The sequence below is a fragment of the Takifugu flavidus genome, chromosome 19 (genome assembly GCF_003711565.1).
Source record: "Takifugu flavidus isolate HTHZ2018 chromosome 19, ASM371156v2, whole genome shotgun sequence".
Lineage (NCBI taxonomy): Eukaryota > Metazoa > Chordata > Actinopteri > Tetraodontiformes > Tetraodontidae > Takifugu > Takifugu flavidus.
The window spans coordinates 6,404,875-6,476,728 of NC_079538.1; the positions used below are offsets into that span (position 1 = coordinate 6,404,875).

General features: G+C 47.7%; 1 protein-coding gene across 4 annotated transcripts; it reads left to right on the forward strand.

Annotated features, from left to right (window-relative positions):
- The first annotated feature begins 1,292 nt into the window (after positions 1 to 1,292).
- fut8b (fucosyltransferase 8b (alpha (1,6) fucosyltransferase)) lies at positions 1,293 to 58,031 on the forward strand. Of its 4 annotated transcripts, none has more exons than XM_057016405.1 (11): positions 1,338 to 1,507; positions 2,757 to 2,789; positions 32,914 to 33,565; positions 39,561 to 39,679; positions 40,607 to 40,769; positions 43,069 to 43,183; positions 45,845 to 46,082; positions 49,898 to 50,144; positions 55,523 to 55,699; positions 55,780 to 55,930; positions 56,421 to 58,031. In XM_057016405.1, exons 3-11 carry the CDS (start codon positions 33,363 to 33,365, stop codon positions 56,754 to 56,756), a joined length of 1,749 nt encoding a protein of 582 aa, XP_056872385.1. In that variant the 5' UTR covers positions 1,338 to 1,507; positions 2,757 to 2,789; positions 32,914 to 33,362; the 3' UTR covers positions 56,757 to 58,031. The 4 variants fall into 4 exon arrangements, with proteins under 4 accessions (XP_056872384.1, XP_056872388.1, XP_056872385.1 ...); XM_057016406.1 differs by lacking the exon at positions 2,757 to 2,789 and adding an exon at positions 14,170 to 14,290; XM_057016404.1 differs by lacking the exon at positions 2,757 to 2,789 and having other exon boundaries at positions 1,293 to 1,507.
- Positions 58,032 to 71,854: the final 13,823 nt, after the last annotated feature.

The following is a 71,854-nucleotide window of genomic DNA, read 5'->3' on the forward strand; positions in this document are numbered from 1 at the left end:
TGCAACATTTCCATTAATATTATTGACTAAGACAGCAAGCCGATTGTAGCGTGTGGTAAACAGTGCTGAAAATAGATCGTAAATAATGTCAGGGGCTTATGTAAGTGACAGAGGCGGCAGCATTTCTGCAATTTAATAATTCCTAAGAGCCAGTAAACGATCCTCACAAATGCCACGCAGGTATTAAAAACGCGATAGCTTCCGCTATTTCCAGTGCTGCAGCAATTAAACAGTTGGATCCTGCTTAATATCCAATTTCCTGCCACGTCTCTAACACTAATGCCGCTACTCCAGACTGGTTAGAAGCTGTTGAAGTTGCTCAGCCTTCCAAAAGTTTAGAATGCTGCATTTATTGCAATATTGCATTATTAACACGTCTTCTGGGTCATGCCCCCCCCCCTCCATGACCAACAGATTTCCCTCCCGGTCGCGACACTCTTCTACCACACGATGGCGATATTGCATCAGCTTTAGCGGCCAAATCAGACGGGAAACAGGGTGGGGGTGTTCGGGCGGGGGCACCCAGAGGTCACTTCTAACCGTACAGTAAATCACGTTGGACAATAAATTGAATTCCTGTTCCTTTCAGGCACAGTCACACCCTATGGAACAGTTTCACTTTGTCGAGGATGAATCATCCACTTAAAGAGATCTGATGTTGGAAGAAACCACAGGAAACACTGACGTGAAGAGTCCTGTTCCCACTTGACCTGCGGCTAAATAGTTGGAAAACTGACCATATAAACACACAAATATTTGCAGATAAAAATGATGGTTTTATAGGCCTGATGTAAAACCGTGTAAACCAATTATTTAATTCATGGAGTTATGTCGGGGTCCATTTCGGTGTTGACTGGTACAGATTGGTCATTTGGAACTACTGTCGGTGTCAAGAGGTGTCTATTTACAGCGGGGGGGGGGGGGGGGGGGGGGGGGGGGTTGTCCCGTGACTGTCGCCACCCTCGGTGGCACCTCCACTTGCCTGTGGCCTCGTTGGCACCAGATCCCTGCAGTACAGCAACCTGGCGCTGGTCTGCGCACTGCAGCTTTCAGGCCTGCGACCGCCTGTGCCGAGGTGAGCGCACTCCGGAAATCCAAATACCGTCTTTTCAAAATAAATGCCACACGAGCCGCTCTCACCGAAAAACACGCCGTTTTGTGGGGGATAGGACAACCGTCCAGCACCCGACAACGGTACCAACTCGATAACTAACAGAATCGCCACCTGACGAACAATTTCAACAGGAAAAATTGCCTTTGCCAGTTCACAAAGGGCGAACATTCCTTTAATTTGAAAAGCATCGCCCGGATGTGACTCGTCTTCTTTCGGGTTCGCTTTGACACCGGCCATCCAGCAAAGAGCAGCTCTGACTGCCGTGCACAGGCGTCCCAGCTCTCAGTTCCTGTTTCCGTCGCAGCTTTTCGACTCACTTCTGTGGAGCAACACATCTCGGCTGCGACAGCCCCGTCCTCTGCAGATGCCGCCGGGAGTCGGGGAGTCACTAAGGTACGTGCTCCCAACGCCGCTGCGTGACGGTAATGTGCGGTGCTCATCCCGCAGATCACCCCGCTTCATCCCGGCCTGTTGACTGCGTCGCTGCTCAGATCACGGCGACAAAATAGCGGTCACGGTGGGCAGGAATTCCTGGTCCTGTTACCCCTCCGTTTAGCCCGGTGATCCGCTGGTGTGCGGCTGTGCGCTTCACCCCAACGCGCAACCCAAGGAGCGCTCTCCTTTGTTGGCGTCTGAAGAAGAAGCAAGTGGGCATGTAGGGAAACAGTTTCCAGCCCATCCGTTAGCCTGAGCCTGCTTCCAGTACCGCAGCATTACCTGGGCTGGCCTCTGTCAGTGGTTAAACCGGAACCCCCAGACGACCGTGCTCATGGGTGTAGCTCACCAGCTGGCGTTTGATTTCTGGTTTTCTGCTGATAATGGATGTGAAACGCCTTGAACCTGCGCGTATCGTGTGGGAATACCAAGCATGGGGGGGGGGGGGGGGGGGGGGGGGGGGGGGGGGGGGGGACACTTGTTTTCATCAGTCGGGGATCTTCTGGTTGTGGCGCTTTACGCAGGACGAGCAGACAAAAACAGCTGCCGGTGCTTCCGCTCCGGTGCACCGAATCAGGAACCAGGAATAGCTCCGGAACGATGTGCACAGACGGGCGTGCGTGCGTTTGCAGCATGTGGAAGTGTGGTTAATGTGTAATAAGGCCTTGTGATTGTGACCAGCTCAGACACCCTGACCCACCGTGGGCGGAGGGAGATTTGCAACACACACACGCGCGCACACGCACACACGGCTGATGAAAACGTAGACGTCAGTGCCCGCATATGCAGGGTATTCAGCGGCCGGTGCGTCTTGTCTGATGGTGTCAGGCATCATTGCTGGCCAGGCTGGAGCTCCAGTCCCCGGGAGGGCCACGCACTGAAAAATGTATGGCTCCAATGTGCATTCCACTTGAAGGATGGCTGTAATATTCTCTCAGCAGAAGTCCGAGCACATTATGGGACAGTGTGTGGCGAGGCTCTTTCAAACTAATTTCAGATGACAGCTTCTGGTGGGGGGGGTGGAATAAGTGCAGCGTCTCATCGCTTTTGCATGAAATCAATTTGTGATATGGATGATGTAAGTGTCGCTTAAACACACACACACAGGCGGGCACACACACACACTCACTTCACTTGGCTCCCTGTCTGCAGCTGATATTACAAGACATTTTTCATCCCTGCTTATATGATTCTTTTGTTTCTTTAGTGTCTGACAGCCATCGATCGGAGGCTTGTCTTGGTAAGTGATGCTATTGGGCAGAAAAACTCCACATTTTTCCAATCACTTTGCATCCCAGACCCATTGTTTTGGACGTATTGGTTGACTGAGGAGTTATGGATTTGGTTTGGTGGCTTTAACTCTTACAAGTGATCAGCAGATGCAATGTTGCTGTGGCGGCCTAATCCGATGGAATGGTGAGGGGGGGGCGCCTCACCTTGCGCTGACCACAGTTGTACACTTCTAAAAAATAAAATAAAATCCTTTGAATTCTTGAATCAGGGAGCCTAGGCCATGATGGATTAAACATCCCAGTGGAAAATCTTTATTGATTACATAATGTAATTAACTGAGAACACAATAATGTAACAATGGTGAGTGGAAATCCATGTCATTAACCCATTCCGGACTGGATTCAGAATCCTACGGAGAACAGGGGAGAAACAAGATGGCTATGCTGAAATTCTAGGAATTCTTCAGCTAATTCAGAACCTCTGAGGATCTCTGCGCTGCCACAGTGGTAGAGGTAACAATTCATGGCGTCTCCGAAGCGCTTGTTAGGATTCAGGTTGGGCCAGGCAATCCAGAGCGAGGAAGCCTTCAACAGCCAGGAACGGCAGCGCGTCACCCTCGGGGTCACTGCGCCAGCAGGCAGTCTCACCAGGTCTCAGGATCTTCTCCTGGCTCCTAATAGCCGTCAGGGTATGTTTGGCCTGCGTGCTGAGCTCTCTGAAACCCTCCGAGGTCCCAGACCATCACCAAGGAGTCTCAGTTTGGGCAGAAACATGCTGGAGGTCATTTGACAGGGCTCTGGTGGTCCTCCTCCTCCTTCTGAACACTCACATCCCTTTATAGATGCTGTGTCTTTCTTTTTTCTTTCCTTCGTACGTGCCGTAAAACCAGGGTTTTCTCTTCCTCTGAACCTCTCCCTGTTTTTCTTCCTCTTGGCACCCATCAGCCATGTTTACCATCACTCCGTCTTTTGCTCCTGACTAATGATTCCATTAGTCTTGCTGTGCCACAGAGATGCAGCGTGCTGAACATAATGGGCGGTGACTCAATTCATACTTTTATCTGTAATTGTGCACATTGTGCATGTTAGTCACATGGTGAGCATCTCTGGTCTCTGTTTACCACAGCCACCAATCATTTGTGTTTTGGGAATTTCAGTTTCATATAAACAGCTGCTCGGTTTGTTTTAGTTCTGTGTGCAGAACCAGTTTGTCAACATATAACATCTAATTTCAGGTTTCAGAGTGTTTTTCGGTGCTCTTTAGTGTAGACTCTTTGCATAAAGTTGAGCTTCGTTGTTTTCGAATGTGCAAAGATGTCCCAGCTGCATCTTCACCAGATGGAAGACACTAGATGGCTGCACCAATGGAGAAGGCTTTTAGATGAGATGTTCGCCGGTTTGTGGGGATCGTACTACAAACACTAACAATATTGATGTGAAGAGGCTGAGATTGGACAGCGCTTGCAGCAGGCTGCATTAGTAACGCTATAAAAGGGGAGAGGCACATCCAGAAGCATTGTTTTGTTTGTATTGTTAATCTATGCGCAGGGTATTTCTGTTCCCTGGTTCGGGGCTGTATCGCTGTGAATAGACCAGAATCTGTTCAAGAGAAGCTGTTGCCTTTGTTGTTCCTGCTTTGGGGAACAGAAGCACTGAACACAAATATACACGACCGCACCTCTCTATATAAGTCTGCACCCTCTGAATATACAGTATATTTTGTCTCTCTCTGCCTCTAGAGTCTTAAACAATAAAAGGGAAGCAGAAATATTTAGGACATTCATTTGTGTTGAAATATGTGTCGGACTGAATTTTGAGTTAAATACGTTGTCTGAAATTGCTGGATGCAGCTTTTTAAAGGGCACAACTGTCTGGGGAAAAAAAAAATCCACTACCTACTGGAATTTTCTGCTCCAATCCTACTGGAGAGCTGTTATTATCCATATAGTAAGACAGAGCGTCTGTCCAGTGATGGTAAGAGCCAATCAGAGGGTGTGTGTGGGACGGGGTTTCCATGGAGAATAGCAGGCCGGGGCCATGAGGCTGCCGAAGCTCGGCTTGAGCAGCATGCAGCTTGATCCAGCCTGATAGTGTCCTCCAGCAGCGCAGAAAGAAAAGGGCCCCAGCAGGCCTGCCCCTCTGCCCGACTGTCTAAACGTCTCAGCCTGTCTCCCTGTTTGTTTTCCAGTGAAACGTTGTCACAGAATGAAAGAAGGGGGCTAAGTAGCAACACAGAGGGGCACAACAGAAGCCTGGAAACGTGGAATCAGGTGGGGCTTGTGTTTGGACTGGCCCCTCCCACTGCCTTTGGTGGATTTGGAGGCATGTTTGGGTCGGGGCTAGACCGGTTGGGAGTTCTTGACCTGTAACCACCCTTGAACGCTGCGCTGCTTCGACTGTGTTTGGCCCTGCGGGGAAGCCAGGAGGCCGCTTTGGACTCGCATCAGACAGGATACTCGTCTTATTTTGTGCATGTGTGCGCCTGTGCGTGGGCGCGAGCGTCACATTTATGCATGTGTTTATGCATTTTGGCTTATCTTGAGGAGCTATCGCTGCTTCAGCCTGAGGTAGGAAGTGAGTCTTTTGGTATTTGTCCACAGCTCATTGGAGCCATCAAGACGTGGCTGTGTGCTCATCCACATTCAGTTCTCTACTTCATCTTTTTTGTGGGGGTTGAAGCTCCGAAGGGGCCTTGTTGCCCAAGCGCTATACTGCATTTGCATTCGTTTGGGCATAAAATGTGTAGCTGAATTTATTCAACTATGCTTTTTTCTGAGCAAGAGGTCATAAGGTTCTCCAGTGCCAGTTTGTCCAGCATGTGAAATATAGAGTGTTGCAGAATATTTAAAATCATGAAAACCTTGAGTGTACCGGTCCTGGAGGCAACAGTTCACACAGGGGCCACATCAGCACAAAGTACCGCCTGGCAACACAGTGTGGAGTGTGGAGCTTTAAAGTGCTGGTTAGTTATTGTAAACACGAGCAATGTAAAGGTCGTCGGCAACAGGGTGTGGAAGCTCATTTCCAGGAGTCCAGGAGTTGCTTGTCTCCGGGTGTGTGTATTGATTAGTGAAGCCAGGGTGGCTGTGGCCCACATGGGTGTTTAAACTCATCCACCAGCTCCCAAAAGCAGGCGCCTCCTGCAAAGTCCACTGACGAACAGTAAACGTGACCCATCAACCCGCTCTTATCAGCACCTCTGAGTCCACAGCTCAGGCCGGGATCAGAGCCGGGCTGGAAAGAATTCCGGAATGGTGCTGAGAGTTTCCTGGAGCTTTTGTTCCCTGCAGTGTCTGACCTGAAACATGAGCTCAGGCGCACTTTGGCCTCAAAAGGTTTAAGTGTAGAGTGGGAAGGCACACTTCTACAGACATATACCTGGATGGGACGTGGGATTTAGAGCAAAGAGGGGCCAGATGGGCGTGGAAAGGAAATTAAAAAAGCAAGGCCGTAAATTGGGACAGCTGCACGGCTCCAGGCATCAGCAGCAGGACCACTGACCTCGTATCCACTCCACCTCTCCTCTATCTCAACTAAAAAAAAAAGCAAAACAAAAATAGTGTGCCAGAGAGGCCGAAGCTGCCTATTAGGATCACGGTGACAATAGCCAAAATTCCCTCTGTAGCCAGAAAGCAAAGGCCTGAAATGATGCTCTCGCGGTAATAGAAAATAGAAAACCGAGCTCCTCTGACAGAATGGGTGCAGTTCCCACAAAAGGTGTGTGACAGGCCTGCCCCTCCGCCAGGGGTGGCAGATATTATTCTGTTTTCAACAGGCAACTCAGATTCCCAGCTCTGCTCACACATGGGGAGCTGAAAGGCTTCCATTTAGCCACTGGTATCCGAGCCTGCGCTGGCAAGTGCTGGACGGTCTGTACTTGACCTCTACATGGGTCCGGGGACAGCTCAGCCCCGGGCCCTTGTTAAGTGGGATCTGGATCATGATGAAAAGCCCGCTTTCTTGTTTTTATTCTTATTTGCGCCACTGGTCCCACTGCAGGTTTGTTTGAAGTGTTGACACCCAAGGGTTGTTGTTCAGGTCTTCATTTCTTTCTGGGATCTCCTTTGGGAGGTGAAAGTCCACATTCACTTGTCTCTCTTCATCCCCGTATCTGAAAGAATTTGGCATTTCTGTAATAAATGAACAGGCGGTCTGGTGGACAAGCTTTTGATTGGTATCAAAGGGCTCGTTGTCGGTGTGCGTGTGGTGTGTGCGGTCTGTGTTACAGATGGTTGGTGGGGTAGCGTAGGGACTCGGGATCGCAGAGGATTGGCCTGATTGGATTTCCACCGTGGGAGTCATGTCACCTGACCAGCGTGGTGCACCGGGAGACGGCGGGGTGGCAATCAGACGGCAGCTACAAGTGAGGCAGCATCTGCATCCGAACGTCAGTGCATTATTACACACCGCACACACCGGGATGTGCATGTGACACCTGAGTGATGATATAGAGCCTTTATCAGAAATATAAGTGAAAGCTAATGAGAGAGAGAGAGAGCAAGGGGGGTGACAGATTTCAGATGGTTGGCGCTTGTTGAAAATATGAGCTGTCGGCGTTTCGAGACCTGTTTTTGTGACGAATGAGAGCGACCTGCTGGACAAATGACGTCTGGACGACCTGAAGAGTTCACCAGAATTCATTTAGCCCAACTAAGATGAGTTTGTGGCTGTAATGTCAGATTGTTATAGCAATGGTATTCGATATCAAAGTTCCAGTCATCATCAGAGACAGTTTTAATCTGACGACCAGTCGGCAGGCTGTGATGATACGTGTTCCTTGAGTATTTTCTTTTTAAAAAAGCCACGTAGGAGAAGAGTGCTATTAAGATATCTTTAGTTTAATTGAATACTGAAGCACTGTCAAATAAAAATGATATCATTTGAATATGCAGACAGTAATTGGCTACAACAGAAGCTGGTTGTCAGGCCTTTTGTCTGGCGGATTGTTGAGAAGATCATTGCGAAATATAGGAAATCACTGAGAGCTGGCAAAAAACCAGCGGCTGCAACAACACCATCACGATAATATCGCCACCTCCGGCATGCATTGTTGCCCGTATCGATTGTTTCATTTCGTTCCGGTCTTTCTCTCTGCATGGCGCCGTGTTTTCAGGTTGTACGTTTCTCTGCCGTCTTTCTCCAATGTTGGATCGGACCCGGGCGCTTACAAGCGTGCGGAGGGCTAGATTACACCGGTCGATGTCTGAAGCCGTGTCCTCCCCGTGCTCGTCACGACCTCAGGAGCTCTTTCTGGAAGGTTTTGCAGAAAATGACGTGTCGTGGGGCAAATGTGAGCGGACCAGAATTTGATGGTCAGGGGTTAAAGGTCATGGTGGTTGTGATGCTGCTGCCCCGTTGGGTTTGATTTTGTTTTGCCAAGGGATGACGGAATTCATATATCTGCCTGATTGCATATCCACTGAAGGGATCCCACAAATGTAGAAAAATGTCCTGTCAGACCCAGATTTCAGACAGGATGCTGTTTTCAGCGTTTTCGGGATTTAACCGAAATTCAAAATCTGCACTTCAGGCTAAAAAAATGACCATTAAATCAAACAATGTTTCAGTTACAACCTAGATTGGACGACCCATGTTCCCTATCCGATACTTTGCTAATACAGTAAAAAAAAAAGAACACACCCAAGTGGTTCCATAAGGTTTTCTTTATTCATAATAATAATAATAATAATAATAATAATAATAATAATAATAATAATAATAATATTGAAATGAAACGTTGAACAGATCTATGTGTTACCATTTATTTATACTTGTAGCACCACCTGCTGGTGACAGGAGGTTTTCTGCTTTGATGAACACTAAAAAGAGGAAACGTTCATAGGTCAGAACTGGTAAAAAACCAAATCGGCATTATTAGATCGGTCCCCGGAATAGCAGACCATCATTTTGGAAAATGAACAGAAACACGGCCAGTTTGCTGACACTGAATGTGCTTCAGAGACCCTTGATGATGTTTTGGACTTTTACACTTTTGTGGTGTTTACAGCTTGGAGGTCTAGACAATATAACTTCAAATCACTACACAATGGTAGTTGTCCAGGCTCCGTCTTCATGGTTACAAAGACGGCTCATCTCTGTGTTTCAGTGGACTAAATTGGGCTTCTGTGCAATTATGATTTAATTACACGTAGAACATTTTGTTAACATTTAATTATCTTACTCCATTAATATTTAATGCTCTCTTTGGCTGAGAGGCTACAATCGTTCAAAACAAGCTCCATTTGCTGAAATGGCTGCAACAGAAGACGTGACGCAACCATTGCTTTGACATAGCCGTGCGCCCGCAGTGCATTAGAAGAATAGATTTTATGTTAAAATAACATAATAGATGTAATGTGAAATGTTTCCAGGAGCATCTTGTTGGCCTTTTCGCTGGAATTTCTCCCAACGGACCTTTCAGTAATGTCGAATTTCTTGTTACTTTATGATATTTCTGGATATTAAGGGCTTCTTCCTTGCCAGGAACGTCATATCCAATCTTCCATTTATCCATCTGGTGTATTTATGATGCTATTTTGCAGGAATTGCAATGCAGCTACTGCATTCTTCTTATACAGTAATGCCAATATTAATGTCTCTACCATATTCAGACGTTCTTGGCAGGTACCTTAGATGTAGTTTCAGTCCTTCCAACATTTGTGTTCATTCCCATTTTATGAACATTCCGTTATTACTAACTTCTCATTGTAAACACGTTTTAACATTTTGTTCATTTTTAATTGTTAAACATCGAGAGACTACTGCTTGGTGCCAGCTAGTGTTTCACAAGAATATTCCCAATATGGTGGGTTCTGTAACCCTTTGGCTGCTCGTTTGGTTCCCATTATTGTTATTCCTATTGATTTACCCCGGAGGTGACACACTTGAGCGGATAGCATGGTTTATATAGGCTCCTACTTTAGCTGACCTTGTGATTCTTTTACTGCCTGATTAAAGAAGATGCAAAAGGCCTTACAGAACATCCTTAAATCTGGACTGGTTCCCTATTTGTGGTCTGCTGGGAAAACAAGTAGGGGGGAAATGACATGTGTAATAAAGACAAGTGAGTAGCAACAGCTTAGCATGAGCAAGGTTATTTAAATATAGCACAGGAACAGTATTCCAGCTACTGGCTGCTTCTAATTTTTCATGTGGGTGAATAAAGTGGTAAAAGTGTCCAGAGGAGTTTGGAAAAGAGTTATCCGGGACTGGAAATGTCTGGTCCGTGAGATCTGTTGTCATGGAAACACATCAAATTTTCCTCTGTGATGTCACTGTGCACAGTCTGTCGAGTCCTCCTCCAGCATCCATGAGAGTGGCAGCGCTGGCATTCACCTTTGGCGAAGCTCGTAGCACAGCAGCGTGTGACCGTTTGCATTTGACACGCCTGCGTCAACAAATCCCCCCCCCCCCCCCCCCCCCTCCACAGTGACAGCTCCCTCCCCGCTCAGTTTCAACTTACCGCCATTCCATCTGCCGCCGCCCCACTGCTCCTCGTTGCCAGGCTCATCGGTGCTGAGAGACCCATCAGTCAGATATAAGGACCACTAGACCCGATGAGATCACACTGCAGTTCTGGTCCGCAGCGGGGACGTGGGAGCTGTAGACAGACGGGATGAGTGAGGGATCAGTGCCGTCTCTCCTGTCCATTAGTGACCAAAGCTAGCTACTTTTGAAGGCCATCAAGGAGGCACTCGTGGAAGAGCCCGCCAAACATTGATTTCACTTTCATCTCACAACAACTCGCAGAGGCCCTTCAACCTCACCGCTCCCTCATTTCCTGTTCACCTGCATTTGTGCAGGAAGTGAAGAATTACAGTAGTTTAGATGGAACCAGGTCGGTTCTTTAATGCACACGTCCCAGGTTGAGGAAGCGTTTAGAGGGTTAAACCAATCCCAGGTCAAGCCTTTTTCCTTTTCCCTGATGTTAGGAGGCTGATCTGGACCCTTGCTGGCAGCTGTTAAGAGCCTTCTAGATTTTACGATCACAGCAGCATCATGGCTCCCGCTCAGCGTCCGCTCTCTTCATGCAATCAGCACCCCAATTTAGGTGCTTTCAAGTCACCGTGGCAACGTCACCCTGCAGATAATCATTGTCTTGATTTGCATAACAACAGAGAAGAAGCTTTGCTTTAATCCCACTAACACTGGACCAAGCTCCTTTGTGGCGGCTCGACTGCCGGGCTTGTCTTAACTGGGATTAGTAGCACGGGCTGCTGGTGCCCACCAGGCCACACTGGTGCGCTCACCACTCGGCGCAGTCTTTTATCCGCACTCTTAACCTTGAGTGTTTCTTACAGGTAGAAAGAGGATAACTAGTGATTTGACCCATTTACATTTGAATACTGTGTAAAAAGCTTAACTTAGCATGAGTGGCTCATTACAATCATTAACTGAAACACACTGTGATATTAAATACAGCGAGATAGCTCCCGGCACTCTCAAGATGGGATCCAACAAATGTGTTCCACGTCTCCGCTCAGCTTACAGGAATCTTCACTTGTATTTGCTGCACACTTGCAATCCACACGTGCAGAGTAATTGTTCAGATCATGTGCAAACAACAAATTGATATGAATCACATCATTTCAACCAGATTGCCTCAGGCAGGCAAAGTCCCTACTGAGGGAAGTGGGACTTGGCGCCCGCATTAGAGCTCTCGTATCGCAGTTATTATCAAATGTCATATGTGACGTACCCACAGGTGTCGTATCATAGTATCATAACTGTCAGTGTCCTTATAGGGATAATATTACGGCTATCCATCTGGCGATGTCATTCTCTCAGTCACAGTGGCCAAAACAAAGCGAACAGGAAGTCACAGTGGTCGCCGTGTTTCGGCACATCGAGTCTTGTTCTGAACGCCCATGATGGCAATAACACCGCGCAGCAGCTGAGGAGGAAAGGGACCCAGAAGTTCCTGTTCCTTCGTTAATTACAGGAATACAAAGGATAGATGAGGCTCTGCTCTTCAGGGAGATGACTGTCAGGTGGAGGGGGAGCTGCTTCTCACACACAGTTTAACCCCTCCGCATAGATTAGGGCTCATTTTTATTTATTCTCAAGGACTTCTTCAAGATTCTGTGCAGGTAATCATCCAAACAGCTCCAAATGGGTCGCTAAATATAATTTGGCATAGGTTAGTATGCAGGCAGTGGCCATAATGTCTGTGGATAATGGTAGTAACAATTGTGGGAATATATCCTGATTAAAAAGGTGCAGTCGGTATGCAGGAAACGGTGTTTTGTCAGATTTCTGCTAATTATAGCAACGTTGCTGGTAGAGGTTTAATCCTCTGGACTGTTTTTGAATAAACTGTGGAAGTATTTTAAAAGTATCACGAATTTAGAATCCTAAAAAAAATATCCATTTCACGGGGAACGCTATGGTGAGTTATGAATTCAGCTTTCCCAGGAGGATGAGGATAACGTTGGGAATAAATAAAGAGATGGAGAGAAAAAGCTTTTGCCTCCTTTCTCTGCTCCTCTCAGACTGATCGCTGGCCACGTTGAGACATTAAACGTTAAACAGGTTCTGGGAAAAATATGGATTGAGGTGCGCGAGGATGTCAGGAACTTTGGTCTGAGGTGCTTTTTTCTGCAGGGCTCGATGGTGAAAGGTGCTTCGTAACAGGAATACTACATTTAAAATGTTTGAATGTCTGTGTCCCACAGGGCTGTGACACTACAGTATAGCCCCTCTGATAGGAAAATCCCCTGTTTATCCCAGATCCACGCGGGTCTCTTCGGCAGTATAAAAGGTTTGTTGCGGTCTGATAATGTCAACGGAGACCCAGCTCAGAAGGGCAGAGATTTTTTTGTGGGAGGAATAAAACATCCACGCCTCTCTGAAAACACCTAAATAAAGGCGGGTCGTTCCACATCAGAAATCCCACATCAGTGTGATAAGTTCGGTGTGAAAGCACATTTAGCCCCAAAGCTAACAGCAGTTAAGCAGTCAGTTAAAGGTGGGGGGGGGCTGTTTCTTGAAGCTACAAAGCATAAAGATTAAGGAGTGATGGTGGGAGGAAAGGTTTAGGGAGGAGATGCTGACTCCATAAACACACAAGCTTAAGAGGAATAATGAGAAGGAGGGGTCCTTCTAGGCCCAAGCTAATATGTGTGTAATTTACAGATGCCTCAAGAAGAAATGTCAGCAGTGTGTCTGTGTGTGTGTGAGTGAGAGAGAGAGAGAGAGACAAACCAGCCATCTCCACAGGGGATTCTTGTGGGAAAGCCTTCACAACTTCTCAAGCAAACGAGTGGTGAAGCGTAGTAAAGGAATTTGCAGGCCTCTAAGACAAGGACTGAACCACCTCAAGCGGACTTCCCTTTAAATATTAGCATTTCGAGCTATTTATCACTGTCCGTGACGATGCACAAGCGCTTCTTTGTTTCACGTTGGGTTATGTGTGCAGACTGGCTGGTTTCACGCATTGGAACTCTGGTGGCGTTATCCAACGGATTTCAGAGCTGATTCACCGTGTTTACGCCCAGCAGCCAGCAGTATTCCAGCATTCCGGCATTCCAGCTGAACTTGCAGTGTCAGTACTGGGCAAGGCCACGCTGGTATCGCCAGGAGCGCAAAGCCTAACCCTACCCCCCCCCGTGCATATAGATTCCAATGTTAACACTTTTGTCTCTGCGACTACAACTCTTTATATATAAAAAAAAACCCACAAAAAACCCCCAATGACAATCCAAACACTGTGGGCTGCTTCTATTTGCCTCCAGTACAGAGCTGTTTACAAGTGGGCAAGTGGTGGGGGGAGGGCAAATGGCAGCCGGAGCAAGTGGCATCTGTGAGCCAGGACAGCGGTGGTGGATGCCGGACACATGCTTCTCCCTCGAAGGCTACTGGCACCATTTTCTCCCGACTGGGCTCATGCCCACATGCACCCTCTCAGACACACAACCTACACAGAGGGTATGTCCTCATGGTCACTCCCTGCTCTGCCTCTAAGCATTTTAAATAGAATTAGAATATTTGAGTCCATTTTATGGTAAATAGCAGCTCTGGCCGTGTATAATGCCGGGTGGTAATTCTCTAACGTCCACGAGGATCGGGCATGGACGTGGGACATGAAACAGAATTAGACACGTTGACACACATTCACTTCCTTCCATTGTGTGAAAGCGAACCCGTAGAACCCGTAGAACCATGCAATCTTGTGACATCTGTTGGAGTCGGAGTGCCCAGCAGTGAGCAGAATGGAGCTGTGGGGTTGAGCTGCCGTGCAGCCGTCTGTCTGGCCAGTCCTGGGGAGAGCTCAACTGTCAAACATGATGTCTCCTAAATTATCACATATGTTGATTCGGCGGGGGGGGCGGGGGGGGTCCTATCTTTGAGTATATAGAGGAGTCTTATCGTCATCTCTCTCCTTTATAGTCATATTCTATCCTTCTACCTCCTGGGCTCTTGTTGCATTCTGATAAAGCAGACTCCCCTGATGTCTCCTATCTCCTTATCTGTCTCCTATCTGATGTCTCCTATCTCCTCATCTCCTGCGGTATGGACGGCCTCTTGTTTGTTTTATGCTTCCTGCTTGTTTTTTCTTTTTTCTTTTTCGTCTTTTCCCCCTGTGATGCGCTCTGTTCCCTTTCTCCGGTGTACACCATGAAACACGGCCGTTCCCAGCCGTTGTCTCTTGACACTGAGCTGTTTTTATTCATCACGTGCTCGTGACAACTGCAACTGTTTGTCCACATTCTTCTATTCATCCATGAATGAATGTCAGTAACAGTTTCTGTGTTTTTGCGTGTCTTGACACCCCACTGCCTCTTTGTGTGTTCATCTCTCTTGTTTGGATACTGGCCAACGTGCAAAAGCAATTTAACAAACGCGACGTTTGATTTTGAAACTAGTTTTAATTTGAAAATCGGCTGGATGCTGTTTCTTTCTTTAACTTCCCGCGATCGCTCCCAGCCCGAACAGAGGAGACGTTGAAACGATCGCAGTAGCGCGCCGAGGTGCGCTCCGTGGTGCTGCTGGTGTGAACGACACAATCTGTTAACATCAGCCCCGAAAGGAAACTGGCTCCGCCTCCTCGTCTGCCGTGTCCCTGGCCTCGCTGCTGTCCAACTTTGGGCCTCCAAATGAATATAATTTAGAGAAGCTAGGAGAGTGCTACACAACCCAGGGCACTCGCCCTGTGTATTTGCAGTCATTCCAGTCTTTTGCTGCATGATTTGTACGTTTTGTCATTGTCCTGCAGTGTAGGCGTAACCTTGGCCAGGAATTGACCTCAGATCTGCTGTAAAAACGCCGACGTTTACATTTGCTCCTGGCTCAGACGCACAGACACTCCAGACTGCGGAGACGGTCCAATCGTGACCCACTAAAACCAGGGCGGTAAATCACAGACGTACTGAAAAAATAAATCCTCTTTATCGGGTTTGACGGGTTTGACTCGGACTCCAAATGCAATTTCAGGGAATATTCTTCATGTCTTCCCCTTTAACTCCCTCGCTCTACTTCTCCCACTGTCAGCTGCACACATACACCCACCTACTGGCCTGAGATCAGTGCCAGTCTGCACTCGCGGTTCGATCCTCCGCTAAGGCTCCCACTGGCCAACCAGCTGTCTGTGATGTCAGCACTACATCTTTTACACACACACACACACACACACACTTTTCAGGGTTCAGGGTTTCGTGGCACAGTTTTGCCCCGGGCCTGAGTGGGTGGTTAAAAAAATAATAATTCTTTGGATTGCAAACTGTATTGAGTTGTTATTTTGTTGATTAAAATAAACACATCCACAGTGAAATACTAACTTAGTAGCCTCCAAATAGGCAGAATATCAAGCATTTCCATCCTTGAAGAGTTTGACAAAGGAGATGAACCTCTGGTGTCTGATCGATCCGAAGGGGAAAAGAAAATCTTATCAAACGGCTCATTAAATCATTCAGGGAAGTTGCTGAGGCTCGGCGGTGCCCTCTTTCACATTCATGCAGCAGCGCACGTTTGTTTGGGGAGTTCTGCTGGAGGATGAGGTGAAATCCTTTTTTTTTTTGCTCAGCAGAGCAGCTTGCCTGGAGTAAATTGGTTGGGTGCTTGGACGGGCTTGTTGATCCTGATCCAGAACATTCCTGGTGACATTATCTTGTTGCTTATTTTTCTTTGTTTCCATTATTTTACCTCTCGCTGCTTTTGTAATTCTGCTCATCGTACCCTTCAGTCAGTCTCACCATCCAAAGCTGTTGTCTCCTGCTGTTCCGTCCTCCTTTGACCACTAATATATCTGGACGCCCTTGTTGTTTTTGTGTGTTAAAAATCTCTCGTCGTCAGTCTGCAGCCCTCCATTCCAGGATTTTTCCCTCTTCTGCCATTTAATGTCTGGATCATTTTTATCCCGGCCTGCCTTCATTTTTCTGTGGGGCTTGAATCATCCCTATTTCTGCTCGCCTCGTCGTGTCCCCCCCTCCCTCCCTCCCCGTACGTCTGTCCAGGCCTCATCACACGGTGACGGCACTAGCCGGGCTGACATCTCACTGCAGCGCTAACGGCTTCTGATGTCCATAACATCAGCACTGACCTGTCCCTCATTTCTGAGCGCACTGACATCTGAGTGGGACATATTTCTGTCCCGGGGGCTATTGCCAAGATTTTCCCAGGACTTTTCAGACTAAAAAGCAAGGGAAGTGTTATATCTTTGTCTTTTTTTCCTTCAGCGTGCAGATGATTTAGTTCGATTTTTTGGCGATTTGCATCCATCCATCTCTTGTTCGGTGTCGTCCAGCTGTTGCTATGGGAGGAGACCCCACTGGAACTGTCCTCAAAGCTTCCCTTCACCTGGTTTCAAACATCATGCCTCACAATGAGGCGCTCCCGTTCCTCCATTGCTCTCACAGACACGCGCACTAAAATACAACAGAACCTCACGCACACAGATGAAAGCCCAAGGACGCCTTCTTGGTGGGGAAATTGAGTCACTGTCCGTCTGCTTGCCTGGACTGACAGACAAGCCAAAGCAAAAGCCAAACGTCCCTATATTAGCGCGTGTGTGAGCTTGAGCAGTGGCTGCGATTGTGTAAATAGCACGTAAATCATGTCATAGGAAGCCCACTCATCAAACCAAACAGCAAGGTTGCCCCCCAAATGTGAAATAATCAAACATATCGGCCTGTAACTGCTGCAGAAAAATTCAAAACCATGTCCAAAACTGTCATGTTGTACTTTAAAGTGTTGTTTACCTTAGCTAAACGCTACCCAACATTTTATATTGGATGTGTGCTTGTTCAGAATTGAAAGGTCCCATACTTGACAGACGGGAGAGGGAGATCAGGCTTGAATGCTCTCACTGATCTGCCAGTAGATATGAAGAACCTTTTTTGGATGAGGGCGTGGTGAGAACTCTGCAGGGAGAGGAAGAGCGGTGTGACAGGCAGTGTTCATTAACTCTCCAGCCTCAGCCGTAGAGCCCAATCAAGAACCGTCAAACTAAAACTCTCCCCCTCAGACCCGCACACACGCAGCTATCCAACCAATGAGACAGACAGGCTACGCGTGGGCACTGATGGCTTCACTGCTTCAATTGATGGGTGCTTAGAGGGAGTTAAAAAGGAGAGCCGGGGATACGAGGGCCAGCCAGGCGCAGCGTGAGAGAGATGGAGCGCAGGTCTGCTCTGCCAATGACTCTTTGATAGCCTAAGCCTAGCACCACTCCTGCTTAACATGCAAAGCCATCACATTAGCCGACATGCTACCCAGCTGTTTTCATTAAATACCTCGATCCCAAAAATCTCTTTAGCCGTCACCAAAACGCACTAAACCCAAATAAAGCTTCCTTGCCTGCAGGTGCTGAATTGCAGTAAAAATATGTTGTTTTTTGCAGATATTATGCATGCAGCCATCGTCTACAGGCTGAGTCAGGGAAAGGGCAACATTTATGGTTAATGGATCTAAATTACCAGTGTAAAAGGGTACCAATTGGGCATAAATATGGGCCTGTACGCGGAAATTGCGTCGCTAAATTGTGCTGAATGTGATGGAGTTCGCCGTTGGGGGGGTGCAAACATTTGGAAAGTCACAAAGCTGTGATGGTGTCGTCTATTTGCACTGTCATGTTTGCTCCCCAAACACCCATCTGAATCGTAATCAGCAGTGTGTGCATTAATGTGAAGACTCCAGCGCTGGACAAACAGGCAGGGTCCCGTCAAACCTTCCCCTCAGATAACAGAGGCCAGATGCTGAACGCAGACGTGTCCTCCTGACATGTCCTTGGCCCGCCTAGCAAGGAGTTGTCTGAAAAAACGGAGGAACGAGCGAAAACACGCCACCTTGAAAGCAAATAGCCTCATTTGCTTGCTGGAAAGCAGCGTTGCGCCTTTTCAGGCAGTTTTGCTTGAATAGATTCACTTGAATTTTGTTTTTAAATACTTCAAACGCACCCAATGCTTGCTGAAGCATAGTCTCAGCCTCCGTTTGGAAGAATCGAGCACGGTGGGCGATTCTGGCGGAGGATCTCCTCAGATGACAGATTATGAGTGATTTGAAAGTAAGTTTTTTTATGTGCCGTCTCACGCCATTCAAGAGGTTTAATGTAACTTATCTTTCACTGAGAGAAATATGAAGTACAAGCAAAACATCAAACTGTTCTTTGAAGGCTCTTTTAGGCAAATGGAAGGTTCCTCAGAGAGCAATTTGCCGTTTCAAAAGCTCCCCAAGCCATCAAAGGACTGCCTGTGCTCCGTTTTCATGAGGAAATGATTTCAAATGGGAAATGCGTGACAAGCTCCATCAAGACCATTTTGTTTTTTAGAAAACTGTCCATACTGGATGTGCAGCTTTTCCAAATGGTGAATTTGTGTTGCTTCCCAGAGGGACACAGGAACCTTTTCTTCCTGGTATAAAAACTCCCCTCAGTCGGCGTCTAGAGTTTGTACATTTGGTGTTTGTGCTGCGGCTGGAGTTGCTCCGACACGTAGAGTCACTGTGGATGAAGTTCGGAGTGGAACAAGACGGACGTGTGAGCGACGGCAATATGAGGGCATTTACTGGAACAGGCGTCTGTGGACGTGACGGAGAGAGTTTTCAACCAAAGTGTCTCTTCTGGTGATCCAGTCCAGGCTGGGTTGATTCCAGTAGCTCCTGGATATTTTGTCCACATATGGAATGACTGACGCAGACGCGTGACTCCAGCATGCCCTTTCAGCGTTTGGGGATTTCCTCTGACGGCGGCGCAGCGTCAAGAAGGGTAACGAACTTTAGGAGGCCGAGCGTGGTAACAAGCTCGTTACTCCGCCCTGCTATAGGACTAATTAGCATTTTGCATCCCAACCCATTCAAATCTCGCTCACACGTCAAATCAAGGCGAAATTTAGATAAATAGTTGCGTAAGTACAGGAAGCACAGGAAGTCGGATTTTCCCTCCCTCCCTCCCACACACACACACACACACGTTCCGTGTTGGATTGGTGGTATTGAGTTACCATATTAGTGCATCATTTGTAAATATCAGGAGTCCTTCTGGTATGTAATTATGGAACCAGGAACTGACAATGAAAAAAACCCTTTCGAATCTCATCAGTGTGGTTTCCAGCCTCAAGGTCTTTATCTAGTTTCTGGAGGTGGCAATCCAAGACAGCCTGCATCAGATCGTAGGGTATAGAACCATTTTGTGGGAAGTAGCTGGTGGTCAGTTTACTCCTCGTAAAATGATTATGGAAATATTGCTGCGGTGAAGTAAAAGGCTGTGACGATAATTACGACCATAATGTTGAATCAGTGAATGCAGAGAGGGAAGTAACACCGAAGCAAGGACATCCTCACCTAATGGTGGAGTTGAAGCACTTCTCTCCCTCATGCATGTTAATGAGCGCTCAGGTTATAGTTAACGAGTCACTAGCGGAGTTTTAATGGCGGATAGTGTGGCTGTCGCCGAGGGTGGGGTTTTCTTATTACTATAGGATGTCCTGAGTAATTATGCCCGGGTGGAGACATAAACACGCCAGCTGTTTCGCTCGTGATGGTCATGTGATTGTAGCCTTGTGCTAGTTAGCCATCCTGATTCATCACGTCTCACAACTTCGCTCTATATTCCATCGTATTGCTGCATCCATTACGAATTTAGATGTTGACTGTGAATAGTGAGTTGTAGCCATGTTGTGCACAGCGCAGGTCTTCTCAGTTGTCTCTTTAATTAAACACGTTACTGTGCTTCATTTGGTACCTTACAATTACATAAATCCGTGCTTAACCTCTAAGAATACAAGGGTTGGAAAGAGATAATACACCCCCTGTTTTCGGCAAGGTGAGTGTCTAGTTGCTAGGCAACGGCTGGTGCGAATGGCAAAAGAGGCGGGTGTTTTGGTGCATTTGTGGTGAAACAGCCAAGTGGATCAAAATAGAACGTATTGTTAAAACAGAGATTTCCAGATTTTTGAAGTGGCACTTGTGCTTTGGTGCATCGACCCACATGGAGGACAATTTGTGGGCCATTTGAACAGCGGGGCCTGGCATTCTTGTTGCCGATTGAATGAGCAATTTTACGAAATTTACAAAATTTTACAACTCACAGTTTATTTTCCACTCATAAATGTTTGTGCGAAACACAGGAGGGTGTCTGATCTTTTCTTACCCCCTCAGTGCTCAGAATAATTTGTCACAGTGACAAACATGCTGACGTTGCATTTTTCCAAACGCGCTCCCTCTTTCCAGCCCCTTCTTTTTCTTTTTTTTTTGTCAGATTGCAAATGTGGATATTAATGATCGCATTTGCAGACCGAAGTCGGCCCAGTGTGTGTCTTCTATTTTGGCCTGGATCACGTGGCTCCGCCTGCAGCTCCATCTTGAGTGGCACAAGGATGGCGCTAATTTGAGATAATGGGCGACTCGGCAGCCATCATCATGCCTTGTGCGCTCGGGTGCAGCTGAATCACTAAGTGCCTTTCCATGTGCGTCTGAAATGGAAGACACTTCCAATCATTCATCCAGCCAGACTTTTCACACCGGTTGACCTTTTAAGTCACAACAACAATCCGTAAAGACGTTCGCTAGCGAGGTAGCAGCCGCAGCGGCATCAACGACAGAAATGGGCTTGCGTGTCAGTTGTTGATGTACCGTGTGCATCTTCTGCCTCCTGAAAGCCACCGCGAGCATCGCAGTCATGGGGGCGGGGTTCCAAAAGCACCTTGCTGTGGTTCGCTAGGATGCTACCTGTTGCTGCTACACACAGCAGACTGGAAACGACTGGTCCAGGTCGGCAAATTACAAGTAGTCGACGCGCTGTCCAGACAACCGAGCTGTCTGTGTGTCACACACGCACACGCACACACACACACGCACACACACACACACACACACACACACACACAGACGTTGGTACCACATAAGAGTTGCTGAACCTGTGCAGCTTTGCTTCAGACCACACAGAGGAAGAGGGAGAGGTTAATCAAAGGCCAAACTAATCGAATCAACTGTCATCAGATTTCATTAAAGCGCTCACTTAACCTTACCCGTGGGGGGGGGGGGGGTGGGGGGGTGTCAAGGGAAGCACTTGTGACCAAGCAGCCCAGGTGTAAAGTAACTGAAATGATAATGTAATGCAAAGTGGCTGCTGGCTTTTGTTGAGCGACTTCTTATCTACAGATGGCTGGAGATGAAAATGATCAAACTTGCAGATGCTAATCAGACAGTTTCAGGCAGGGACGTCCTCTAGATGCTCTGAATATCTTTACATTTTATATGAACTTTTCTATACGTCTCAACACCATTGTGTTGATGTTTCGCCCAGGGCGTCACTATTAATCCCCACTACAATGGTCCAAACACAAAAGCAAAGGAAACACACTGATCATAACTTAGGCCACATCAAGCATGAAGACGGATAACAAACCACCGGCAGCCCATAGCTCTGCCACCATCCATCGCCCTGGCAACGACGAGCACTCCGCCTCCCTGCTGCTTTGCAGTGGGAACTGACTGATGAAGGAACGCTGATAACAGGCTGCAACATGCACGGGAGTCCGTCTCAGCGGATTCACAAGGCCCTTTACAACTGTAGCGAGTAGCATAATTCCAGCAACCCCACAACTCTCTGGCTCATTACACGGGGGTCAGACAACCTGCTCCTGGGGGGGCGTTGCTGTGTGCAACCTGCCAAAGATCAGCTGCGTGATTTGAGTACATATATGTGGGTACGTCTGCAAGATGGAGGGGAGCCGCTGTCTTCTGCCTCAGCTCTTATTTTGAATGAACGGCCGCTGCAATAACAGGGTGACATAATATATGCAATTATCTTCGTTGCTGTTTTGTTTTTTCTTAATATTTTAATATTTGGCAATTTTCCACACTGATGGCTTGTGAGGTTACGCTGAGAGTTCTGCATTTCTAATCAACACGCATTGGTACTTCCTATTATCTCAATTTCATTCTAGGATGATGATACTGTGGGTGGAAGAGGTATAAAAATAGTTTTAAGTTGCTAGGTTGCCGTCGTGCCTTTTACATTGTTGCACATTTAAGATAATCCCCTTTTGGCACCTGTAGCCAAATCCCAACATCACATGTTTATGCTAACAAACAGGCAGAAATCTAATGCATTTCAAGTAGAGAGAAATGAGTCTGCCTATTTATGCAGCTTTTGTTATTTTAAGCAGCAGCACTCGGCCGCATTCTCTTCAGATTAAAATATTCCAGGGAGCAGTAAAAATAACCTATGGAGCCGCAGTGATTATGATAGATTTTACTTTTGATGCCAAATGCATAAGCAGACACATTAAAACTTGTAAAGTGTTATGCAACCCAACGCAATATGGCTGCATAAATCCTCCTGTGCCATTAGAGAGAGTGTGTGTGTGTGTGTGTGTGTGTGTGTGTGCGCGCGTGCTGTGTTACTTTCTTTACTTTTGACAGTGATGGCAAAACGTCTTAATTGCATTTTAATATGGTGACACATAAGGAAAAACCAAGTATTCATCAATCTCAATCCGTCTTTATTTATATGGCGTCTTATACAATCAAAATTATTTCAAGGCGCTTTCCAGAATCTCAGGGCCTGACCCCCAACAATCAACAGTTATTAGTTATCATTATTTCTACATTATATGTCAGCCTTTCTTCTAATTAGTCTGTAGACGGATGAATGATGCAAAACTCTTGTGTTTCTTTGGTTAATATTTAGTGATATGTGACATAAGATGCAGTAATATTACAATCAGTGAGAGCTAAAAATGGAATTATTCTCTGCTTTGAAGCCTCCAAAGAGGTGATGAAATGTAACATCTGGATGCAGATTGTTGCTACCATGCACTTGAATACATTTGTGTTCAGCATGACCCCACTAATTTGAGGATTTGAGAGCATTTAACCAGGCATTAATCAACACATCGCTCCATCTCTTGCTGATTTCGACTGCCAACTCTGGGAAATGCTTCGTCTTCCAAGCTTTTTTGGGCTTTGCAAAAAGTGCAAAGATGTCTTTGTGATGTTCGGCTCCCAAAAATGTCGGCGAGCGCGAATGCCAGAGCTTTGAGTCTCGATCCGCCATGCACGGCGCATGGGCTCCATGAGCGTGCTCCGTGCCGTCCTTGTTACCATGCGCTGATGGGCCCAGTGGAAATGTGATCCCATCCTAACAGACCCGCACTAACAAGCCCCCCTAAAAAAAACCATGACACATGGCATAAAGATAATTCAAAGCAGTGACATGTGACAGATTGTTCATGTAATGCTGTTGTTTTCCCATCATTTCCCAACTAGTTGAAAGGTCCTGTAGCCTAGCATGCGCATATTTTCCCCCAGGAGACAGCAGATAAAGATAAAGGGTCCATCCAGAGCCAGTTACTGCTGCAGCTAACAGAGCTACCTGTTCAGGTTCAGCTCAGTTTCTTTGTTCATTAGGGATGTGTGTGTGTGTGTGTGTGTGTGTTGTGTGTGTGTGTGTGTGTGTGTGTGTGTGTGTGTGTGTGTGTGTGTGTGTGTGTGTGTGTGTGTGTGGAGGGGGGGGTCTTCTGCAGATGTTCTTTACTCCCTGCTCGTTAGCTGGTGTAGGGAGTCAGGCTAACAGGCTAAGAAGGTGGGAGCCTCTCCCTTTTTGCTTCCCCTCAGTTCACCGGGGGGAAGCAGGCGCCCAAGCAGACATCTCCGGTCCGATAGACTGACAAGAAAAGAAGGGATGATTATAGCAAAGGAAGTTCTACTTCTGCGCCGATCAAACTGGACTGTTACCGATGAAAGTTCAAGCACTCCGGGCGTTTAGTGTTGGATCAATTGTAGCCACGCGGCGTTGAGATCAATCCACACGTTTTACCAAGTGCACCCCCGTGGGAGATCGAAACTTTTTACTTTAGAGTTTTACAATGTGCACTTTAGCCATTAGCATTTTACGCTGTCCCAGTAATAGTTCATCTTTTCATCCGTGAGGGTAAAGAGGAGAGACGGGGACGGCCCATGTGAGAGTGAGCGTGTGTCACAAAAAAAAATCATTTATGCCTCTCATGGAAGAATACAGTGTGACTGGACGGGATCTATGTTATTAACAGAAATCTTTTTGCTGTTGAGGAAGGCTTTGATCGCCTAATTTAAGTTCTGTCACGCTGTGTTGAAAGCCGACGAGGACAGTAAAGAGGAGGACTTTAGGTTGTTTACCCCACATAGTTGCACCACAGCCTGTTTTCCACTGCCACTGTATGAGCAATGGAAGTCTTTTATCTCTATCATCATTATTTCACCGTGTAACTTCTTAGCGGGGGGGGGGCACAGTCTCCATCGCTTCTGTTGGGTTCCGACTGGAATGCAGTCTGAAGCCCACAAACAGCATCCGCGGCCTTGCCCCCCCACCCCACCCCACCCCATGCTGCCTCCTCCTCCAAGTCCACTACTTTCCCACTCACCAGCTCAGGCCTTTACCTTCTCTGCCCCATCCGTGCCGCTTCCACTATCGTTATCTCGTAGGAAACCCATCCGTCATGCAAACTATTTACCAAACCCCGGCCCGGCTGGTCTGGAGACGTGGGTCCACTTGAATCTATCTGAACCGACCGCAGCGCTGATAGAGCAGCGTGCATTATTCATTGTGTTTGCGATCTAACCTTGGGGTTCTGCTGCGCCCCTCCTACAGCTGCTTATTTTTCCGCGCAGACCTGCGAGGGCATCTCGGAGTTGCCATCGCGTGTTTAAGGACGGTGTGTTGAACTTGGGATCTTCGGCAGGGTCCGCCCGCAACCAGCAGCGCGTCGTAGCCGAGGAGCCGTCAGAGGTCGGCAAGGGAGCGGACGTCACACCAAGAGAGTCTGAGCAAGCAAAGAAAAGGGGACCTCTGTTATGAAGAGATGCCATCAATCAGGGGAGTGTCCTTCGTTTGGCATGAGTCGCTCCCGGAGGGAGAAATGCATATTCAGTCTTGAACAATGAGTGTCAGTCAGAGTACTTCCTCCAGACTCATGACAGCTGGTTACACGCCCGAAGAACAGGAGCTGGGGAAGGGGGGGGAGGTTGGACTTTGACTTTGCATGCAGAACCTGGATAAGCAATAAAAATCATATTCGGTGAAAGATTAATGGACTTCCATGAGTGTGAGTATGAGTGTTTTTCTTGTGCATTGTGGTGATGGTATGGCGCTAGAACCCAGAAGTATCTGCTACTAGTTGGCACACCGTTTGTTTTAAGTAGCGACGCACCAAAATCAAAATTCTTGGCCGAAACCGAAAATTTAGGAAATCGAACACCGAGACACCGAATGACATTGTCACGCCGTTTCAGTGTGTCCCACAGGACTGAAATCTATGCATGGCTGTAGTTTGTCAAGAGGAGCGGTCACACGCCCAACCTGCGGCAGCTCAACACGTTAGCTAACACTACTTTTAGCGCGAGCTAATATCTATGTGGATGTCCAGCTCCATTAATGGAGAGACAGGTTAATGGAACATGAGGTCAAAGTTAAAAGTCTTTCCCAAGATTTTTGGTGGTCGACTTTTCGGCTTTTCCCTAACACTTGAATTTAAAGTGTTTGTGAATTAATATTGTGAATTCTGAAGTATGTACAGGACCTACAGAGGATTGAAATATTTTTTGCACCAGTATTGCAAAAATAAACAACAGAACTGTTGTTTTAAAAAAAAAAAAGTGTGTGTGTGTGTGTGTGTGTGTGTGTGTGTGTGTGTGTGTGTGTGGTGTGTGTGTGTGTGTGTGCTCAGTTCCTGAGTGCTGACGGGGCAACATTGTGCAGGCAGGATGGGGATTGGGGCACCCTGGTGGTTGAAGCTGTCCCTCTGCCTGCTGGTTCCAGCCTGCAGGCTCGTTCCTGATGGCGGCAGACTAAGGAAGTGGTGCGACTGGAGGAGTGGAGGACTTTTCCTTCAGGATGCTCCCGGCAGTGCCTCTGTAAAGCGTTTCCCTGACGGGGGTTCGAACTCCCTCAACTTGTGGAGGAAGTAGAGGTGCCGTCTTGGCGAGTGCCGGCGGTCCAGGAGAGCTCCTGTGGGGCATTTACACTCGGGGATCTGGTGGTGCTGGGGACCCGCTCTCCCCCGACGTCCACAACAATCTCCTTCATCTTTTCAACGTTCTAGGAGAGAAGGCGTCGCTGCACCAGAAGGCGGGGCGGCTCGCCTCACTGCACCTCCCTCCTGTAATGATGAGATGACATCATCAGAGTGTGACCGGACGGCAGCAGTTGAGACATGTGGCGTTGCAGAAATATGAGCAGCATGGTTCTGACACCTGAAGAGAGGAGAAAGACTCAATTTAATGTTCCTATCCAAGACCTGAACTGGAAACATGAGGGAATTCCTTAAATTCCTGCATGCCACAGGATGAAGAAAGCCAAAGATTCTCTTAAACTGTGCTGGAATTTAAACACCCTCCGTGAAGAGCAGCTGAGTTTGAAATGGTTCTCTTTCGTTTTCCTCTGTGGGAATGAAAGATGAAGCACGCTGGAATAAAGAGCCCAAAACGGTTCTAAAAGCCACAAGGGAGGGAATGTTTGCACTGCAGCCTGTAATTGTCAGTTCCATTCCATCCAATTGTTTATGGGAGCTCCAGCCAGTGGAGGCTAAATGGAGGCAAAATGTCGGACAAATCGGAGGCGATTCTCATGACGGAGCGCTCGTCTATACACACATCTCTGCTTGAGCCAGTCATTGAAGATCATGCCAATTGTGATGTGGAAAATACCGTTAAAACATGATCACGCGGAGTGGAAGAGGCATTCGAGCGGAAGCAGCCCGAGTGAGCAGACGCAGAGTGCCAGGATGTAGAGCCAGAGTGGAAGAGACAGAGGAGAAGTCGGGCAAGCGTGCTCCCGAAGCAGAAAATGCAAGCTGACGGGGACGAGGAGCCGCGTCAATATGGCTTGTGTTGTGACGCGTGCAGGGGAGAGGGTGAAGACACGAGGCTCCTGGAGCCCGGAGAGAAGGGGGGGGGGGGGGGGGGATCACGGTTCAGTCCCACGTTTTCTCAGTAAATTGTCATGAATAGATTAACTCGGCTTTGTCTATTTCAGGCGGGTTCCCGTAGTTGGGATTGAATTTTACGCTGTCAAGAGAAGTAATGAAAACAGGATGAGGAGGTGCTAAAGGAGTTAACGTCCAGCCGGTACAGCTGTTCAGGGAGGGTCCATTGGAGGACAAATCAACAGCCAGCTCGATTATTAATTGAGGGGGCAGTTGGAAATGCACTCAGGCGGCGCCCGTCACAAGGTTAGCAAGTCGTGTTTCAGCGCACGCCTTCGAATTTTTGAGCACCTGCAAGAAACTGGAGGGTGGAGAGCTGCGGCGGTGCCGTGATGTCTGCGGTGGGGCCGCGAAATGCGAAAAGGGCCGAGATAAAACTTCGAATCCTGTTAAATGGAGGTGACATTTTGAAAATGAGAGAATAGTGCTTTCAGTTCAGGGGCAAAAATGCAATATAATGTGTTTTATTAAGCATGCCGCTGTTCCGCTGGCGTGATTTAAGTGTGTGTGTGTGTGTGTGTGTGTGTGTGTGTGTGTGTGTGTCGGGGGGGGTTAAGGTCACCAAGCAGAGCTGCTGAGGAGGTGAGGCTGTGGAGGGGAGGTGATGTAGCAGGGAGGCATGAATCAGTGGTGGATGTGTGCGCTCCTGCTGTTTATAGAACTCCGCTGTTCGTCAGGACTCGGCCCCCCCTCAGGGAAAACTGCATCGCTCTCTACGTCTGGGATCGCCTTCTTCCTTTTGATTACCACCTCCTCGCTTCCCCCTCCTCTATTTCTCTGTTTTTGTGTCGGAGTGTTCCTGCTGCCGCTTCATCATTCAAGGAGCGAGCACTCTGACTCGTGTGTGTGTGTGTGTGTGGTGGGGGGGGGGGGGGGGGGGGGGGGGGGGGGTTGCCCACAGCGAGTCTATAATGGAAGTTAACTGTTGACCATAAATTGTATCACAGATGATGAGCGAGACAGGGAACGTTGGCGGTGGGAGGGAGACTGTAGCTTATTGTGTTGGAGCCATAAGTTATTGCGCAAGAGACCGCCGTGCGCGGCGTCATCATGGCTCCTGACTTTTATTGGGAGGTTGCGAGTGCGCTTTCAGGCACTTTTTCTTCACTGTCGCTCTCAGAGCGCCGGAGTCCCCTAAATGGTGTTCCGGCTGCTCTCATTCTTCTCTGCTTTTCCCTTTGAACTCCTCTTTCTTCCTCGCTCGTCTATCTCTGGCTGCAGATCCGTCAAATTAAACAGGGGCGTAATCACAACCGCAGCCTGACCAGGACGCCTTTCAAAGGGCCGATGCTAATCGCGGGAAAGTCCATATTTTGCAGATACGGGCACATGGTATTATGCGTCGCCGCGCCCCGATGATTCAAATCTCACGGTTCCGAGCGGCGTTCTGCCGTCCCTTCTTCCCTTCACCGATATTCATCCGTCGGATGATTATTCCTCCGTTTTGTTCTCGCATCCAGGACCATTTGAAGTAACTGATTATATGTGCTGCCTTTTTGAGATCACCACACACCCACACACACACACACACACCTAAACCTCCACTTTCTCCCTGCACCGTCCTCACTAGTCTGGCTCACTCAAGACACCCCAGGCCGTGAAAGGTCAGACATCACTGGGACTCATTATATGGAACATAACCGTAACTGACAGGGTGTGTGCACGTGTGCGTGCGTGGCAGCACACTAGCCCTAGGTAGATGAATAACACCAACCTTGAACTTTTCCCTCCCTCTTTAACACACATGCTAATTACGGTTGTTTTTAGCGCCATGAGTGAATCCGTCCATCAGTTTATTGATGATTCCTGCTCATCTCGTAAAAATAAACATTATTAAACCTGCTCGCTGCCACTGATTCGCCCACTGACTCTTCCTGCGTGCATTTTGAAGCCGAGGAGAAGGGACCAACTTGTGTCCCGGGAGACGTGGGCAGTTAGCGTAGTTTGCATGGTGTCGGCGTCTCCTGATTGCGGTTCTGGCAGCACAAATGTGAAATTTGGCAGGCTGGTGTTTGTTGATTTACAGCTCGAGGGGGGCTGGCGACTTTCTTTCCCTGCATTCATCACTTATTTCTGCAAAGAATCTACAGAACTGTTACTCTGTTGTAAATCCAGTGTTCTTGGTACACATATTTTATTAATAAAGAAGGTAAAAGAACATTTTCACTCCTAATAAGATGCCTTGTTGTCCCAATTAATGCCAGTGCTGTCATAGCTGCCTCTCACACACACGAACACGACGCGTGTGTTTGTGTAGCGCTGTGTTAGCATCTGCTAGCAGGAGCGCGCGCCCAAGTATCCTCCTGTCAGCAAATTGTCCGTGGCGATAACCTTGGAGGGGAGGCTGAATACGGCCGTCTCAGATTCCGCATGCCCGGCTGCAGCAGGCTCAGCGTTACCGCCGCTCGGACTCTTCCGAGACCTTTGGCCACGTCTGTGCGACTTAATCCCGGCGGAGCGTTTGATGTTCAGAGTGCTGACATCGTCTCTGCGCAGGTAATTGGTGACGGAAGATGACGGAGCAGGATCGATCTCAAAAGAACTGCCGCCTCAAAGACAGCGTGTGTCTAAGCTGTAGCCGCCGCCCCGTTAATGAACTGGGTTACACACGCGTTAACCACAACATACATGTGAGCGTCGAAGCCACCGCCACCCACGCGCAACAGAAGCGAGCGTGAGGAGAGAAACAGCGTCGAGCCCTTTCTCATTTCCAGGTGTGGGGAATAGAGAGAACATCACAGGATGTGGGGTGGTTTTTTCCTTTTCTCCTCCGCATCATCAGTTCCCCGTACTTGTTCTGGAGCCAGTAGATGCGTGAGGTAAACAACAGGTCATGAAATATTTAGAAGGCTGGCATGTGCGAGCGGCTGGGCATATCGAGCCACTTGACTCCCGAGCACCCACTCCCGGGGATGCAGACCCATTAAAAATTCTGGCTGCACCCCGGGAAGTTCTGGGGGTCTCTATGGGTTCTGAGCCGTGGGGGGGGGGGGGGTAGAAAATCTCATATTCAAACACTCAAATGCAACTAGAATGATTTTGTAGAAGAAGGAAAAATGAACGGAGACGTTTTTATTCCCCCGAAAGTTGCATCTGCTTTTAAATCATACATAAAACATGCGGTGGTAAAAAGCTCCGCCTCAAACCCTCGCGTGCGTCAGCGTTTGCCGTCTTGCGTAACTTGGTTATGTCATTGCTGGGAACCTAAGACCAGCTGACAACACGGCAAACGATTCTTCTCTGTGGCTTAATTGGGCACTTGGGCGCAACTTCCTGGTGCTAAAGGTGGATTTGTGTCGCTCAGCAGAGCAAACAAAAAGGTGGTTTTTGCTGCTTGAGGTGGACATAAAGATTCTGCCTTTGTAAACAGGAACTGTAAATTAGATCGACACATTTGGGCCTTATAGTCCATTCAGAAAGGGCTGATGTGTGTCTCTGCTGTGTTCCTGTATTTAACAGCCGTCTCCAGGAGTTACCTCAGCATGGACATTTAACTCGCTTTCTAATCTGTATTTGCCAATAGGGGGCGCTGTTTGCTGCGTGGGTTAGACTGGTTGGTACGCATGTCCTAAAATGCCACACGTGATTTGTCTTTGGTCCATTTTCTATTCATTTTGTAGTCAAATTACTGAAATGCACTTTGTGCCTCTGTTCTTGGAATCAATACAACACCAAAATATTAATCGGCTAAAGTCAGAGAGTTCTTTTAGATGCTCAAACCCAACTTATCAGATCTGACATGGCCAAAAGCTTCCAGTCGGTTCTTGCATTTGCGAGCAGCTTCTGCTCTCACGTTTTTGCTCACCAGGCAACACACACGCTCACACCACCGCAGTCTGTTTAATAAGAATCTGAGTTTGGGTTTGGATTTATGGGCATAGAAACCGACTCAACCTCTAAACCAACAGTCAACTCCAAACCGCTGTGTGTACACACACGCTGCTCTCCAGTCGCCTCCACAATGGTTTCATGTACATGGCGTGGGTAACAGGAGCCATCCACAGCAAAGCCTCCGTGCATAATTTAGCACCCCTGCTGAAATTCTGGTGCTCGGCGCTGATGGACGACCTCTGCTGCACAGACACGCTGAAGATGAACCAGCTCTGTTGACCCCCTCCGGCTCCTGGGTGACAGTTGACCCCTAGAATATCACATGCATCATCCCAGCCCTCACCCACTGAGGCCTGACAGTAAGGTCAAGAGCTCTGTGAGATGAGTGAGATTCTTAATGGGGTGAAAAAGGAACGTGGAAGCAGGTGCAGCAGACAGGAAGACCAGAACCTTTCCTGTAATATGTTTCATTTTCAAGAAAAGATCTTATCGAGGGGGGGGGGGGAATAAAAATATCTAAATATATAGAGAGAAACTCATTTGTGGCAGCTGTCTCATCCGTTCGTCATTTTTAAATATATCAGTTTTAGTCTGCTGAGCACAAACCTCATTATGGCTGTTCAGACAGTAGCGAGGTTTTTGCGGTGGGCTTTTCCCCCTCTAACTCGGGTCCCTGTCATGCATTAGCTGCCGGAGTGTTGTCCCTTCACAGCTCTTACTTTCCATAATAAAACACAGCTCAGCACATCCTTGCACTGTGTGCATAAAGATGGGCTCCCTTTAGAGTGCAGGGAGGGCGTGAGGACGGCGCCGATTTGAATAATCCAACACTTTTCAATAGAAAACGGAGAGAGATTAACCCTCATTGATCTGGTGACGTCATCGCTCTCTATAATGTCACACAATTACAGTCGTTTCCCCTCCATGACCGACTGCCCCCCACCACCATGGTAGTGTCCTACCGGTACAGCGTGGGACACAGTCAGGGCGGCGAGCACACACCAGTACTGGTTCATTTATGGCAGGCATATGTCAGGACGGCACCAGGGGCTTCCCCACCCCCGCACGCATCCACCTCTGCTGCTCGTGGGATCTTTAGGAGTGATGATCCAGGGATTTTATTTTCTTCCTCGTGGTACATCGAGCTCGCCGGATCACGTCGCCTTGACAATGACGCGGCCTGTCGTTGGGGCTGAGGGGGATTGCGTCGGGAACTTTGTGCGAGTCAGAAGGCCCCAGGTGGATCCATTAACTATTAAATGCGGTTTGGGTTTAAACAGAAGCGAATAAAAGAAGTGTGCCGCACCACGTTTTAAAAGAAGTGGCACGGAATGTTAAAATAAAATACGTACACAGCTTTTTAGTATGGGTGAGAGGGGCTGAGTGCATGTGCGCTTGATCTACAAGCAGGAAGGGCGTGAGAACGGCAACATTCAGGCCCTGCCTGGGTTATACTGCAACATTTGGGGAATCGGTCGCGACCATGCTGATGGACCCTTCTGGGTAGAGACAAACATGTAGGTAATTGAGAACCCAGAGGACAAAATAACTTTTTAGGGGGCGGGACTAACTGTGTCATGTGGATTATAACATGCATAAACATAAACACAGCTAAGCCCACGCTTACCATACACAATCCGCCGTGCATTTACACATACAAGCTAAGTGCTAATCCTCATTGCTAATCTGTGTCATTCGTCATCTCTGGAAGGGAATATAATCCCAAAGATATTCCAGTCGGCAGCATCTTATCTCTCTGTCTGGTTATCTCTCCCGCCCGGAGCATTTCACATTCTCGAGCATTCCTCATCTTTCCATGGATTTCGGTTTGTTTCTGGTAACGAACGTAACCATCGAGTGGAAGCCTCAACTAATTACCATGTCTTTTTGTCCCTCCTCCCCCCAGGACAGGGCTCAAATAGACTTGGGGACGGGAAGGAAACGACGAGACGGCGCGGGACGAGCTGGTCAGCACAGAGCCGGGTGAAGGGGGAGAACGCCTCTAATCACACTGCCAAGACGGACTTGAGAGCCATGCCTCAGCCCACTCCCAGAATGGCTGCTTATTGGCTGTAAAGTCAGCACTGCCTTTTTTCCCCTTTTACACACTCCTGAGCTGCTGAAACAACCTCTCCACACTCCTTTTTTCATTTATAGAATGCAATTGTTACAAAGATGCCAGTGACAAAGCAGCTACTGGGGCAGCTGTGGTGACAGGCTACAAATCGCACGTGTGGGGGTGTGTGTGTGTGTGTGTGTGCGCGCACGCACGCACACATCCAGGAGGCAGCCTGAGGGGGTCTGTGGGTCTACAGCCACACCAAAGGGCATTTTACTGGCTTTGGGGGATAAACCATGCGGCCCTGGGCAGGTTCATGGCGCTGGATTACCCTGGTGCTCTTAGCCTGGGGCACACTCCTCTTCTATATCGGAGGTCACCTGGTGAGAGACAGCGAACACCCCGAACGGTCCAGCCGGGAGCTCTCCAAGATCTTGGCCAAGCTGGAGAGGCTGAAGCAGCAGAACGAAGACCTGCGGCGAATGGCTGAATCTCTCAGGTAACGGCCAGCTCCCTCGACCGTCACGCCACCTGATTCTAAACCTGCAGGGAACTCTTTTAATCCTTTCAGCTGAGGCTGAGCTATCAGCGCCCCTTTCTCGTGCACCTCCCATCTTGATACTCTGTGTTTTCCAAGATAATGGCCAGGTTCTTAATGAAGTTGGTACTATTCTGCTAAAAAAAGAAGCAATTACCCTTTATTGCAGTAAATGAAAGTGTTTCTGGCTGAGCAACTCTTGAAGATGTATTTTAGAAACGTAATTAAACTCTGATCTTGTTGGTATTTAGTATGCAGTGTTCTAGAGGAATAAAAGTTAAATCTACATCTGCATTTTATAACATAACCGGAGCTGAAAAATGTGGTTGTATGCCCGACCTCTTTTTATTGGACCTGTGCACATTTGGACCTGGATCATTTCCAGTCAAAGTTAATGAAATCTAAGAGCCCCCCCCCCAATCTGGTAACATTGTCTGGCAGGGTTTTGATATCTTATAAAACTTACAGTGCAAATAAACTGAAACCTCTGCTGAAGTTCAGGGCGTCACTTTCATCATTCCCAATCCTGGCTTGTGTCGCTAATTACTGGGAGACAAACACGTGTCTTTTTTTTTCCCTACTTTTCAAACCGTGAAATGTTGTCCGTGATGCTGAAAACAACGGTCCTCCTCGAGGTTAATGCATTTTCACCAGCTCGAATCAGTCAGTGTTTGTAGGAATGCAATCAGCGTCTGAATACGTCGGCCCTTTGAGCCGTGTCAAACCCAAATTCTGTCTCCTCTAAAGCCACCCAGTATCTGTGTGGGACAAACAGATGGACGGTCACACAACTCTCCAGATTCGCGTTACTTTGGCAGACAATAAAACACTGTTTGAGCCCATTAGCTGCACAGCGTCATTCACACATCGAGGCTATGTGCAACAGAGAGGCAGACGCTTCTGCTTTTGTCTCTGCGTGGAAACGGTGTTTCCTCACAAGTGAACACAAGCTTGTGTTATTGCTACGTCCTCCGGTCTGCAGGCTCGAGGTGGCGAATGTTCAGTTTCCGGTCGTTGCCATCTAAACAGGCAACCCGGGCTTCAAACGTGCTGATTGGCTTTGATGCGGGGCCTCGTCAGCTCCCACCGACATGAAAACGGGTTGCTTCAGACATCTGGTCCCTGATTAAATCCCCTGCTTTTCTAATAATTCAAAATTGGCTCAGTAACAAAGGCTGAATGCTTGACATTAAAAACAAGTACAGCCTTGAGTCCGCCTGTGTCCAGATGGATCCCGGACACGGCGTGCGGTTGTTGATCGTTATTGAATTCAGTGGTGATCTGAGACCGAGGCCTCCGCAGGTGTTTAGCAGGGCGACGAGCAGGCAACTAGCTGGCTGAGGTTAAGCTTTATCAGCTTTCAGCGGAGACAGCGGCCGGGTTGTCCGAAGCCTAATTTTGCCTTTTTGTGGTTTAATAGACCCTGAAGAAAACACCTCCCCCATGACGCAGCGCACGTCTTAACGTTTTGTTAAGAGTGGCGGAAGTGTTAGCGGGCTGCCCATCATCCCTGACAGAGCCTGTCTCGTCTCTGTCCATCTCCTCGTGGTACTCCTCCAGCTCAAGCTCCTCTGTCTCCACCTTATTCAACTACCAAAGTGCTGACTGGTGCGCGGGCGCCGAGCCAGGCCGTCGGCAGGTTGTCACCTGATTTACTGACGATGTAACGGTTCACTAATGCTCTGATCAACTAGCTCAAACAGCCACTAAACACCGGTTTGCCCCTAATGCAGGCTTTGGTGGGGGAGAGACATCTAGATGTTGTATGATGGGCAGAATATTCTCTGCAGTCATTTGGGCCTTGGCTAACAATGAAAGTTGCAACTAAAGCGACAACCTTCGCGTTAGCGTGCTTGTTTTTTTTACGAGCAGCCTCCTGGATATTTATGCCTTTAACTCCGACATCATTACCCCTTTGCGCTGAGTTGTTGCGCCCAGGAACCCCACTGCATTACAATTGATTTATAATTCCGAGCAGCGTTTAACTTTGTTAGTGCCATTACAGTGCAGCGGCGCTAGATTGATGTGTACCGCATTAATGGGCAGCTTTGTGCATTCATTACATACCTGAAGGGATCTTGTTTACATCGTTCATTCAGTTTACGATGGAGACTGATAGTCATGCTAAAGCAATTTGCATGTGATATGGATTTTTATGATGACAGGGACAGCGCGCCATCCCAGGAGAAAACGGCCTCTGCACACTCGGAATGCACAGCTCAGCTTGTTTACCTGGTTTTCCTGTTTTTTGGGGGTTTTTTTTGTGTGTTTGTTTGGCATCGTCGTGGGTGATTAATCTGCCCGTCACTTTCCAACTGGTGCGACTGGCAGAGATTCAGTTCAGGGATTTGGTGATTGAGGCCACGCCTGAGTGACTTGAGGGACAGTCGGCATTCCAACCAATCACTCGGCAGCATTAATCAGAGGTGAGCACGGGGTTGGGGCGCCCGTCCCCTTTGGCTCCGCCCTCTGCGCAGCATCCGGTCACCTAGGGCACAAAGCCACGGCCCCCGCAGAGACGCCGCACCCGCCAGCCCGATGGCGTGACATCGAAGGAAGCTAGGGGTGAGAGTGACAGCCTGCTGAGCGATGAGGACCGGTTCGATCCCGTAGGCGTGCCAGCACAGGGACGCAGGAAGGGAGGGGGTGTTGTTGCAGAGGGAGAGCGTGATGGATGGCTTCAGAAATGTGTGAAAAGTAAAAAGCTGCACGGGGTAACTGGAGAATGAGGACCGAGGTGAGGTGACCACGGCCACTGCATCAAAACCCGCCTGCATGTTTCTTACTCTCAGCCCATTTGTTCCTTGGTCTGACATCTCTTAGCCCGGGGGGGGGGGGGGGGCTGCCTGTGGCGTGGACGTCACAGTCACGTAGGGAGCTTTAGGGTCTCCGGCTGGTCAGCCAGGGATTAAGCGACGCATTAAAGCAGGCGAAGCAAGAATTTGCCGTTCACAATCACTTAACTGAGTTACTGCGTCTGGAATCAGCACAACTTCCATGACACCCCGGCCTTCATAAAAATAAAGAATGTACAGAGAACAGCTTTGTTCCTTTCATGTCTTCAAAGCTCTTTCAAACCAATTCTCTGAGAATCCATTGTTCTGGTACCCATTTCCAGCTTCATTCTGATGCATCTCTGTCAATTATTAGCTTGACTGCTTACAATCCAGCAGTTAAAATAAACCACATGATTGTGATAAGACACACTGACCCACATATTTGCTTAAAGAATCAATGTTCCGCGCAGTCAACAATCCAGCAGCATCATGTGGGAGGCTTTTATCAGCGCCACGCAGGATGTTTTAGGTATCCATGCAATATGAACGCAGCGCCGTCAGCGTGTGAGCTTTTCTTTTGAAGCCCAACACACTTTATTAGATCTGAGGACATTTAGCTTGTGCGCCGCACAGCTACCAGGTCCCCGTCGCCGTAGCTGCCGTTCACAGGGAGGCAGGAGCTGATGGAGGGACAGCTGGGGCGCCGTTTCAGTGAGATGTGGAAAGGATCTTGAACCTCATCACTTTCTGGTTGAGTGCTCGGCTCCCGTGGAGCTCCTCGGCTACGCTTTCATTCAGCCCCGTTATGCCCTGTCTCCCTCCGTTTTCCCTCCTGTATAATTCAATTAAAATGCTGTTAGATACAGCTGCCATGTATCGCCTTTGCTTTAGGTTCTCTGGACAGATGATGGGGGTGTGTACAGTCAATGAGAACTGAGATCGGAGCTGTGGCCCAGAACTACTTTGACTGGTCAAAAATTTAAAAAACACTGGCACTTTTGATGACAATGCTCAACGTAAGAACGTACAACAGTGATCAAAGTGGGCGTGTGTTGCCGATCGCCATCAAGGAAGCCACGTCTTCCTAAAAAAGGAAGACTTGCTGCACCCCCGGAGTTTGGGACAGAGTGCACTGATGCTGGCGTTGGCAAAACGTTTTGTGGACGGATGAAAGATTGAACCAATTAGAAAGAACGAGCAGCAGTACGACGCAAAATGGAGGCCCCGAGTCATTGTGAAAACATCCCAATCATAAAGGACGCAGGAGGAAACGTCATCGCTCCTGCTCGGCTGCATCACCGCCTGCACCGCCGAGGGCGACTTGAATTCCCAAGTGAATCACTTAGATTTGTATTTGCTGCGATGGAGCTCAACAGTTTAGCTGCTGTAAACCTTGGCAGCCCACCTCTGGATCAAGTAGAGATTCATGTTCTTCCTCTCTCGTTGTACCTGAATACTCCAAGGACCTAGACGCCACTTTAGAAATAGTTCGGTATCCGTCAGGGGGCTTAATTAGGCCCACGATTTCACATAAAATCATCATATATAGACTACCCTCCATGCCATAAAGGTATAGGAGAGATTCTCTTTGTCCTTCAATTGGTTACATAATGTAGGAGGACCCTCCCTCCCTGGTTATTTCCATGGCTTTGAAGCACAATGCTCAGTTAGTGTGCAGTGAAGTGGGAGGCTGTGGCTTCTCGGGAGCCTAGACTGGAGTGAATGGGGAGTGGTGCAGCGAGACAGGCTGTTGCAACTTAAAAAGTCTCATCTTTATGCCTGCCAGCGACTGATGTTCCTCACTCAGCGAGCAAATTGAGTTAGCATGCCTTGATGACTCATTAACATGGCCTTTGCAGCACTTCACTAATGTCCCTACGCGTTCCAACATTTTCCATTTTTAATAGATTTATGTAGAGGAATTGATGCGGTGTAATGTCACCAGTGCTTTTTAATTATTTTTTTTTATTTCTTGGTAGCCAATTTCAACCTTTGAGCATGTAACAGTTCACATTTGTGCCTTACTGGAACATAGTTATTATTTCAATAGTCATTCCTAAAGAAAGAGCTGCTGTTTTTTCTCTTTTTTTGGTCATTTTGTCTTCGTAGATCGGCAGATGCATATTTGAACCTGTTTAGGACACTATTCAGAAGTTACTTTTTAATTAATACATGTTTTGCATAGTAACACAGTGTAAACAATATTTTGCTGATACAATTTTCTCCAGTATAGTGTTAATGCTAAAACAATCCCAGGATGGGTGAGAGCTGCCCTGGAACAGGTTGTCGACACCAGAACCTGATATACCCCTAATAACTGAGTAGTACGTCTGCATATACAATACAGGCCAAAGTTTGGACACACCTTCTCATTCAATGCGTTTCCTCTACTGACTGACCTTCATTTCTTAAAGTAATGATGGCTTCTTGTTTCTAGCTGATTGTCCTTCCCATAATAGGGATTCTAACAGTTGTCCAATAGGGCTGTCAGCTGTGTGTGTGTGTGTGTGTGGTGTCAGTTGATTTCCTCCAATGCCAAAGTAACAAAACTGAAGGGCTGTTATTTGCAGCGGAAATCCTAATAGTTTTTCTACTTCCATGAGTCTCACCACATGCAGATAGAAATGATGCGCGCCGCCTGGGCTGATTTGATCACCAGTGTGCCTTCAGTTTGGCCGGATGAATCGCGCCCAGTGGAAGTCAAAATTGCATAGTTTAGCCGATGCTAATAGACCCAGTCGTCTAGCTGATGGTGTCATTTATAGCTATTATGCTGCCATCAACAATTGTTCACTAATGATATACTGACACAAGTGTAATTGTTTATTACCAGTTTGCCGCAAGGAATCCATGTAACTGCTGCTTGTCATAATCCCACACATTGCATATGTATTGGGTGGAATGTTTGGATGTATTATTTAGAAATAAATGGGCTGATGAGGAAAATTATCTTAAACCAGGAGGCTGTTTTCAGTTGACGCTATCAGATGGCTGCCGGAGTACCGTAATGGCTCAGGAAATGGAAAAGAGAAAATGGGCTAGGGTTAGGGTTAGTATATTTAGATCCCTCATGGGCAGTTTATATTAGTGACCAGTACTAGTGTATGCTAGCAGGGTGTCATGGGGAACTTCTGCTGCGGCTCAAATGATCATTCTTCACATCTTCCTCCCCTCCGCAGGATACCAGAGGGCCAGGCAGACGCTGGATCCTTGGCTGCAGGGAGGCTGCGTTCACTGGAAGACCAGTTATCCAGAGCGAAGCAGAAGATTCACAGCTTCCAGAAACTGACCGGAGATGGTAGGCCCCTGGTGGGGGGGGGTGTTCAACGTTTGCAAGGAGGAATTTGGCACACAGCTTGGAAATTAGAGTTCTTAAAGTCAGCTTTTGTTAGGCTCTCACTGTGGCCCATTTGATGGCGGGCCCACGCTGTCATCAGGGGCCGTTGTGTGTGCGTTCGCCACACTGAGCGACGGTCAGAGGTTCAGGGAAGCTGTCAGGTGAGCGGGCAAATGTGGGAATGAAGCGGAAACTCTGTGAGTGCCCCACTGACAGAACAAGGGGCTGAGAGCAGAGAGAAAATAAAGAAGGACATTTGGGCACGGAGGGCGGTGGCGGGTCAGCCTCAACATGGCGCCGAAGGAGAAGAAAACGCTAAAAATACCCCCGGCTTTTTTCCACTGAGGGAGGGAGAGAAGAAAGACAGCATGATAGGACGTTAAGAGGGAAAAAAAGCTTTTTCCTCTTCACTATCGCCACCTTCCTTCTCCTGCTCCAGGCTGTCCTTGCCCCCCCACCCCCCACCCCTTCAGAAAATAGAGCAGGCAGCTGTGTTATCCATGTGGGGTCCTTCCCATTGTTTAGCTCTACTGGCGTATAGAATTCCTTCCTGTTGTTTGAACTGTAGGAGGAAAAAACATGAAAGAGGGCTGCGAGGCAAAAAAACACCAACCAAACAAACTCAGAACACCAAAAAATAATGATCAAGTGCTCGCCAACGAGGTCAAAGCGGCACCCAGGGATAAATGGGGGGGGGGGGGGGGGATTAGTATAACGCTCCAAAAACCCTCTGTGATTCAGGGTGTCTCACAACATCTCATATTTATGTTCTTAGATCACGCCTCAACGGTCACGACAGTTTAGCATGTTTGCGCTGCTTTACAACTGAGCTGTGTGTCGTCTTCTACCCCCCCCCCCCCCTTCCTCCCCCTCCGCTTTGTCCGGTAGGCCCTGGGCCCACTCAGGAGGAGCTGCGAAGGAGGGTGGAGAATGGCGTCAAGGAGTTTTGGTATTTTGTCCGCAGCGAAGTCAAAAAATTGGTGAAAGTGGATCCCAACGAGAGGCAGAAGTACGCCGAGACTCTCCTGGAGGACCTGGGACACCAGGAGAGGTGAGAGTAGAGTGAGAAACAACCCTGCGTGTCAGTGGCACTCTTTTGTCTCAGTCCAGATTAAAGATGTACAAACCTTATCAAGCATCGGCATTTGTTGAGCCATTTGTGTCGGAGTTGAAGTTGAGCTGGTGTTACCGGGGCGACTGGGAACAGAGATCACACCTTCACCTTCCCCGTCACCTCTGGCAGCTCTTACGCAGCCCAAGAAAGAGGGGGGGCCGCTCAACCAAGCACCTCATTGTAATCCTGCTGAAGTGGCTTATGGGAGCCATTGTCTTCGTCAATGCCGCCTAAGCAGCTTTCCAAACACTCTTTTTGAGTCTCGCACACAGATTCATGGACACATTACACACACACTAGATTTATATCTCGCAAAGATGTCCTGATCTCTTGCTTCAGGGTCCTGGAATCTTACTGGGAAACAGCTGTTCATTGTCCTGTGACAGTGAAGAAATTTAAGGGAAGGAGTGATGACTGCACATTAATAAATAGGTATTATCCACTTATCTCCAACATTGTTCCTCTTACGGCTCTATGGAGCAGCAGCGCTGGTCCTTCCCGTATTTGGAGCGTCCTCTTTACTTCCACAGCCCGTATTGAGTCTGCAACGTAACGCCAAAACCTTGTAATCACTCTCCCATTGCTGCAGCATCAGTTCTCTCAAAACCCTCTGCTCCGCTGCCAAGCCCAGTGGCTGCATCCACTGCATCCCTCGCTACCCGAGCCAACTGGAAGAGCCTGGGAAGCCTGCAGGCTTCGTTTCTATCCAAGATGACAAAGAATTACATAAACACAAAAGCATAAACACTCCTAATGCATATGGACTCCGCTCCCTCCGGCTGTGTGGTGCTTCCTTGTCCGTCTGCCAAATCCCCCAGAGCTCGTCTGTTAAATCTTTCTGGTTGAATAATGGCGCCGGCCAGGTTTGGTGTTCCTCCTCGCAGGAGGATCGGGGATGCAGTCGCTTCCTCGTGCACTGCTGTAAGAGAATTTGACATCTCTTCACCCACTGTGGTTCAAAGCAGGACAATGAGAATCTATGTTGCCTCAGTCGGAAATAAAAGCCGCGTTCACCCTGCTGCGCACTCTAAATCAGACGGGGTGCGCAGGCGTGTGCGTGTGCCACGCCGAATATGTGTGCATGAGAAGTCTCTGTCACACAGGATCTGACTGATTTGGGTCAAAGAAGTGAGTAATAAATTAAGCTTGCGTGCCGATGTGTCTGCATCTGCCTGGAGCTGCAGATATCAGAGCTCTTGGGCATGTTTTAAGTGGATGCTCATGATCTGGCGGCGTGTGACGCGGACACAAATTCTCCGTCAGAGGCTTGCAGATGGCAGACTTAATTCGAATCAGAGCTACACAAGCAGAAAGGTGATGTTTTTGTCAGTCACACTGACAGAAATGACGGGGTTTTATATACGTATTCTGAGAGCATATCGAGTGTCCTTACAGCATAACAGGGAACGCCGTCATATTCTCCCGAGTGCTGGATTCCTTTCCATTCACTGCTGTGCAAGGTTGATTCAACATCGTATCTTCAGGAATGTGTTTGCTCTATACATGAATCAGGCAGGTCACATGCAGAAAGCTGTTGTGGAATGTTGTTCCTTGAGACTTCTCCAGTCCCGACCAAAATGGCGATCTCTAACCCATCACTACACTTGCAAACATAGTCGGGTTGAAAAGATGCTGACTGCTGGGTGGAAATAACACCATAGTTGGTAAATAAAAGCCTGTTTACAGAGACCTTTGACCCACAGTAAAGCAGGCATGCTGCGCCTAACAGAGTGAAAGCCATTAGCAAATGTGTGTGGCTGACAAATAATTTGAGATTTTACTGGCTTTTATTGAATTTTATTGCAGCATTTAAGATGTGGGAACTCTAATATGGGAGTAAATCACAAGTCAAATGCAGATGTTCAGTCAGATTAGCGTCATTAGTCTGTAAAATGTGTTTTGACAGTTAAAAAAAAAACCCCAAAACAACGCAGCGAATTAAAAGTGACTTGGTGCAAATTTATTCAGGGTGTCGTCAAATCCCAAATTGAGTTTATACATTATTTAAAACCCTTCTCTTTAATTCACAAGCTTTGCTGCAAAGCTTTTGAACGAACACTTTTATCTCAGAGGTTTAAGTAAAGGTCGGAGCTTAATCGCATCTTTACAACACAATTTGGCTTAAATGTCTCTGTCCGTCCCACGCGGACACCCGTCGTGCACATCATCTTCTCGTGGCGTTGTGTCAAACATCCGGGTGTGTTGAAGGCATCGTGTGTGACGTCTTTGTCCGCAGGTCCATCATGACAGACCTCTACTACCTCAGCCAGGCGGACGGCGTGGGCGAGTGGCGAATGAAGGAGGCGAAAGATCTCTCGGATCTGGTCCAAAACAGAATCACCTACCTGCAGGTATCTACAGGCCTTCCTGCTGCTCGGCCAGCTGTCCGTGCGCCGCCTCTCCCCTCACGCGCCCCCACCTTCCCCCTCGCACGTGCCGCCACCTATTTTCGGGTGTCATTCACACTCGCTCGCCTCATTTGCGCCCTCCATAGCTGTCAGCGTCAGTTTCCTCCCGGAGCAGGTGGAAGCTTTGATAGCAGACTGGTCCAACAGTCGGATTTGACAAGCAGGAATCAGCGCTTCAGTGCGTGCGGCAAAACACACGGACACGCTCGGCGTGCGCCAAGACAGCCAGACGGACGGAGATGCCCGGAGAGGCAAGCGGCCGTGGCCACCGCGGGTTTTCCGCCCCCCCCAGCCCCCACCCGCCCAGGGTGAGGCCCCCACACAGGAGCGCGGGCCGCCGCAGCGTTAATGAGACGGTCCGTTTGATGAAGAGAACCCAGTCAGCCTGGCTGGGCGGGGACGGCACCACTAACAGCTGCTGTCACCACCGCTGAGGGATCACACCACTCCACCAGCTGCCTTCACTAATTCATCACACACGCACGCAGTTGTGCACAGATGGGCTCACCGGCACCTACACAAGTGGCGCGCACACACGCACACACACAAAAGCTGAATCAATCTTGTGTCTGAGGATTTTTGTGTGTGTGTGTGTGCGTGCGTGTGTGTGAGTGGAGCAAACACACATCTACTGTATATGCAGTATACAGCCTCTTCCTCCCTAGTTTAGCTCCGTCTTACCACAAACGGTTTGTGGTTGGACAGCAGCTTCCGTTCCACGTATCACCTCCATCACGTTCAGAGTCTCCGTCGTTGAAGCCAGGCACCATCACACTGGCCTGAAGAGTCCGAAAGGCTGTGAATGCACCTGGAGGAGACCACAAAAGGGAGGGAAATACCAGACAAAGACAAATGCTGCACCTCTTTACAGCCGAGACAAGTGGGCCTTCAGAAAAAGGCCTGATGGAGTTCTTTGATAGATCAAAACAGGTCATGTAAAATAGGTAGTGCTAACGCAAAAGAAAGCTGCTGTTACATACGTAGTTATAATAAGAAAGTGGGAGAAACCACCATCACGCTATTAAACATGCCTTTCTTCTCCTGCATGTACATGTTTTGTCTACAAATCCCGTGTGTACAGTGAGCTTAAGAGGTATCGTTGACCACAAATAACAGTCAAGGGATAAAAACCACAATGACGGCAAGAAATCTGAGCATAATGAAACAAATCTTTCTGAAATGATGACGATCAGACCGCCATTGTCCAGTATAAGCAGCGGCTTGCTATTGTAAACACTGACACCGAGGAAAAAGACGGCACAAAACGGACATTGTAACCACAACTACATAAGGTCGGGTTATGCTGTACAGGACCTCGCCAACGTGAACCTGCCGCTGATCCTACGGTGTTTAGTCCAGAGAAGCCCTCACAGGCCGCCTCTGTGTGTCCTCACTACCAATGGAGGGAGTCTCACGGCGCCTCAGCTGAGCTGAGCCGAGATTATCGGTGTAAATATCAGACTGTCCTCCACGCCGCACACTTCCATCCCGCAAAGACGATACACTCAGGTCATTATGCGTTATTATTTTCGTCTCAACTTGATGAGGCTTGTTTGGCCCATTTGTTAGCCGCTGCCTCTATTACCGATCAAAGGTTAAATTCATATTCAGGAGGTGAGAGGACCTCTCCTTCACCTCAGCCTTCTCTTCTTTTCCTCATTTCCTCTCCCCGCCACTTCTTTTCCATCGCCCATTATCACCCACGCAATTTCGGCTTGTTTTTATCCCGCCATCTTCTTCCCCGTCCCCTCCCCTCTCCTCCTCCTTCCTGTCTCCCTTTCCTGAAAGTGATAGCCGGTGGGGGGCATGTGGCCTGATTACTACAGTATGAACCATCCACAGCTGCAGCATCCTAATAAGGAAAACACTCCTATCAGCCGGTAATTGCTGTTTAGGAAGATGGCTGGCGTGAGCCTCAGCAAGTCGCTCGCTAACGGGCGAAACACAACCTATCCTGCACCCCTTGACAACTCGACTCGTGTCACGCTGTTGGGTTCCACAATTCTATTCTTAAAAGGGAGGGGTTTTTCTCCTTGCTTCTCATTTATAATTATATAATTCTTATATTATATTGTAGCTAATTTATGTGTGTGTGGGGGGGGGGGGGGGTATCAGAGAGAAAAGGATCTCAGCAATGAAAGGCTGGGGGGGAAGTAGCGGGAGGAAGTCATGACAGATACAAACAACTGAAAAAGCTGAAATAGTGACACAGACACAGTTTTCACTCTGTTTTCTTGAAAACGTGGATATTTGGAACACCCTTAAAGTTTAATCACACGTGACGCCAACGAGCGATCGTGCAGTTTTCAGAAACACGCCCGGATAGTTTGGTAACTGAATTTAGGATAATTCCTGTTTGACCTCGATCAAAGACACAGAAGAAGAAACAAAAATCTGTCTTTGTGCTGCGAGACAAGAGGAAAACTAAAAACAATAACCTGAGACTAAGAACCAGTTTAGAAGAGTATAGAACAGACAGACGGAGGGAACAATATGAGCCACATTATTAAGTTTGACTTCAGGGTTTTGAGTGATACAAGACGAAGGTCAAGCAATAAAAATGTTGAAACACTCCTCCTCCTCCTCCTCCCTTGCTCCCTCTAGAACCCTCCAGACTGCAGCAAGGCGAGGAAGCTGGTGTGCAACATCAATAAGGGCTGTGGTTTTGGCTGCCAGCTCCATCACGTGGTGTACTGCTTCATGATCGCTTACGGCACCCAGCGCACGCTCATCCTGGAGTCCCACAACTGGCGCTACGCCCCCGGCGGCTGGGAGACCGTCTTCCTGCCCGTCAGCAACACCTGCACGGATCGGTCGGGTGCAACCACCGGACACTGGTCGGGTGAGTGCTCTCGTCTTCCCATGTGTCTTAGTCAGGGTCTCTGAAGCAAAGTGTCGAATATACGAGCGCTAACCTTTAGCTCGCGGCTCCTGAAGATGGATTCTGCTGGTTTCGGGTGAGTGTGTGTCTGTTTAGATCTTCATAGATCTGAACCAACACCTGAAGGTCATGTCAGTATTTATACTCAGTGCAGTCATTCAGCACTCGCACCTAAGCTGAAATATTAAAGGAAATCAGATGCACATTCGAGGCTTTGTATACCTCCCACCAGGCAGCATCAGATGAAATATTGATGGGCCTGTTTGTAGGAAATGATTCCCCTCCTCTGACGCTGCGGTGGCTCATTCATTATGAGTAAGACCAGATCGTGGGCTTTAATTGAAACTGAAAGTTTTAACGTGATTAATGGATCATCCAACAGAACAAATGGATCCACCTGCACCGAGCTGACAAAACCAAAGAATTTGTAAATGAGGACAAGTGGTGGGGTGATGCGGAGGACTGGCTCTGGGACCCTTCCTTTCATGAACAATTTCCACTCTGTTCCTTTTCCTTTTCTGGTGTCTGCACCTTCTCGGTGCTTCACCTCCCCCCATCGCTTCATTTGCCTCGCGCTCTCCTGGGCTCCCCCTTCTTATCTCCTGCGCTTCCTTCTCTTATTCTGCTGCCTTTCACGTGTCCTTCTCTATCTAATGTCTGTCCTATCTGTCTTGGACACATCCTCTTGTATGTATTATAGCCGTGCAGCACGAGAGCCGCCCTCCCAGAAACACCCTGTCTTTACCCCAGGCCTTTTTAGGATTCTGAAATCTTGCAATTTGCAGTATTTTCAGTTGGCCAAGCCGGCTAACTGGCTAGGCATAGCTAATCAGTCTGTTGGGCACTTGGCTGCATGTGTGGTCATGACTGTTTTATTAACTGCAGGCAGAAACTTTCCTTTGGGCATTCAACCACAAAGGGATGCTACATCCTCGGATTAATAACTAGATATACGTTGGATATCTCCTTAATTAGGTTCAACGCTCGCCCAAGCCCGAACAATTATAGCATTTGAATGGACTGAATAATAATAGGTGGAAAGCTGGAAATGGTTTGAATGCAAGTGCCTCTGTTAGCTAATCAATGCAATCTTTTTTTTCCTTTGCATGGATTTGATTGGTTCTTATCATGGAGCTAATGAAGGCTCTTCTTTGGTGTGCGGATGGCGGCAGGCACAAACGCTGGAAAAGGGAAATTGCATCATTTCCTTCTCATAACTCCCGCTATGCTAATCATGTGTAATGTGGCTTAAATTGCCTTTGTTTCATAATTTATTTCATCCTACAAGCCTCCCTCCCCACAGAATTAGCAACATCGTTGGATGGAGACCGCGGCAGGCGTCCAATTCTGGACAAATGGAACAGAAAAACCAGAACTCCAGAGGTCTGTGGACCTGGCCTCCCGTCTGGCACCGTCTCCTCCACACCTTTGAAGTTCAGAATGATGTTAGCTTAGCACGCTTTCACAGGCCTGCTTAAAAACACGCCAATCCTGGACAGACTATAGGGGGAAACCAATCTATTTTTGAAACACTAACGCCTTGATCAAAGAGCTAATTTGCTAAAGCGAGTGTCTTCCTTTGAGGTCCTCTGTGGAGATATCGAGCAACGGGGGGGAGGACAATGTTCCCTGCCACTGTAGGACTGAAACAAAGTTCTGAAATTGCCTCAAATGTTTTATGAATGAAGAGGGCTGCATGATGTCACTCACAGTTCTCAGTTTTCCACCATGATCTTGCGATATTTGCAGTATTTATTGGTATTACGTTTGACGTGGCTATAAAGGCCCGTCCGCTTGGAAAAGAGACGCACAGGACATCTCCGAGAATCTGGGAGTTGTGATGAAGCATAGAGGAGGTTTCTGATCTAATTAAATCACAGTGGGAGGAAAACATGGTGCCAAGATCGGCAGATCTGCCTGCTTCCCTTCAGTGAATCACCCCAGCGCTGTTATATAAGCACAGGCGGGTCTGGGACTCTTCCTTCTGTTTTTGTCAATTCAATATTTCACGTTTTTACAAATTTATATTCATCTCATGTTCAGGCAAAGGTTCGCGCTCTGTGTCAGCCGGAGTTTTGTCTTTTCCTCCGCACGTTTCTGGAGATTTTTTTGAGTGTGCTTTTTTGCCGTTTTGAATGACTCGCTGTGGCATTTATCAGGAAGTGTGTCGGGGATTTGTTTGCGTCCTTATTAGGGTCTGTCTACAGCAGTTAGCGAAGCCATTTAGCTCTGACAGAACACCGGCCTCAGACTGGTTTTCTACGTAAATCAGCGGTTTGGGCGCTCGCGCATCCGCACGGACATGAAAAATGTTCTTGTTTCGAGACTGAAAGAGAGTGAAGGATGTGTCTGCCAGGCATATCCCTTCTGGTGTGATGAGATTAGCTGGGACTGGGTGCGTGCGTGCGTGTGTGTGTCTTTATTTGAATACACCTTTAGATCACCTTTCCTACTTCTTCCTGCTTTACTTCTCGTGCGTACATTATTTATGAGGCTTGGGAAACATCTCAAATAAAACACAGCACTGGCCCTCTTATGTGTATATGTCTGCGTCTGCGTTGGCCCCCGCGAGGCAGGATACGCCACATGGTTTACCTGTTTGTGTTCTGTTGTACGGCCAGCTGGCCTGGTGGATGGAGCGCTCTGACGGTGTTCTGGGCGGGCGGCGAGGTGACCTTTGCAGTCCAACACACTCATCCTTCTGCCAAACAGGGCTCAACCTGAAGCAGCCACAGCCAGACCATCCCCCCCTCCCCCCACCCCACCGCCTTTAAATCCAGGTCCGGCATCCCCCTCTGGCCCACAGAACCTTGATATAGAGGAGCTTACCTTGGCCTTTAAGCAAGGACAAGGAAAGAGCAGCCGTCAATCAGAAAAGCCGGGTTTGGGGAGTTGGATTCATGCTGGAAACACAGCAGGAGCGAACAAAGCTGAATGCTGAATAGCCCCACCGCGAGGGTTGGACCACAAAATAGTTGATCCATTTAGGTCTGGATGGGGAGTTTTTGTCATTTTCTGTGGCAAACGTGTCTCCTGGTCTTTGTTGGACCCCCGTGCGTCTCCCGCTGGGATGCTTTCTCTCCTGTCAGAGCTGCAGGATTGCACCAGAGGGGGTTTTTGCTTGCGTTGAATCTGGGTTGTGGTTTGAGACGGGCGGACATTTAATCAGCTCAGCTCTGCAGTCCTTCAGGAATCTGCTTATGTCCATAGATCTTTGTAATAAATGGATGTAAAGAGGTGCGGCACTCTGGGAGAAAATGCTAATGATGGCAGAGGTCACACCAGAATGGTCAGGCTGATGGAAGAGCCAGAAGGATCTCAAGTAATCCACTTGAGCGGCTGAATGTACAAGATTTCATCCTTCAGCAAACATGCACAGCTTCAGCAAGAGAACAAGCTCTTTTTTTTTTTGGTTTTTTTTTTTTTAACGTGAGTTTTTGCTGCGACATTTAGATGGTGATCAGCCTTCCTCATCATGGATCTTCTCTATAAGGGGAGCAGCCAGACCGTCACTAGAGGTGAAGTCTGCCTCAAACATGATATGATCCTGCAGACTAGAGGGATCAAGCTGCTGCTGAGCAGCAAAGCTACAGATGCTGGAAGAATTAAAAACTGGATCCTGAGTTTCAGGGCCCTTAACCAGCGGAAAGAGAGCTCAGACTTTGCTCCTAAACTTCTGGGATTATAGAGGAAGCATTTCTTCGTTCTCCTTCCGTACAAACACTAATGATCGTGTGTCTTTTCCTTCCCCAACATGCTCCTTTCGGACCCTCCAGGAGAGGCTCACGATAAGGATGTCCAGGTTGTAGAGCTGCCCATCGTGGACAGCCTGCACCCACGCCCCCCCTACCTGCCTCTGGCCATCCCTGAAGATCTGGCTCCACGTCTGCAGCGTCTGCACGGCGACCCCTCCGTCTGGTGGGTGTCGCAGTTCGTCAAGTACCTGGTCCGACCGCAGGCCTGGCTGGAGAAGGAGATCCAGCAGAGCACCGCCAAGCTGGGCTTCAAGCACCCCATCGTCGGGTAAGAACATCCCGCTGCTTTTAGAGCGTGTTTTTCCATTCTGTCGACTGTTGTCGGGATACTGGAGTTCTTCTCTTTGTTTCGATACCATGAACCTTTTAGTTCCCACAGAGAAAACATTTTGGGGCAAAAATCTATATTTATTGAAAGAAGGAAAATAAAAACGCATTTTAGAGACGAGAACAAACAGTTTCCAAGACTGGATGAAACCGGTTCTGTCTTTTGAACATTCAGGAAAACATGTTCGTAAAGGTAAATTAGCTTTGATTAGCTGGAGGCTTTCAAACTTTCCATAAACTTTCGCTATTTTCACCCAAGAAGAAGAACAAGTGGAGCCGTAACGTTTCATAAACTTTGCAAAAGTCTTTAGTTTGTCTAAAGGCAGCTGTGAGGGAAGCTGGTGATGATGATGATGATGATGATGATGGTGGTGATGATGAAGATGCCTTTGCTTCCTCAGCCTCATTTTGGCCCTAGAACAAAACATCACATTTAATATTTATTTTTTAGAAACGTTTTACCTCTGAAGCAGACCTTTATTTTAGAAACATAGCCTAACTTGTGATCTAAGTCTCCTGACCGGATGTGCTCCCCTAAATCAGTGGTGATTAGCATCACCTTGATAGCTTCAGCTCCAAAACCTGATTTGATCAGCTACACTCAAAAATAACTCCAGAGCCCTTCAAAACACTGAAGCTGCTCTCTCAGTGATCTGTTTTATGTCCGTTTTTATCTTAGTTACGTTATACTTGACAGCTGCTCCTGACACTGAGGATCCTCGGACTCTGTTGATTTGACTGGAACACGACGCAGACTTCAGACGTGCTGCTCGCTGTCATTTCTGACTGAACGGTGTTTTCCCTGCATCTGGATGGTTTCTGACGTGGCTCCATCCTTCTGCATGTTACACCAGGGTACCTCTGTCAGCCTGACGAGTGGCCTACTGACGAGTGACCTACTGACGAGTGACCTGCTGACGAGTGACCCACTGACGAGTGACCTCCTGACGAGTGACCTACTGACGAGTGGTCTACTGACGAGTGGCCTCCTGACGAGTGGCCTACTGACGAGTGGCCTACTGACGAGTGGCCTCCTGACGAGTGACCTACTGACGAGTGGCCTCCTGACGAGTGGCCTCCTGACGAGTGGCCTCCTGACGAGTGGCCTACTGACGAGTGGCCTCCTGACGAGTGGCCTACTGACGAGTGGACTACTGACGAGTGGCCTCCTGACGAGTGGCCTGCTGACGAGTGGACTACTGACGAGTGGACTACTGACCTGGACCTGAACTCTCGAAACTGAAATAATAAAATGTCTCACGTGCTTGTGGTGTTAAATCTACCCCCCCCCCCCCCACACACATTTTTGATGTATATTTTTTGAATTGCAGGTTTCTAGCAGTGTGATCTGAGAGCTTTATTACACCATCCTAACGTGTCTTAAAACAAAGAGTGACCGAGCCTGCTGCTCCAAAGCTGTGGAATCATTTATTTCTGTCTCTTTTGCACTTTGGTGCACAGTGGTTGGTCATAAATGTGTGTAGAGAAGCTTGACCATGACCCTGACTTCCTGTGGCTTCTTTTACCTTAGCAACGTGCGTCATCATCAGAGTAAACAAACACGTAGCACAAAGGCTGTGCTGAACTAAACAGTTGTGAACTGTTGTCAAGTCCAAATCCACAACAAGGTGTTTAATAATCCTGTTGGATGGACTAACTGGACACCTTAAAGGGAAGAAATCATAATGAAGTGTGTTCAAGTGTGTATCCTGGAGCCGTTGACCTCCCTCTGCCCTTCATTTAATGAATGCCTCCTTTTCCCTCCTCTATTAGTACAGATGTCTGTAGCAGCTACTTCAGCAACATAAATGAAGTCACGTTAATTTTGTTAATTTTCTATCCTGTTGGTCTTGCACTAAAGATCAAAGATCATTACAAGTCTAAAAATATTGACGACGCTGCCCTAATCATTTAGCTATAACAATATCCTCTTTTTGCTCACCTTGGAGTCCTAATATTAGAATTACCTGCACGCTTAAAAGCCACAGCGGTGATGAGTTTAACTGTTCTAAATACGCCACCAGCGAGTCTGATTTCAGCCTTTGATGTTGTCTCTGCTTTGATTCCGACGTCTCTGCGTCGTGCTGTCTCCGGAGTTTCTGCGGTCGCAGCTTGGAACCGACTTGGGATTTAGCGTAATTGGAAAAGCGTTCATCACGGCGAGGGGCTCGGTCCCCTCCAGGGCCGGCCCTCGCGGGGATGTGTGGAGTCACAAACACTCTCAGCCACTTTAGATCGCAGTGTCTGAAGATTTCACAGTTTAGATGCTTGATTATGTTTCCACCTCTTGCTGTCAGGCCCTTCATCCGTTCTGTGTGTTGACTCCATTAATCTCACCTGTCTTAATGCATCGTTTCATCCAGAATTAAATAGCTGCCATATCATTTCCTTTGTTAACTAATTTCATCGGGGGAGGGGGGGTTGCCATACGCTCTCTTTTGTGGATGAGTGTGAAGTAATTTGCTGCCTAATTTAGTTGTCTCCAGTCACTGCACCCTGCCACGAGACTGACTCCACCCCTCTGGGAGCAAAAGAAGTGGAAAACAAATGCCAACAGGAAACCTGTACAATCAGTCATCTGTGAATCATCCTGGTTTAGCTTTATCTGCCGTGTGCGTTCGGTCACACTCCTTTCGCTCGTTTTCTTTGGTCTTTTTAATCTTGCATATCACACCTTTTCAATCTGGTGCTTTTTCATTTGTTCTCATTCCACCTGCTTTATCTGCCCCGATTATTATTTCCCCTTTTTTTATATTCCAAAGTCATGTCTTACTCTCGTTCCCACACAGTATCTTTTCAGTTCCAATAGTGTTACACAGTGTTCTTTGTTTCTCCTTTCCATGCACTCATATATTCTACCCCCCCTTCCTCCCCCTCCATCACTCGAGAATGCATTATTGAAACGTGGGGCGCTGTAGAACAACATTTTTATCTCTCTTTCCTCTATCTTTCTGAGCTCTTGATGCATTCATTCCAGTGTGTGTGTGTGTGTGTGTGTGTGTGTGTGTGTTGTGTGTGTGTGTGTGAAGAAAGAATTGAACGTGAGCGGTACTAATGCAGAAGAAGCCATGTGAGATGCAGGAGCTGATGGAGAATGCCCCAAAAGCAAGGCAGCATTTTTTCTAAGAGCCTCGGCGGGGGCCTGTGGGGGTCGTCCTCGCCATCTATGATGTGGGCTGCAATCCTCACGTTTAAAGCTGCTATAAGCTCAATATGATATGCGTGATGTGAGAGAGTCAAGGCGAGATAATGGCTTAAATTGCAAATACCGGAGAAATGTAATTACCACGGTGACGTGGTAACAAAGAGGTGGATGTACTATATTTATCTTTCAGGGTGTCCTGCGCCACCACCCACTAACCCTAACCCTAACCCTGACCCACTGCATTTTGATAGAAATCGGTGACATAAAGTACTTCATTAATAATAAAGGAACAATATGAGTTAAAAGTAAAATCCATCATTTAAAATGTCTGTAACGCTTTCGTCTTCTGATCTTGGTGGCTGCTCTTTGCAAGTGCACAAATGATTGTCTAAACTGGCTTTTGTGTGCAGCGCGATGTTAAATTGGACAGATTTGGCCCGCTTGTTCCGGCTGGGTGGGTCACAGTTTATTGATGATAACGTGTTTCGAACGGGCAACCCCAGGACCAGAGTTTGGCCTCGTGAAAATCGATAAATCGATTCTGTTTCCATCTCTAATTCTTTTATTTCCATTAAAATGCAGACAAAATGTTTTCCCAATTTGGCCTGTTAGGTGCTTGCTGCTATTTATTTTCCATCAAAGCTCAAATGTTAATGGCAGCCGCAGCTTTGGGGCCGAGCGACTCTGCGTCATCGTCGGCTCTCTGCGCGTCTGAACACTCGCTCTCTCCGCCCACAGCCGACGGCCCTGCGGCGCCGCGGCAACATGAACGGGGAGAAATGAATTGAATTACTGTGGCAGTAGTGTGGGAGATTTTTGGGGGGCAGACAGGGAACTGAGGGATGTCTCGGCACGGACTCATCTGCTGCAGCAGAGAGAGCAAAGGGCAAGACAAAGGAAAAAATGCACTCGGCGGGAGTTCAGACCTCTGTCTGATTGGAGAAAGCGAGCTAAATAAAGGAGCGACAGCGCTGCCGCCCACCTCTCCTGCTCTTCCTTGTTCTATGTTTCGCTGCCTGAGTGAGGCATCTGTTAGCAGAGAGCATCCCCGGCGGTCCCATTTCTAACCAGGAATTAGAAAAGACCTGAAATTGAATTGAGTCCAGTGTGAACATTTTTAAAAATGCTGAGTATTGAAATGAACATGACAGCATCCCTTCATTGAAAAGAAAATATCAATTGAGAACTGACACACAACAGCCATATACTACACATATTTTATATATTTTGGTCAGTTCTTTGGGCCCATTCTTCTCCATCCTTTGTTGTGTTTACGCGTGCTGCTGTGTGTGTCCTCTTTGTTCTTGCATCCTGGAAAAGATGACAAAGGAAGAGCGTATAATTGAGCTCCCCTATTTTTGGTCATTACTCCTCTCATTTTCTTCGTCCTGCGCCATCGTTCCTTTTGATTGTGGGGGGCCAACAATGGAAACGTTCTCTAAACTCGCCATTCAAGTGCAAGCAAAATTGGAGGCGCTGCCATTTTTACAGTGATGGGAGAGGAAAATGGGACAAAAGACGGAACACAAGTAGATCGAGAGAAATGACAAAAGTTGAAATTACTGGAACAAGACATGTTTCATCCATCCATCCATCCATCCATCCATCCATCCATCCATCCATCCATCCATCCATCCATCCATCCATCCAAATATTCATTATTTATATTATTATATTATCTATCCATCCATCCATCCAAATATTCATTATTTATATTATTATATTATCTATCCATCATCCATCCATCCATCCATCCATCCATCTTTTTTAGATATATCCGGGTCATCTCGGGAAGACAAACATCTGTGAAAATATTTTTTAAGGTTGTTGAGCTTAAACTCAAGGTAGAATTGCTCGTTTTTTCGATTGCTGTGATTGAAACATGAAAGAAAACATTGTAAAAACAGAAGATTTGTCTGTTTTTGCCCCCATTTAATTCTGCCTGGATATTTGAGCAAAGACGCAGAGATTTGTCAGATGTATTTAAAAAAAAAAATTAAAAAAGACGGAGCCGGACAAAGAGATCGGCTCAGCGTAAAAGCAGCTTTAGCCTCTAAACCTGTTTGGCTTTACAGAGAATAATAGTAGGACCTTTTCTTCTTCTGTTCCGGTGGGAGATGCCGATACACATAAAGATCCGCAGGCTGTAACCGTGTCTGTCTGTCTGTCTGTAGGGTCCATGTGAGGAGGACAGATAAGGTGGGGACGGAGGCGGCCTTCCATCCAATCGAAGAGTACATGATCCACGTGGAGGAGCAGTTCCAGTTGCTCGCCAGGCGCGTCCATGTGGACAAGAAACGGGTTTACCTCGCCACTGACGATCCCTCCCTGCTGCAGGAGGCTAAGAATAAGTCAGTTACTGTGTCTGTGTGGGTTTAACCACAAGTATTCGATTAATTGACACGCGTCACTGCTCCTTTGTCCCTCCCAGGTATCCAGAATACGAGTTCATCAGCGACAACTCCATCTCGTGGTCGGCCGGGCTTCATAACCGCTACACCGAGAACTCTCTGCGAGGGGTCATCCTGGACATTCACTTCCTGTCCCAGACCGACTTCCTGGTCTGCACCTTCTCCTCGCAGGTATTACCAGCAGTTTGAATGGTTTTTGCTCCCAGGCTCACATCAGTTAAAAGTACTGAGGTCATCGTGATGATCGTCGCCATTGTTCCGCGATCACACCCACATTCCAGCGCGTACACACACACACACACACACACACAAGATTTTCCGACTTCATCACAAAGGCGTTTGTCGTCCTTTCTGAACATCTGTAACACAGACTGAATGTGGTCGGTTCCACCAATCTGTAATCCACATAATTCCTATTCGCTTTATTAGTCCACTTCAGGGATCTGGCTGTAATGAGTCCCATTATTGGGTTTTCACCAGGATTGAGAGATAATTTGTGTGTTCTCTTGACTAAGCAGCTTATTTATGTTGCGAAAGCCTTCATTACCGGCTGTTGTTGGTTAAAATCAACAATCGGAAAAACCCGAAATCCAGAATTATTGACAGGAATCCTCAGTTGGTAGACGCGGGCTGATGAACATCATGTCTGCTGCTGCCGCAGGTTTGCCGTGTGGCCTACGAGCTCATGCAGATGCTGCACCCGGATGCCTCCTCCTTCTTCTACTCCCTGGATGACATCTACTACTTCGGAGGGCAAAACGCCCACAACCAGATCGCCGTCTACCCCCACCAGCCGCGCCACGGTGACGACATTCCCCTGGAGCCCGGCGACGTCGTGGGCGTGGCCGGCAACCACTGGGACGGGTACTCCAAGGGCGTCAACCGCAAACTGGGCCGCACCGGCCTGTACCCTTCCTACAAGGTGAAGGAGAAAATCGAGACGGTGAAGTACCCGACGTACCCCGAGGCGGACAAACTGCTCACCGCTCAGAAGTAGAGGAGTCATTTTTGCTTCTTCAAATAAGAAAGAAAAATGAGAGGAAACACACAGACTCCGTTTCCAGGGAAGGAGGCTGCTTTTGTACAGAAGAGAGTCGTACTTAGCGCGTTAAGCCGAGAAGAAAAGAAGAAGTCTGTATGCAGGGCTGAGACGAATGGGAACAGCACTGTGTGTGTGCGCGCGCGTGTGTGTGTGCGCGCGTGTGTGTAAAGGCCTGTGCATATGTCAGATCAGACTCGCACCCTCCCCGCTGATCTCCCTCCACTCCCCGTCCCTCCCCGTGGCTTTGGGTCTGTAGACAACGTAGAAATCGAACACTGATTTTCAATGAAGCGGGAAAAAAAAGAATTTAAAAAAGAAAAAGAAATCCACAGAAGTGACACCGCTCGCTGACGGGAGACCAGTCCGGGACTATTGTGAGACTGGCGTAACCCAGAGTTAGCTTTCAATCAATGGTATGAAAAAAAAAAGAAACTGGAAAAACAGTCGATTTTTTTTAATTTATTTTCAGTGGTTTTTAATTCTTTTTCCCCTCCTCTTTCGTTGAATGTACTGTCTCATGTTTCCTCCCTTTTTCAATCACGGTTCCAACCATCTTTCTTCCACATGTGCAATTAATTTTAAGATACCATGTTGTGCTTTGGCAAAGTGTTTTTTTACTGTTTTGATTTGGCGTGGATGGGGGTGTGTGTTATATACTGTACAGCTTGAGCGCACGTGTGTGTGTGTGGGTGTGGGTGTGGGTGTGGGTGTGGGTGTGGGTGTGGGTGCGTGTGTGTGATGAAGAGGCCATGACACGACCCGGTGCCTGCTTCCTGATGGGTGGCGTGGGCTTTTTTTGTGTTCGCTTCTGGCTTTTTCTCCTCACTCTGTCGTGTGCAGGAGCCCGGATGTTGTCATGGGGGGGTGAACTTTCAGCCCCTGCAGCACTTTGAATCATGGTGAAGTCCAGCTCTGGGGAGCCGTGGAGATCAACAGGTGGATGACGGCGCACAGCTGCAGCCACAAAGATGCCGTCCCGAGTCCCACCAAAAGAAGCACTCCTCTTTTTTTAAACTCTGCTCTCCTTTCCTTTTTCATGTTTTCTCTTCTTTTTTTTTACTTTTTACATGCTCGTTTAACACACACGCTATGGAGGCTAAGTTTTGAATTTCTTACGTCATATCAAACTCCAAATCTCCACCATGAAGGCTCTTTGTTTCCATAACTTGTGTTCTTGGGCATTGTCTTTGATAACCACCGATTGAATAAACTTGAGAAGCCAACACGCTATTGATGTGTTTGTGTTTTTGCTGATATTTGTTCGCCATCTGCTCCGCCGCCTCTTTAATGGACGACACCTGCTCGTTCAGTCAGGCAGCACAGGCTCCAGCGCCGCTTCGCACGTTTTAAAGTGGCACTCTGACCCCCCCACCCCACCCCGCTCACTTTTAACAACAATTTCAGTGCCCTGTTCCTGAAGGGCATCTGTGGATTTCTGTGTTTGCCTTTTCCTCTCCACCGGAAGCACCCGGCGTCTCAACCTGACACCATTTTGACATCCCAGAATCAAACACTGCTGAATAAATCAGAAGGATCCCAGTTTCTAAGTCTATAAAATCGTTTCATTTCCATTTCAAACTGGAGAGCCACATCAAGAGAATCTTTATTTAACCATCCCTCCCGATAGTTTCGTGACATTTCTGCCCCAAAAACCCTGCACATCCCTCCCCGCAGAGCCGTGTCCGTCTTTCCCGTGCCAGAGAGACTTCCTGTTCCCGTCCAACGTCCCACTTCCTACTTCCTTTATGTCTCATTCGTTTCCAATCTTGCTGCGTGTGTCTTATTTATGAGGTCCCCTCGTTACTCCCTCTGTCTCGCGTCCCTCTGTAATTTCGGCACGCTTGGCTGGACACCCGGCAGGCGAGCCGCAGCACCGGCACGGCTCAGTGTAATGGCTTTATTGCTCTTATTTGCTTGGTGACAACGTGCACGTGAAGGAGCTGCGGTGCACGTTCAGCAAACTGTACAGAGGCTTATTGAACATCTCTTTCTCATTGGGGAAGAGTCCCTCGTGGGCTTTAGAATCACGCTGGCTAACTGGAGGGCACTTTAATTAAAATACACTCGCTGCTGTCAGGGTGGCCTGTAGTGGTTGTTTAAGAGAGGCCGGTTCAGTTAATTATTCCGTTAATTGGACTCCTCTCCCGATAGAGAGCAGTCGGGTTTTCAGCGGCTTGTTCTGGGGTTTAATTGTCACGGAGCACCGTGACCTTGACAGCCTTGAAAACCATCAAACAAAAGGTTGTTGTCTCTCATCGCCCCTCTCCCCTTTCAAAGTCATGTGACTGTTTAGGCTGCCTAAGATGGATGGTGGAGATGGACCAACTGAACAATAGTCGTTGAATAGAAGAGTCCCATTTAAGCAGCAATCCATTTGGGAATCTAGTGGATCACCAAGGGCTTTATCTGGGTAAACTTCCCACCGCTGATCCTCTGGCAGCTGTGACGCTTCACTGGGACCAGAGTGATGGATCACTAAGCCCCGCAGACAGTCAGGGCTGGACCACTAACCTAATTTAGCTGCCAAAGGCTCACAATTAAATTTGCAGGGTCGAACTCTGACATGGTTCCTGTATTACAGACGTTCATCATTTCCATTCATCTCTTACGTCAGAACCTCTGCAGATTGACGTTACACGTTGTTTTTTTGTTCAAAGACACCCTGAAAAGGTTTCAACATGGCCGTGTAATTCTGAGAGAAGTCAGACTGAAGACAGGGAGTGCTCCTCTTCTAAAGGGCAGTTCAACTAATTCTGATTGACTCGTGAAATAAGGGGAAGGGAAATGATGATTGCAGCTCCGTGGGCGCGGTGGTAAAAGTGATGTCAGGGCGGCCGTGCCCTGGCGAAGCCAGTCTCTGACCTTTTATGGACTCTGGCGTCCTTTTTTTAACAGAAAAAACATTCACCACAGGAGGAGTTTTGCCTTTTTGCTGCGCTTGAGCAGTGGAAGATCTCAGGATACAGATGGACACGATGCTGCTGTGACGAACCAGAGATTGAAGGTGGGTCGTTGTGCACATAAAGACATGAAATGAAGCGTTTGAGGCCAACGTTCAACTGAGATAAAGGTGACAAACCTAATTAGAAGTGTACTGAAACAGTAAAGAATGAGCTTCTCTTTCAGCACCGGTTCACAGGTGGAGGCTGTGAACCGGTGCTTCAGGCTGCGGCACTGTACTCCCATCTGCATCCCGTCCCTTTCTCTGATCCACAGACTCAACACTCCGACGGCCCTCCTCAGATGTCGTGGTGTCCGTTTTATATTCGTATCCAATTGTGCCGGCGTGATGAAAGCTGGAGAACAATTCAGGGACTGGTCAGACAGATGGAGGAGCTTTTTTTTTTTTTGATGTGCGTGAGTGATAATGGAGCCAGCCTCTGTGTTGGGAACCCCCCCCGCTGATAAACAGGAAGTGCGCGCTGGGATAACATCAATGTTTGCCCCTCTGTTGTCTTCAGGATGTTTTCAGTCGCAGAACCAAGTGGCACCACGCGCTCGGACGACACGCCACATCGCCTTACGTGACGTTAACCTAGCTCGCTACCACAGTTCCTTGAAGGCGTGTCAGCGTCTGATTACCGTCACCAGTTCGTCACATGTACCAGAACCAGTCAGGGCGAGGACGGGTCCTGTTTTCTTTTCCTCGTTTGTCGTATCTGCATGCAGGTTTACTCGCCCACTCTCGTGCTGGTGTAGGTGACCCTTGAAAATCCCCAGGTTAGGACTAACTCTTGCTAATTCCGCCCGGATGCTCATGTCACATTTTACAGCGGCTGTTGCGCCGATGGGACGTCGAGCACAGAGAGTAATGTTGGCGCTGAGGAATGATGTACCCCTCCGTGTCTCCCGCTGCCGTGCAGAGGTGCCTCCCGATGACCATTAGCGTCTGGTTGAGGCTGCAGGAGATAACATGTGATTTAAGGCCCTGACACGGCCAGAGAGAAACGGCTGGCTGCTTCTTATCTCCCGCGCCGCCATACTCCACACACTTTTACATTAGGCTCCTCTATTCAAAGCCATCTGTCTTTTCAGTCAAGGTTTGATAAAACCGGCCCGCGTCCCTCACAAAGGCGCGGAGCAGCAGCCTGAGACGCCCGCCTGCATACTTATGCGTCCAGAGGAACATGGGTGGAAGCTGACAGCACTGAACCTGCCGCGTCCTTTCTCCATGCCGACTTCACGCCCGAGGCGACGCAGCGGGGCCCAACAATAGCCGAGCGCAGCTCACAAAGGGGAGCGTCCCCGGTTGTAAAAGCAGGACCTGAGCGTGTAACATCACCCCTGGACTAATTGCAAATCAATGGTCTTGGTTAGATGAGTATGGTGGAGATAATAATCACCTCAGGCCCCCATATATCAACCATTCATGCACAGTGCCAAACACTAATCACACTGGCTGCGCCCCTGAAATGATGCAGGAGATCCTATCATTGCTCCACAGGGGAGACGTCATTGACTCTCCACCTCTGAGCGGCGCAGCGACAATGACAGGAATATTTCTCCTACTGATCACAGCAAACGCGTTGGCCTGTCGAAAGACTGGTGATTAAGTCTTAATGCAGTAACATATTCAGCCGCCTGGAGCAAGGAAACGGGCTTCCTTCATTGTTCTCGGATGTGGATGTGGGAAGGAAACGGCAGCCATGTTCAGGGCTTAGAAGAAAAACATGTGAAATGTGGACGGAGGTGCGGCTGCATTATTATAATTCTCTCTTCTAGCCTCCTTGGGTGTTTTTTTTTCCAAGTGGACTCTGGCGAAGTGGCGCCATTCCCTCCGTAATTATGGTGTCATTTTGTGACAGCCGGGGGGCCTCGGCGGCAGCGAAAGGGCAGAGCTTTCCTCGCCTATCCTGAGAGACGTCGGGGCTCTCGCGGCCTCTTCCTCTATTTCCCCCACTCTCTCTCTCTCTTGGCCCTCTTGTCTTACTCCCTCAGGGCTTTGTCTCATCAAAACCTGATGACCAAGCAAAACTGGACCGCCTCTGCAATTAGCTGTATTGTCCGGGTTAATACGTTTTCCTTGATGGCCAGTCCTTGAGTGCTTGTTGCCACTGGAAGAGCTGATCTTGAGGAATGTGCTTTCGTCTCTAAAAGGATGTAAATCAGGCAGCTGGACCTCCTGCTTGACCCCCGCAGTCATGTGATCAGGCGGGAATGGTTCCAGGCTTCACTTAGTCATCAGAACCTCTTTGAGTATCTATATAACCGATGGCCCGGACCGCAGGCGCCACAGATACTACACATAGAAGGTCTGACCCTGCTGTGACAGCCCAATAGCACAGTCTCACACAGCATCAGGATGGACTCTGCTTCTGCAAACCTCTGGGGATAGTATCAGAATGTATGGACCAAAGCTGGCATCGTAATGTACAATCACACTTTCAGCTTCATCTCCAGAATCTATAGCTCTATTAACCATGTAGCCAAACGTGGTCACCATTGTGCTGCGTTAGCTCCTTTAAAAAGGCAGCCTGACAGAAGGGATTGCACTAAAACAGGCCCGCATATTACACGTGTTGTGAATCTTCTCCTGGTGGTTGCCGAGATGTGTTGATGAGGAAGGAAACTTCGCAGACACCGACTTGGTTATCAAAGATGTTTATTGGAGAGAACAGTCAGGTATCAATCGGACGCTGCAGATTGTCCGAGGGAGGTTTCGCGGTCCCGATGGTGAAGAACTCCGAGGTGTCTTCATCGTCACCTCCTTCTTATACAGTCGAGTAAACACATTCTTTATTGATGACCTCACGCTATACAATATGGCCAACCCAATGGTATAGCGTTCAGTTATTACCAAAAAAGGGAATACTGAAGATGCTTCATGCTACACATCCTCATATGGAGAACAACCAGGGGCCCACAGGCTCCAGTGTCATCTTTTAGCAGCTCCTTTTACATAAATGAAGAAGACACAGGACACACATGTGGAGCATGTCCTAATATGGTGCTTAGGCTGGGTGCTAAACACATTACGGCCTTACAGACGTAAAGCCTGCATAGAACGGGTCAGATACTACACACGCAAGCTACCCAAAAGATGACTCTTCCGACACGTTGCTGCCTGGACTACATTTCCTGGAGCAGGATGTGCATTAGCTGATGCACTGTAAATGGCTAGCTAGTTTGACTGCCATCATCAAAAACCATTAGCTGCTTTGGAAATATTTACAGTATACAGGCGGACCAGACAGCATCTCCACTGAGGACCGACACTTCAGCCGCCATCTATCTCTGGCAACCATTTTCACGTCTCATCAATGCCTCTCTCGGCTCCTATCAAGTGATGCCAGTAAACGGTGTTGGAGTATGGAGGACGATAATTGAGGGGCATGAATGGAGAAAAAGGAAGCCTTCCATTGACATGGTGGACGCTGCACGTGTAGCTACGCCTGCCAGTTGGCTCTGGACGAGCTCAAGAGGTATTCATCAAACCCTCCAGCTATTAAAATGTCACTTTTTTCTTAACAGACTTCTGCTAAGACCTGAGTCCAAAACCCAGAAATGAGTGTCAGTCTGATTTAGCATTCTTAACTCTTCTGGTAATACATTCATATGTGCCTGACAGCGCTCCACATTTATCCTGTTCAATTTAAAGGAAGCAGGTGATTCTTAGCATCTGTGGATGAAAGGAATTAGCCATAAGCCTCATTATGAATAAGCCCTAATATTCCCATCCATGTTAGTCATCAGAATAATTCTACAGAGGATATTTTCTCTATAATTTAGTTTTGTTTCTCTGCAGAGGGATTAAAGCAGAGTGCTCTCAGCTCTTTACAGCCGGGAACACTTTGATTTCTCTTGCAGATGGCTACAATCCTAATGACGCTGCAGCTTTTGCCGTCTTTCAAATGTTGTATTCTCTTTTGTCTCTGGCCTCCCACAAACTCCGGGGCTCTTGTCACACATGAGCATTCTGCCGTTTGAAGCTCACCTTAGTGAAGGGTTAGCCATTGCATATCATGCCACTGAGTGAAGCCATGGAGACTGTAGCTTTAATTAACCGTGCTGTTTGTTCTCTCCTTTCAGCTCCATCGTTGCTGCTCCTGCTTGAGTGAACACTTCCCCCGACCATTTGATCTCTCTGCCTTATCGTGAGGAAAATCGAGGTGGCCGCAGCATGTCCCCCCCCCAAGTACGTTTCCAAACGCGGACCTGCCCCTCGTGCACTGGTGTTTTGTCTCTGTTAAGACGAGCTGGAACAGCATCGCACTGCTGCGTGCTATTGCTTCCTGACCGCACCTGCCTGAACTCTCTATCGCGGCTATTGTTAGCGGTTAATGTTGGTGCGGCAGCTCCCGTTTCCCTGCAGCGTGTGGCAACAGTGTTTTCACAGCACGGCCTCCGCGCCACACCAGCTGCATGTAATTCCCAGTTTGGTGCTCAGTGCATAAATCACAGCCGGGGGATGAGCTCACATTTCAGCCATATGTTCTGCACATTTTTAAACACTGAGAACGTTCAGGAGGGCTGGGAGCTAATGTGCTATAAACTGAGAGCAAAGGCCTGGTGTTGATGGTGCTTCCGATTGTCACGCCTGCCCCAGCAGGAGCAGCGAGACCTGCGCCGACACCCCTGTCACCCCAGCCCCCACCACAGCGTGACGACAAGGTGAATTTATGAGCGAGTATTTATTAGGATGCCTGAGCACGCCGTTCCATCAGGCGCACAGCGGGGGTTATTTCATTTTCCAAGTTTGCTGGGAAAACTCCAGTAATTCATATCATCCCAGCTGTTTTGCTAATTTACTTTAACGTCCATAAAATATGCAATACCCTAAAGCAAGCAGGCTCGCCGCTTAATCACAGATTGCTCGCAGTGAGGGTATCTCAGACGCTGTCACTTTCCATGCAGCCTGACATAGTTCCGAAGTCACTTCAGCACACAGATGCGCCACTGAGGCTCACTGATCAGAAGCGGTGCAACATACATGCTGCTTAAGCATCACAAACTTTGTAATGTACCCTCTGGTAACGGCCAGATTTTGTCTGTACTGGGGCTTGAGCCAACAACCTTCCACTTCTCAGTTGGGTCCCCCACAGATTGAGCTACTGCTGCTTGATTTGGGGATTTGAATAGCTTTTGTCTTCTGTTCAGCACATTTGTGTCGCTACCTGCTCTTCTGCTCACGTGCTGAGGTGTTAAATTCCACTCACTCTGCCACACCCCTCCTCCACGCCCGTCTGATCAGCCTCCATCATTTTCACCTGTTGCTCCCTCTTAGGCCTATTTAAGCCATTGCTCTGCATGCATGTCTTGCCAGGTTGTTATTGCTCCATGCCTGACTTTTGAGCACATTGTTTGATTGGACTTGTTGGTTTCAGCCCCGCCTGCCTTTAACTTTTCCTCTACATCTCTGCCCTGGTAAATCTGACCACCTTCTGTTCCTGACTAAGAGTTTTGCCGTGTGTTTATTCGGATCATTGTCCGCCTGTGACTGTGGGGTGATATCTGCATTCCACGGAGGCCCGTAATTACTTCTGTGCTGTTACCTTCAATTATTCAATAAAGCCATTTAATAAAACTTTCCGAACGGCCGTGTTTGCGAGTGGATCCCACCACCCACGTGTCAATTTGACCTATTTTAACATGAGCTGAAAACCCCATTAAGGTGTAAAGATAACTTTTGTTTGTGAATTAAAGGGTTCTCCATGAGCTACTGTTAAGAACCACTCCTCCAGATCAGGTTGGCTCAGCTTCCTGGAGGTTTTCCCAGCCAACACCAGGCAGGAATAGACCCTGGACTGGCTCAAACACACAGCAGTCATCCACAAACACACTTAAACACAATGAGGAAGCTTCACTCAGCCCAACAGGAATGCTGGGTTGTAGCAGCAACATGGAGCCATTTCTGTAGCCTCTGAACCCTGCAACCCCACAACAAATATGAATTTAAAAAATAATGACTGTTATGCAGCTAATAGTCTTAACCTATAAAGCCTTAACGAAAAAGCTTTTAAAGTTGTGTTCTGTCTTTGCCCTCCCACAGATGTTGTTGCTCAGAAACACTGGGCTGCTTTCTCCCTGTTGCTATAGCATTTCTGGCATGTCTCTTAACTTCAGAAAATTCCTACTTTATTTCTGTCTTTGTAATTTACAGCAGGCGGTGCTGAAGCCTTTCATCATGTTTTCCTCTTGCTCTCTGTACTGTATATCAGCACTGACGGCTTTAAACCCGTTAAAGCCTTTTGTGATTTAAGGTAGCAGCACTCAAGCTCGGTGGATGAAACTCACAAACGAGTTCAATAATTCTCAGTAATTTTTAGCTATCTGTTTAGGGAACCAAGCAGCTCAAAACAGATTTTTACTATTATTTTTATTAGAATGGACTTGATTACATTGATGTGCCTGCCTGCTGTCCCTCTTCTGGAATGTATAAATATTCCTTCCCTGGGTGTTTTTGAGTCCATATTCCTCCTCATTGCTTTCGTAAATCACTTCTGCTGGTGTAAAACTGGCTTCCAGTAACTTTAAATACTCTGACCGTCCCCACTTTGGCTTCCACACGTGTCCATGTCTCCTGTGACATGAGACCCCAGTTTTGGTGAACTTCCCTTGGCTGTAGAGTCTCGTCCCCCAGTCCAAACACATGTATAAAGGAGATAGGCGAGTTGGTGACGAGCTGCTGACTCGTCAAGGATGTACCCCGTCTCTCTCCGCGAAGGCTTCAATAGGCTCACCAGTGGTTGGATGTTCAATTTGACAGTTGGATTGGACATTACCTGTAGCAAACATAATAAACAAATAAACATAATTGACTTGACTCAAAAATATCCACATCTTTTAAGGTAGTATGAAAAGAAGAGAAACTAATTGGTTCAGGGTCCACTTGCGAGTCCTCAAGCCCCATGCGCATGTTTTTGAGCATTGACTGTGTGCACAGTTATCAGGCGAGTGTCTAGATTGATCATATTGTCTTTTTCTGAAATGTTTACTTATTGATTTTTTTTTTTGCATTATTTCACTAGCAGACAATCAAACCCCGGCTGCCACATGACCTCCGCCCTTGGCGGAAGGAAACAGCCAAACCAGACCAAAAACGCTCAGTTGTGGAGGCAGAGGCCTTCCTCGAGACATTAGTTGTGTCCCTGAACCTTCTCTCCACTGAGCTGCACCATAAAGAAGACAGACAGTCCTGCAGTTGTGTTCTGGTAAGTTCTTACCTTGGAAACATTCTGGTAGGCTCCAGTTGAAGGTGCATTCAGCTGTTCTGTGTCACATCTTCCAGATACTCACAGCAGAGAGTTTTAATCTTTTAAGAGTGCTTAAACTTGGAAAAGGAGCTAAGAAGTGTGCTCCAAGGACAGTAACTAAAGCGAGTACTCATTCTCCCAGCTGCTTGCATGAATAAAAATAGTTTTCTCTGTCAATGTCATTGAATTCTGTATAAGACCTACCGCACACAAATAACGGACACATTGGCCCCTTTGGGGAGAAGTGTGAGCACTAAAAACCCAAGATGGAACAATCATCTTACCTCTGCAGGAGGGAGTCGGCCCCTCTCAGCTTGTGCTAAAGTACCTTCATAGAACTCAATAAGTCCAACTTTGACAAACTGACTCAATCAAGGCAAACTTATTAATATTGTCTACTCCAAAGAGTGTTGCAGGGTTTTTTCCTTTATTTATCACCATTTCAGTTTATAACACATGTGTATAGCATCTTCTGTCATGAGACTTTCTGCCCCATTTTATATAGTTCAACTCTAACCCCGAGCCTGTGATTGAAATAATTCTACATTTTAGTCCTTCATCAGTCTTTTTTCCTCCATTTTACGAGCCACTTATATAGCAAGTTTCTTGGAGTTAGGGATGCACAAGCGTGAAAGTTCGGCCTGAATTTGAAATGAGACCAGCAGAATACCATGTGGGGTCTGTTGTGAACTGTAGCCCCGGTTCTTTGGGGAAGCCTCTTTTTTTTTTGCTGAACAGGCGTGTTCTCTTGCTAACTTGTTCTTTTCTCATGCTGCCTGACTTCACTGGCGGCCTATTGCACTCGCCTGGGAGCTGCCCAGTGCCACCACCGCGCTCCACTGTCACGTTCAAGGTCGTAAGCAGCTTGGCAGCAGCTAGCGCGGCAAGCTGTTTTTGTCCCTTTTTCCCTGGCAAAGCCAGGAACAATTTAACCTGCGGGGTAGGACAAGAAGGCCAGTAAGCCTCAGTCCTTCCAGATTAAAAATGCAGTAATAACAGTCAGTCTCCACGACTGATCCAAACCCCTGAGAAGCAACCAGTATGGTGGTACCTTCATGTAAAAGCTTGTCCTGCTGCGTGCTCCGGCTGCATAATGCACAGCAGAAATCCCAGTCCGGCCATCCCAGAAGGAGCCCTGCCCTATTTGCTGTGTGCTGCAGCTGCACAGAAGGCTGCCATGCAATAGAGGTGTGATCAATATTCCTGAGAGTCCCTGCCAAGGCCTCGCTGAGATGAGGTAAAGACAGATCTTATCCACTCGGTGCATGGGTGTGTGTGCGTTGGGTGGGGGGGTTGAAAGAAAGAATGGGGGGTTGTAAGAAGCAGCACAGGAGAAAGACAAATGAAGTCGGAGTTAGATGGAGAGAGTTCGACACTGACTGAACAGCCAGGCTCCATTGAAGATAAATGGAGAGGGATGCACTCTGAATAATTTATACAAGCCAAAAATAAAATCAGAAACCTTGTTCTTACTCTTTACAGATAGATGAGTTCTGCGTCCCCCGAGAACTGCAGACAAAGTAGTGAGGGTGGGAGAACGAGCCGGGACACTGCAGCATGCAGAACTGGCTGATGAACATTTATATTTCATCGTGGAGTTTGTTTGGACTGGTTTGACCTAATTTGTATGGATTTGGAACACAGGGTGCAGATGTGATCAGGCACAAATTTCATTTACTCTCCTCTGGAACTTGGAAGCACGGGTGATTCTGTGGGCATTTGCCAACATTCCGGGGCGGGTTCTGATGATATTACTGATTATAGTACTGATCACTGATTATCGATCACAAATGGAGCCGAATCCGGGCTTTTGGAAGGATCGCGTCCGTTCTCAAAATAAACATTTTCTCTTCTGTTGTGGAGAGACAAGCTACATGTACACGTCCCCGCTTTCACTTTCAAATGTTAGCAAAAGTCCTTCCAAACATCACAATGTGCTCCTGAAAAAAGGCCATTGCCAAATGGCGACTGTATGAGTGTTTGTATAATTCCATACAGATGATCTGTTCCTTTAGAGGTCAGCCCCATGAAAGCCCCCCCCCCCCCCCCCACACACACACACACACACACACACACACACTACAAACATTTACTATTGTTCCACTCAAGTTTCCTCATCAACTGGGTAACAGACAGTTTCTCTTATTTGACATTCAGCTTTTCAAAAACTTTACTGGAATAACTTGGGATGGATGTCTTCAGAACTAGTCAATACTTTTGAAGAATAACTTAGCTTTTTAACTAAGCTTTTAAAAATGGAGCATAATGGAGACTGATGAATTATTCAAACCAACCATGATGGAAAGTATTTCTCCAAATGGGAGAGCTAAAGTCTAAGTGGAGATTTTTATTCTGGGTTAAGTTTTGTCCAGCTGGGTAAACACATCGGTTCACAGCTATCTGCTCTTCTTAGGTACGCTGTTCTAAAAAAAAAAGAGCCACATTCGGTGTTTTACCTTTTAATTCAGAAACAGAGGCCTATGTGGTGAAACTGCAGTAGCACCAGGTCACATGATTTACCACCAGGAGCACAGGTGAAGGAATGCCAAGGTCCTTCTTGGACCTGAGTTCTTTCTACTTGAGAGATTTGGACTGAAGGGTCTCACGATTGACGGAATATTCCCCAGATCTTGCTGTGCAGCGGGATATTATTGAAAAGTTGGAGGAGAACTCTTTCTGGTGAGTGCAATCTGCAAGAGTCAGACAAGAACTAATCAAAGATAACATTCTGTAACAGAACTGCTGAGTAACCATTCAGAAAAAAACAACTTAAAAGATGGAGCTCAAACCCTCCTGAGACTTGATATCTTGGTCTATTTTTTTTGCACAATTGTCACTTTAATGTCTGATCATTTTACAGACAAAAAATCGGCTCTATGCTGTTGAATATTCACTTAAAATGAGCAGAATTGCTATAAGTTTAAAGGCGATCGCGTATCACCTCAGACACGTATCCTTAAATCCCCTCCAGGACCAAACCTCTCCAATATTTCTGTTTTCCAGCACATGTGATAGATTTCCAAATGACTCTTCTTACTTAAATGATATTTTCAGTCCGTTGGCTCTGACCCACGCCATCTCAGTATCTTATTCATCATTATTTCTGGATCTTGTGGGTTATTTTGCACATATGTAACATGTAGGGGAGGCCTGCTGCTCGTCATTCTTCTATATTTTTATATCAAAAATGAAATATGCTTTAAAAGCTGGCATCAGCACTCTGGTGGTTTCAGTGCCTTTTGCTTCTACGCTTCCACTTCTTTCCACACGCGACAGCTGAAAGCTGCACAGATCCAGAAGTACCACCTCATTTGTAATTTTGCAGTTTCCACTCTGAGCGTGCTGATCAGACGTACATGTGAAGTAAAGAGGAGATGACATTTTCATCAAGTTCTCGCACTTTTGCGAGCCTGTGACCTTTTCCTCTCAAACACGAGCTTCGATTCCTGCTGTGCTATTACGACATAAATGCCCCTGCAGCAGATCACCGTCATTCCTAACGTCAGCCTATGAGGGTCATTTTGTGTTAATTGTGTTCCACAGAGAGAGTAAATGCAGAAGAGAGCACCTTTCCACACTCAGCACTACAACTCCAATATTAATAAACACAAGAGTATTGGAGGGACACAAAAGTTGCTCTTATTGTAGATATTCATGTGCAACCATGCAGTGTGCTTGTTAAGAGACTTTGTACTTCTTTTTTTGTGTACTTGCGAAATGCCATCAGTCCCCTCCCAAGTTCTGTTCTAAGCCTGAGTACTCAAGTATGCTCCAAATGACCAGTTGTGTACTTGCTCTGCCCGTTTTATGACTTGTGTGGACTTGAAAATCTAGACATGCCACGATACATTTGATAGAAATGGTAGAAAGCGTGTGCTTCTAAGTACAGACCTCAGAAGTCTGTGTGGAGAAACGTCTCTTTTATCACCTCACAACGGGGTAACTTTGGTTGTCATCACCGTGTTTACCATGTGAGTTTACATTCATTCACTTAGGCAGCTGCGAGGCCTCAAGTATGGCGCCAACGTGCTGATTTAATTTATGTGCACATCCAAAAACAGCCCATAGCGGGAGACAAGATGAGAGGGCTTCAAACAGGGAAGGCGATAAACTGTGCCAGAAACACATCAGTATCTACACCAGTCGCACGTGTAAATACACACGTGCGGATGAAGTTGGGCTCACGTGAGCAGAGAGTGAAACAGTCGACACAAGTTGTGAGCACTCCCACGAGGCTGCGTCGCCCATGGAGACCGCAAAGTCGTTATCAGGGTTAAAAAAAACCACCAGGCCTAGTTTTGATTGGAGAGCGAAGATATGAGCGCTTCCACATGTTGAACACCTGCTCTGCACATCCAAAGGGATCCGCCGTCAGCAATGTCAGACCCAGCTCATTTTTTCCAGCTTTGTCGTTCAGAAAACATCATTGTGCAGCAAAACGCACAATTAAAATGAAAAGGAAATCAGTCGCAGCCTCTCCGGGTTTATTGGGTTCTGTGGGTCGTAAATATGAGCCAAATCATCAGAAAGAAAGGAAAGTTTTCTCAAAAGAAGCCGCTGCACTCTGATTTAATTCCCATTCATTCTTTTGACGCAGCAGAGGAGATTTCTATATCTCTGTTGTGCACATTTGTGGGGGCGTTTCTGCTCCCCGTTGATAATGTAGCTCAAATACGTGTTGTAATAGATGCAATTACAACAACTAATGGCTGGAGGGACTTAACAGGATGCAGCAAAGTTATTGGGTTTGTTCCACATTATTGAGGGTATCATACAGTCCACGTCACACGTGGGCACATGGCTGCTTCTTTTAACGGCCCCTACTCCTAGGGGTTGGCGGTCTCAGCAACCCCCCCACAG

Coding starts and splice junctions, on each gene's coding strand:
- fut8b (XM_057016404.1), top strand. CDS start 33,363: ATGCGGCCCTGGGCAGGTTCATGGCGCTGGATTACCCTGGTGCTCTTA. Junction 33,566..39,560: donor CGAATGGCTGAATCTCTCAG/GTAACGGCCAGC, acceptor TCCCCTCCGCAG/GATACCAGAGGGCCAGGCAG. Junction 55,700..55,779: donor CTGCAGGAGGCTAAGAATAA/GTCAGTTACTGT, acceptor TGTCCCTCCCAG/GTATCCAGAATACGAGTTCA.